The sequence below is a fragment of the Lethenteron reissneri genome, chromosome 29 (assembly GCF_015708825.2).
Source record: "Lethenteron reissneri isolate LAM-NWPU_2019-01 chromosome 29, ASM1570882v1, whole genome shotgun sequence".
NCBI classification, from domain to species: domain Eukaryota; kingdom Metazoa; phylum Chordata; class Hyperoartia; order Petromyzontiformes; family Petromyzontidae; genus Lethenteron; species Lethenteron reissneri.
Genome location: NC_083807.1, coordinates 11,394,757 through 11,466,845, shown reverse-complemented (window position 1 = coordinate 11,466,845; position 72,089 = coordinate 11,394,757). Strand labels below are relative to the sequence as shown.

The window sequence follows — 72,089 nt, the reverse complement described above, 5'->3', positions numbered from 1 at the left end:
CGGAACATTCAACAATTTAGAAAATATTACTTTCAATAAGATACATTTTATCTGTATCATATAGAGTCTAAAAACACATTCAGGGCAATACATTAATCTAATTGCAATTAAGACACTGACTGGAAAGTAATAGTTTTAAATGTAAGAGAGATTAAATATTATTCCAAGTATGAGAAGAATCACGACAAGAAATATATTTTACCAAATTTATATTTAGTCTTGTGACCCAATATAAACAGTTTTAAACGCATCTTCTTTTACAAGGACTTAAATGTGGAATTAATGCCCCAGATAGACAAGAGTCACAAGACAAATTTTCATGAGAGTTTGCATTGGGATGTTTGGACAGTACCACGTGGGAAGAAACTGCAATAACCAGAGAAACGCACGCGTGTGAGAGGGTATTTTTTTAAAGAAACCCCTTAAAAAAAACGTACAACTCACGGATATCTCTTCACATGAGACAGTGGCATGGCCTCGCGGTAGCGTGTTCACTACTTGTTTCAGAGGATCGTGGTTCGAGTCTAGTAGCCGCTCCCATTATATCACTGGGGGTTTAATAACCGTGATAATACCACACGATGTATGCTTCACAGTGGATGTTAAAGATCCCTTCATGGCATGCGCAAGAGTAGGCCACTGTGTGCCGATGTCAGGGTCCAAATTTGCCAAATAACAAAAAAATACTCAATTGGGATTATAATCTAAAATAAAATACAATTTTATTTTATTTAAATAAAAACATATTTTGTTTTATTTTCTACCTACGTGACTTCACCGAAAGAACCAAAGAGTATGGATTCCTGCAGTCACGAAAGCTTCAAATCAAGATTGGGATTATAATAGCAACTATTTCCCCTTACCGGTAGACTAATGCCCCAGGTCACGCTTGCGAGTAAAATTATTCTAGTCTCTTGAGGTCACACCAGGTTCAACAACATAAACCTGAAGCTTGAATCATCACAACATTCCAGGTTCTCAACTAGGCTAGGGGCAGGCCCATGAAAAATTCGGACAATGGCACGCCCCACGTGTATGTCAGTCACTCAACAGGGGTCAACATGTATACCCGATCAGGTTTATTTTTCCATCCAGTGGTTCTTCTAAACCAAGTTGACAAATGCCCTTTGCATGCCAGCTTTGTTTATTTTCACGTGTGCAATTCCATCAAAGGATATGGTACAAACATGTTTTTGCTTTCTCGAGTACATATTCTCAGCCGAATAAATTATTTTGCTCGAAAATAATTTAAAGATTGTTTCCAATATTTACTGCACTACAGCCTGTACAGTGTTGATATATACATGATCTGGTAGTGGTAATGAAAACACATTTGTTTACCCAGAAAAGCCTCAATAGGTCTCTTGGCACTTTGAGATGTTTGGCCAATTTATTTTCAAGTGTGTTTATATTTATAGGCAAAAACTGGATTGCTTGTAGAAAAACCCAAAAATACAGAGAAGACTCTTGAGAAATGCCAGCAATCTACTTTCATTACTGTCTTTTGCAAGTATCTCGTGATTGTGCGGGTGTCTCTCGTCAGGCTCCATAGACTACTACTGTCTCTAAGTTGCTTTATTACGTGCATTCAGTACCACCAGTAGAATCTTAAGAGATCATATGCCATAGTATTATTTACCTCTCTGTGTAAGAGTACACCCTGAATATGTTTAATCCTATTTCGTGTGTATAGTTTGTTTTAAAATAGCATGTGCGTGCGTATGTGCACGTGGAGAGTGGTGGTGCAGTGGTTTCTGCCGTGTTGCATACTCGGCGATTTGAGTGTAATCCCTGGTCAGAGATAACACCATTAGCAATTGGTATCCAATCCTGGCCTCTCTGTTAGGTCCACGCATACCCCTAATGCACCATACCAGCGTTGAGCGGAGCTCACTAACAGCACTTGCCCATACCCTGCACCTCCGATTAGCACACTTGGCTACGTACGGTGCGAGAAAAAGTTCAACATACTATACATATATACTTGATTTGAGGTATTCGTGACTGCAGGAATCCATACGCTTTGGTTCTTTCGGTAAAGTCACAGGTAAAAAAAATTATAATAATATATCACGACGTTTCGATCGCAACACAAGCGGTCGTCCTCAGGCAGAAAAAAAATGATCCAGCAGTGGAACTGCTGAACCAGGGAGAGAGCTGTTACAACAAGAGGTTATTTATGTGGTGATGTGGAAAGCAAGCGGGGTCTGAGCTGGAAAGGAATTCCATCCCCGGACGCAAGCACCTCAGTTGTGTTAATGGGGGAGATTAGGGAGAGAGAGATTATGGAGAGAGATTAGCATGAAATGAGCTTCTATCGCCGCATAAGAGTATCATCCCCGCATATGCGCACAACAGCAGTGTTAATGGGAGATTAGCATTATGTTGATGGGAGAGATTAGGCAGGGAGATTAGGAGGATTAGCAGGTTAATGTCATGTCTATGTGTACCACAAGCTGTGAGGCTGCCAACTGCGCTGTGAGGCAAGCGCGTCCATGCAAGAGAACCACAAAGCCCATCACAAAGCCCATCTCCGACCCTCTGAATCGCATTGCCCTGTTAGGTGCCTCTACATTAACGGGCTGGGATCTCACTAACATGGCCACCTCTGCTCCCTTAGCCTCGATGTATCGATGGTTCTGGCTGTGTGATGAGCTTTGTGTCTCACTGCCGCCACCACCGTTGCGGAAGAACCAAAGAGTATACATATATACATTTCCCAAAGGCTAATTTGATATTTGTATTTTGAGCACGCACGTGTATGTGTCTGTGTACGTGAAGGCTGGATAATAGGCACGCTGGACACTGAGCCAAGGCAATAAATTTGACTTTCCAATCCACGATATATGAGATCAGCCCCTCATTCACCCCCCTCCATACCCCAAGGGGGACCTGCTCTGGCTTCCAATGACATATTAGAGACCTCGTGGGCAGTGGTGTTGAGGCACAGATTAAAAATCATTTACGGCCCACCTCCTTCATTAACATACACTGCCTTGAGATGCAAAAAACAATACAAAGGTGGAACACTTCAAACAATATCTCGGAGCAGATGGAGAGAGGGAAGGCAAATAATAACGTGTATTGTCTTGACTTAAAGCTTTTGTGACTGCAGGAAATCATATTCTTTGGGTCACGTAGATCGGTTCAAATTAATAAAAATAAAATAAACAAGAAACACTTGGCAGCTGAGTTCAGAGCACTTTGCTTTACCTACGCTCCCCAATACACAACACACATTTTCTCTGGGTCTTTCGGTAAAGTCACGTAGATAGGTTCAAATTAATAAAAATAAAATAAACAATAAAACAATAACATAAACAAAAAACACTTTTTTTATTTGAACCTATCTACGTGACTTTACCGAAAGACCCAAAGAAAATGTGTGTTGTGTATTGGGGATAAAGCAAAGCGCTCTCAACTCAGCTGCCTTAATTAAATTCCAAGACATGGCTAACAGCAGTGTGCAAATGATATCTGAAGCAATCATGGGCCCCTGCCCTTCACTAATCCGCACTGACCAGCGTGGTGAAGTATGGCAAAAGGTAAAAGCAAAATCTTCATCCAGCAATGGATTGACAAAGGTCTGTGAATGTATATTGTGTATCAGTGCCTTACAGTGATGGGAACCTGAATGATGATGGTAAAACGTGTTCTACGTGGTGTAGCTGAATTATTCGTGCCCATGACTTTGCTAAGCTTATGTAACGATGGCCAGAGTACCTTAAGTGTGTCACAACACCCATGCCAAATCACTCCAACAATTTTTATTCTTTTCAGCATAAAATATATATAAACTTCATATTTATTTCATGACGCAGCTGCCAATGTGAGTCATTCTGTAATAAGCATTTACGATTTAAAAAGATGGAGAACAAGGCCTTGAGTCGAGAAGCGTTTCTAGCATGGTGCCACATAGCCCCATACATGTGCTTTCATGCCAAGTTCTTTGTTCATTTATTACCTCAGATATGTTTTTCCTCAATATAAACAAAATTATCTTCACGAGTAAACACTAGGCACGGCGTGAGGAGGACACTAATCCTTGGAAGTGGAAGATTCACTCATCATCCTCAGAAATTAAAGAATGTAGGTAGCAAATGAAAACAAACATTGTGGGATATTTTTTGTTACTCTCTTTAAGTGAAGGCCACTTGCAGGTGAATGGAAAAGGTTGTGGATACTGTAGAGAGTTAATTAAAATCGTTTTAATGTATCCTCCTGTGACTCTGCCTCGATGTCCCTCCATGGAGTTTACCGGGCCAGTTAGTCTGTGTGGTAAAAGTTCCTCAACACTGCGCTTCAAAACACACAATCTCGTTCCCAATATAGATTTTGCAATCCGCTTCCAGTAAACAGAACTAAGGGAAGCAGAGAAAGAGAAAAAATGAAATGATATGCAACAAAAGAGAACATCAAATGAAAGCACTGAAGAAAAATCCAAATTGGTTTTCAAGCTGTTGAAAGGCCTCAAGATGGTGAGTCTGGTGAAGTGGGGCCTTGGTGGATTATGCTGGGGAGGTGGTTGGGAGTGGGTACTGTTGTGGCATTGGTAAGAGCCGCTGACAAGCCTATGACTCATATGCTCCGACAGAATATTGATCTCGATTTGCCCAAAACTCTATGCCGTTGGCAAGTCTTAAAAAAGCATATGGACTCGCGTATATGTGTGTGGGTTGCGCGGGGGTGTGATACAAAATAATGGTTAAATGTGCAGCCCTGTGTTAATCCAATGCTGGATGAAGGCTGCCCCATGCTCTAATGGTTGTGGGCTGTGTTTGGCCATATTATACCATGCTGGTTAGCATTGGTTGGTGAAGGCGTGGGGAGCTCGGGAACTATTCAGATATCACTCGCAACAGCTATTGACCATGGCAGGGAATTTAACTTATGAATGGGTTTATAGCACAGTGTGTTCACTCACTAAACCTCCCTTCATCTGATTGCAGAATTATTCTTATACAGAATACAAAACATGAGAATATGCATGTCCATCAATATACAAAGCTGATTGTGAGTGGATGTTTAAGTAACTTTAAAGGTTCATACTTTGTTGTATTTACGTAAGAACACGTTTTATTATCTAGGAAAGCATTGAGTCTTATGGTCTCGTAGGGTACTGTAAGAGCAGACATTGAAGGGTCAGGTATCAACTTTACAGCAGAAGGAAGGACGCAATGGCACACAGTGTGGTGGCATCAGCCATGATGACCTCTTGACCTTGACCTCTGACATGCATGCATGTTTGGCCAATTCCTTGTTTTAATATCTTTACACGTGGAAGGAAACAAGAGAGTTTGGAGAAAACCCATAGTGCAGAGGGAGAAGTACTTTATTAACAACCAATTACTATATTTCCGATATAAATAATGTCTGCTTCTGTTTACAATGGAGGCATCATTATCTGCATTGTTAACTATGCTCAATTCACTGCTGGATAAAGGCTTCAACAAGCTGCCGCCATGTCTCATGATCCTGCATTGTTATAGTCCCAAACCAGTAGCTGTACACAGGTTGCAATCAAAGTTATATCTTGTTAGGAGGGAATAAATGCTAAAAATATCCCACAGCGTTGGATGTACTCAAACGTTTTCGACCACGCTGGGATGACGATGATTATTTTACTTTCGTGTGTGTCACACCCATTGACTTAGTCCACAAACTAGGCCATATTTTCCAAAACTACAGATGAGTATCTTCAAAATGATTCACCACATATATATTATTAGGATTTTAGAAAAATGTTCACTGGGCGATTGAAACATTTTCGATGTGAGATTGTATAAACTGCCGCCTTATCAGCCGTGTAGATATTTTTTAATACTGTGGGTTTTACACTCCAAATCCATCATTTGGAGCATGTCACATACAGCTTACACTTTACTTGGGAGTACGGCTATTGACTACGTCTGGGCATTTTCTAAAAATAGCATGCGAAAGTCAGCACCTTGATCGATAAATACAACGTTAACACTGATTTTGTTAATATTGATATTGTTACCAAAACAATATCAATAGTCCTAAGCACACAACACATGGTATACGATATACAGGCAGCTATACCCTTCTCATAACCTCTCACTGGATTTATGCTATCTGGGTTAATTTCTGGACAATAAGACGAGTGGTCTGAAGAACCCCGAGGCGTACTAAGCCTAAAATGAGAACCAGCTTTGTGAGGTCAACATCAGTATCAAGGATACAAAGGCAGCCAGTCAGACGTAATGTTGTGGTGAGGTTCCCTCTAACAGCCTTTGGGGCCGTCCATAAATGACGTCACGCACCTAGGGGGGGGGGGGTCAGACATTGTGACGATGTGTGACGAAGGGGGGGGGGGTTGAAAAATGTGACGTCATGTAAAAATGCGCAACTTTAAATAAATATAGACAACACGTTCTACTTAATTAAATAGACTTTTTAATGAATGTTTTCTCCTACAACATCAGAGTGCAGCGCCACATTAAATACGCACTACAATGAAAATAGTTTAAAGCGATTTGAAGCATGTTTTATTTTGGGGGGGGGGGGGCAGAGCTTTGTGACGTCATATTTGATAGGGGGGGGTCTGACTTTTTGTGACGCCGTGTGACGAGGGGGAGGGGGGGTCAAAAATCGTCAAAAATCGCGTGACGTCATTGATGGACGGCCCCTTTTCTCCATATTCAGATTTTTTTGTTTGTTAAAGACAGCAAATTGAACGCTTGCCACGTTTCCGGGTGCACCACAGTTAATCGATTGGGAGGTTTGTTGGGACAAAGTGTGAACACTTCCACCTCTTCAAAGATGCTTGACCAAAATACCCTTGAGCGGAGCTAGCGAGAGCTCCCTCTAGTGGCTTTCCTTCCGCCAGCAGTGGCACGAGCAAGAAATTGCAGGGCTATACCTTTACCTTGCCACTAGAGGCCGCTACATTCACCGCAATGTAAGATACAATTCTGAAAACAAATCGTGAGCCTTCCTTTACCGTGGCAATGTGGTTGGGCATCAGACTGACCAGTGTGCTGAAGTATGGTCAAACAGCTCCACTGCCCCACATGGCATGGAGATGCCTTCATCCAGCAGGATATTGACAAAGTGGCTGCACTGTTACGTGATTGCTACGTTCAAGAGCGTCAGTGTTTCCGTGCTCAGATAAGCATTATGTGCTTATTCCTGTCCGTGGTCCTGAGCTAATGCAGGAAAGGCCACATTTATATGGTGGAGAGGTGTCTATGGAGCGGTGGCGCAGTGGTTAACATGCCGCGCAATGCACCCCAATTTGATTCCCAGCCTCAGCTGACGTGAGTGGCGAGTGATTTCGGAACCACCTGCCCCCTTCACCAACCCTCAGCAGAGGTCGCAATCGGGTACCCGATACCCGTACCCTAGCCGATACCCGGCTACCCGTACCCGGCCGGGTACGGGTAGCCGTTTGCGACCCTGGTGCGGCCGGGTACGGGTACGGGTAGACCGTGAGTCACTGGTGAGTCTGTTTGTCACTCATTTCCCAACGTCTTGTCTCTTCTCACAATTCAAGTTCCTAGAACCAACCCACCCGCGCCTGCAACATGGCTTCATCCCAGAGGTCGCAATCGGGTACCCGTACCCGTACCCTACCCGATACCCGGCCGGGTACGGGTAGCCGGGTATCGGGTAGGGTACGGGTACCCAATTGCGACCCTGGTGCGGCCGGGTACGGGTAAGGAATCTAAACCCGTTTGCGACCTCTGACCCTCAGTGACCATAATGGTGAAGTATGGTTCATCAACCCTTTATGACCGAATCAGTATAGAGCAGCCTGCATCCAGCAGTGGATGGGCAGAGGGCCGAAATTATTACTGGTATGGTGAAGAACAGACCCGCGTGTATACAGTAATGTTTATATAATGCAATAAATATTTTGAAAATTTGAAATTTCAATGAACTCGGCGAACCCTGTACGCCTTTATTTTCAAACATACTGTAATAATTCCCAACGGCAACAACATTATTATATAGTTAGTTTCTCGAGATGGGGCTTCAATTAAATTCTTACATGACATTGGTTTGGCATTGTTTAAAAAAAAAACATTGACCGCCCTTCCTGTATGAATATATACGTAAACACACGCAGGACTATATACACACACAAACAACAGATGAATGGTATCCAATTTCAGTATTTGCGTAGTGCTCATAGTACATTACATTTATCACCAGTTACAGTGATCAGCAATATTTCTCTAAGAGAGCACAATTCATCACCATCTCGTTGAGTTGCTCATTCACTGATATCGGTGATTTAATTTCTTCGAGAATGGTATTCTGTGACTTTATATTTATACAATAATTGATCGCAATAACGGTAAGCCTGGCCAGCATGCCTGACATTACCTTCTGACCGACAGCCTTTGGATTTACTGCAGATATTTATCCGTTCCCTGCCAGCATGACAGTGCTCGCAAAAATGCATACATTCCCTGTGAACGCAATAAGCTTTTTCACGCCAAATAAAAACACACACCGAAGCAAAAGCACAACTCTATTTAGGCTGCACACACGTGTATTGGAGACCCCACGTGATTACCGCATTTTGAACTGTTGTTCAGTCCAACGACGTACATGTGTAATGGGCCCACGATGTAGCAAACGTCTCAGCAGCATCGCATTGGATATAAAGAGTGGGAGAGAACCGGGGGAAGGAGGAACTGAGCGAGGGAAGGAGAGAAAAGTGTCAATTAAGGGATCTGAGAGCATAGGGTTGGAGATTAAGGCTACCACGGTGGCGAGATGTTAACTACCTCGCCTGGTATAAAGGAGGTCGTGGGTTTGATCCCGACCTTGACGCTTGTATATTTGTAGTTTACATGTTCTTCCCGTGGACGCGTTGACCTTTTTTTCGGGTCCTCTGGTTTTTCCCTCCACATTTAGAAACATGCGTTCAGAGTATTTGGCTGCTATAAATGTATACATAAGCCACTTCGCTGAGCTATCATTTGTGGCCAGGTTGCTTCTGAAAAAGGGCTAAATAGAGCTCAGTGGGGTTTACCTGTTAAAATAAAAGAAAAAAATGTGTTTAGGTTTAGAGAAAAAATGTGAACGCAGAGACAGTGGGGATAACCAGGCGGAATGGCCTTTTGAGTGGAGATCCAGAGGTCGGGGGTTACGTGGCAGCGGTGGAGCAGCGGATATTGTATCCTTTGTTGGTCTCTATCTTACATGCTGAATAGGCAGATCTCTGCGCCTATGTGCCGAATAGGCCCTAGCAGCTGGGATTGACTGATTTAGTTGCCAACACCAGGGGGACGGGTGGATTCATGTGTGTGGTGGGATTGCATTCAGGCGTTTCCGTCGACCTTAATGCACGTGGCAGCATGTCCCATCGGCCGTGCGTGATAGGTGGGGCAACAACAACAATTGCCGTTCACCCACAAAGTGGCGGTGATGTTGCCACGGTGTTTGTGCCACTTTGAGGCTACGTAAAGTGTTGAAGGCCCGCTGGCAACGCTGGCAGGAGGTCACGGAGCAGACCCACGTGCCATGGGTTAACTGACTGAGATGACTGGCAGATGCATCACCTGTGCCTCCCCACTGTGCCAACTTTCTGCGTTTTATTCGCCCGGCGCTCCATTCCCTTGATGTGAGCGTCGCTCCTCTGCCCTCCGTCGTTGCTGGAGGGGCGACTGCCTTCAAATCCCCAGCAGCGTCCTTCACGAACCTCCTGCACAAGCCCAGTGGGGCACACTACCAGCCAATCGAAGCTTCAAGGGGGTGGGGGTGAGAGGAAGGCACGGTCAAACCAACCAGACTTGGATGTCTCACGCGACTCACACGTGTGTAGGCTGATAATGGCGATGACGATTAGGAGGATGAAGCTGAATAGAAATATGATGGTGATGACGTTCCTGATTATGACAATGCTCCTGCTGCTGCTTTTATGCTAATGTTTGCGTGTGCATGTGCATCTGTGTGGGTGTTAGCTCTAGCCGACCGGTCATCCCATTCAGCCAACCCATGGCCCGGGTGCCGAGACCTCCTGTCAGCGAGGCCTTCAACACTTCACGTGGCGGCCTCAAAGTGCACCTGGCCTGGCACAGGCGACGTGGTGACGTCACCGTCACTTCGTGGCGAACTGTGGGTATTGGTATTTGTGCTTGTAGACATGCGTTGTATGTGTGCTTATTGGTAGATGTGCGTATCATCACAACGTATCATTACAATGTGTCATCACAACGTATCATCACAACGTATCATCACAACGTGTCATCACAACGTATCATCACAACGTGTCATCACAACGTATCATCACAACGTATCATCACAACGTGTCATCACAACGTATCATCACAACGTATCATCACAACGTGTCATCACAACGTATCATCACAACGTGTCATCACAACGTGTCATCACAACGTGTCATCACAACGTATCATCACAATGTATCATCACAACGTATCATCACAACGTATCATCACAACGTGTCATCACAACGTGTCATCCCAACGAGCAAGGGTCAACCCGCTGCTAGAGGAAAGCCGACCCATGCAGTCGCCATCACTCACTGGGCTTACGATGCCACAGTTGATCTCACTCCTACTGAACCAGTCCTGGCGCTTAGGTTGACTCAGCCTTAAATAAATTGTATACATAAATTGTCTATGCATCGGCACTGGGGAGACAAAGGTGGTCAGGGATGGTGCTGGTCACACTACCCCCTTGTGCAGTGGGCCCATCTCCATAGATGCTCGCTCACAGCAATTATCCCAACGGTCAATGTATCGGATCAGTCTTTGAAGGTGTACGTGTGCATTGATGGTATGTGCCAGCGTGGTGGGAGATAGGCAAGACCCCATCTCTAGCAGGATTTGGTTTTACACCACAGCTGCATTTCCCCTGCCTCAGTGAAACTGGCGGTGCTTCGTGACATTTTCCCCATCACTGCGTGACGGCAGGGACATGGCGATAAACGCAAACTAATCACACCGGAAGCATCCTGGTCACGCTCACTTTCCAGCTTAGGTCAGCACTTTCGTGCCATGATGGGCAGGGTGGCGCAGTGCTCACACTCGCGCCTTCACAGCAAGAAGGGCCTGGGTTTGATTCCTGATTTGGATGCCTTGTTGCGTGGAGTTTTATAATCTGCCCCTGTTATGCATGGCTTTCCTAGGGATGTGCTGGTTTCCTCCCATAGTTTGTTGTGCTTCCCCACATCTGCGATTAGTTACGTACGGTGCGAAAGAAGTTCAACGTGTATTGTTTAAACAAAAAATACGATATAACCGGAAATGGCCAAAATATCCCAATACTGAAAAATTACTCAATTGCAATTAAGCACAGCAACATCATCATCCCTTTCTGAGAATACTTGTCAGGATCCTCCTGAAAAACAGACTTGAAACTCAATGAGGCTTTCCCGGGTAAAGTGTAGTAGGAGCAATATTAATTGTCAGGGTCATACCCCATTGCGTCTAGACCACACCTACTCCAACCAGCCGCCTCAGGCGAGACGGGTAACCCCCCCTCCCCTCCCCCCATTGGCGAGAACAAACAATATTTAGTGGCGGCTGATGGGACCAGCCCAAGATTGGCCGTGACCTCGCCTCTGTGAGGGTGGGAAATGCTGGTGCTAAATGCTCACAAATGCCCGTTTAGATGTTTACTTCGCTTTTTGTGTGTATGTTGAACTTATTTCGCAGCGTACGTAGACCAACCATGGATGCTGTCGTGGTATAATGCTTAGCACATTTGATTTTCAATTCAGAGGTCATCGTTTCAATTTCCCGTTGCGGCAATTAAAACCACGGTCAAGTAAATTTTTTTTACCACTTTTGTCTACCCAGCGGTATAAATGGATACGCAACAGTTGATTGTGAGGTCACGTGTCGTGGGTTGAAGTGTTGGTACTCCAACCTCTTCCAAGATGTCTGGCCAGCGTGAAAGAGTAGGTCAATTACCCTCTACAGGGGCTCTCTCAAACTCCTTCTCGTGGACGCCCTTCTGTCAGCAGTGGCATGGGCAAACAATTGCAGGATTTTGATTTAAAGCTTTCGTGACTGCAGGGATTCATATTCTTGGTTCTTTCGGTAAAGTCACGTAGAAGGGAAATAATCAAATAAAATAATCTATATATATAAAATCGCAAATCTGTCTGTCTATCTGTCTGTCTGTGTGTGTGTCTGTGTATCGGACCATACGCAGTTTAATTGGACGAAATGTGAGGGATTTGCGAGACACGATTGGTCCGGCGGTTGCCCCTGGCAACGGGTAGCGACGCATTCGCCGCGGGGTGGACGCCATTTTTAATTCCCGTTAAAAATAGGAGCACGCATTAACACGCGACTCTGAGGTAAATTCATCAAAGTTTCACGTCCTCTTCACTCCCCCCCCACCACAATGTGTGCAATTACTATTATTGGGTCGGTAGATTATAAAATTATAGCGATTAGACAGTATTATTGTAGCGCGGGGGGGGGGGGGGGGAAACGGCACCCGTACCCAGCCTCAGCCGGGTGGGCAATTTAGGCGAGGCCGGAGGCTCTGCACGGTACTAGGCCTCGACACCCACCACGCGACTCTGAGGTAAATTCATCAAACTTTCACGTCCTCTTCACTCCCCCGCCACCCCAATGTGTGCAATTACTATTATTGGGTCGGTAGATAATAAAATTATAGCGATTACACAGTATTATTGTAGCGCGGGGGGGGGGGTAATGGCCCCGGTACCCAGCCTCAGCCGGGTGGGCAATTTAGGCGAGGCCGGAGGCTCTGCACGCTACTAGGCCTCGACACCCCACCAGACTATAGGCCGTACATACTACTGCACAGCGGCCGAGGAGATCGTGGCTGGGGGGGGGGCAGGGGTAGCAACCCATCTGTGTATATATGTAAGGTTATTAAGAAATATATTTTTCACCCGGGCAACGCCGGGTACTTCTGCTAGTATAAATATAAAACAATAAAAATTATCACGATGTTTCGACTGCAACACAAGCAATCATCATCAGGTGTGAAATCTACAGCAAGAAAATAAAAAAGTGGCGGTTTTTCCTAACGTTAGGAAAAACCGCCACTTTTTTCAAATTTTCTTGCATGTGTTGCAGTCGAAACGTCGTGAGAATTTTTATTGTTTGATATTTATATTATTTTACTATTTCCCTTCTACGTGACTTTACCGAAAGAACCAAGAATATAATTGCAGGGTTGTACCTTTTTGTACAAACACAAGCACGGGGTGTTTGGGTTAAGACTTTCAAACTCACTGCACTTGTGAACATGAATTTTATATCAACGGGAGCATATTAACCCAGTGGTACTGGCTCAATGTTCTTATCACGGGCATTGCATCAGTCAATTGCATCAGCCAGCTGAGACACACGACGACCACCTCCTTGGCAAAAAAAAACAGACTCTAATTTCCAGGCAATACAAAAATTGTGCTGAGTGATTATAATCTACAAGCTTATTTTATGTGCGGGTATTGTATTCGTCCTCAATCTCGAAATAATGTCTGCAAATCGAGTTGTCGCCTCACTGTCGTACACTCATTTGCATCAAGAGAAAACGTTCTGCGCGATCTCAAATTGATGACACGCAAAGTGCTCGGGTCTGCACGCTGAATAACCACATCTATATATGCCCCCATTACACGGCGCTTTATTTATATATATATACTTTAGTGTTGCCCATCGCAGCTAATTTCTCCGTCTTCCTCTCCACCCCTGTGAGACTTTGGGTCAAATTTTGCCCTTCCGCCGGTGTGGAGTGTCCACAAACCCCCGTGAGTGGGGAGGCTGATGTGGGGATGGGGATTAATTTTAAAACAGGAGGAGGGGGTCTCAATAGGCTTGCGGCTGGATACCCCTATGGTGGTCAGTGTTCTCCCAGCTGAGACAGTTTACGCCGATGCGAATGGTTTCGTTTCCACAGCTGCGCGGTAAATTTCTGTAGGGAATTGCCAAAGCGCACTGTCTGCTGTATAGAGTGAATGTTTAAAACTACATGACCCCCACCCCCTCCCCCCGTTTTGTAAAACAGAAAGAGAACCAGTGTGTGTTCCTGTTTGATGGCGCAGATCTTTTTTTTAATATATATTTTACTGACAATTACATTGCCAAAAAAAACTGTCCTTACGTAGTAGTGTTTAACTACAGAAATGTAATCGTGATATTTTAACCTAATGAAATAAATTAATAACCGTGTTCGGTCATAATAGTATTAATTTATAGCTCTATGATGTGTTGTCGGGATTAACCGCTGTTGTTTGGAATAATGTGCGAGGAGCTTCTTTAGTTCCGCACAGAAGCGCCCCGCAAATGGAGTTAAACGTCAGACATTGTGCTGAAAGAACACGCAGGAGAAGCCGCTAACACGTCGGAAAGTTGTCCAACACAGCCGCGAAAACATAACACAGTCAAAGTGATCGTTGATGCTTGGTGACAGAGAGAGTTTTATGAAGAAGATGGCCCCAAAATAACCGTCAATAAGGAGGCACAAGTGACTCATGGAAACAGCCCAACTCCTTGTAATTACACATCTTGTATATTACACATCTTTTTAATGCTGCTCCGTTGGCTGTGGTGCACAAGCACAAATACCAAAACAAAAACTGAATACATTCGTGGATTACTTTGTGGCCTTAAAAAAGGATATAGTCGGCGACGTGTCTGGCAATGGTCCTTCTTCAGAGCACAACCATAGAGAGGCCAGAGGGATAGGGTGGATAATAATTGGAGACTGATTTTTACACTTGATTTGAAGCTTTCGTGACTGTAGGAATCCATACTCTTTGGTTATTTTGGTAAAGTCACGTAGGTAGAAATTTTTTTACACCGCGGAGAATGATGAGAATTACATATTAAACCGTTTCCTGATGAACATTTACATATACGTTATACCTATTCTGTAACTATTCTTTTGAGGTGGGTGTTATTGACGAATTTGTTGAGTTTGTTTGTGGTTTACACCATTGGAACCTCATTTGCCAGTAACAAAATATGATAATTGTTTTTTTACCCTTTTATCTGGCAACAAAACTGACACCTTGTTTTACAAGGAGTCATGTTTGCATTAACCACAATACCTGCAGTCAGAAAGCAAACAAAAAACATAACTCTGATAATGTATGCACTGTCCTTGAAATTGATTGGTCCACACCCGAGACAGCTTTCTTTAGAGCCTAGTCTCACATGGTGTTGATGACGCTAAAAAAAGGTGTCAGTTTTGTTGCCAGATAAAAGGATAAAAAAACAATTGTCATATTTTGTTACTGGCAAATGAGGTTCCAATGGTGTAAATGCTTACCCCGAGCTCTCATACTCTGATGGTCCATTGTCCTTGCGTTGTGCGCCTTTTGGCGTCATCTGGTCCAACACCATGTGAGACTAGGCTCTAAGAAAAGCTGTCTCGGGTGTGGACCAATCAATTTCAAGGACAGTGCATATATTATCAGAGTTTGCATTCCGACTGCAGGTATTGTGGTTAATGCAAACATGACTCCTTGTAAAAAAAAGGTGTCAGTTTTGTTGCCAGATAAAAGAGTAAAAAAAACAATTATCATTGTTTGTGGTACTTGTAGATTACAGGTTGGTTGTCACCAACTGGCTTAAACGAAGCAAGTTGTCTTTTCCCATTGCCCCGAAGAAGGCGAAAGGAACAGAACGCGATGTCCCCACGTCATAGAGATATTCACAAATCTGTGGTCCAATCCACGTGTCAAGACTCATTTTACACGTCTGCTCGAGCTGCGGGAAATTGCATTGCAGTTCCCTTGCTCAACCATTTCCGACCACAGCACTTGAGAAAAGGCGCTTTAATGTGGAAACAAATAGCCACCAAACATCCCCTTTGGCGTCGCACGTTACGGCTGCGATTTTTTTGTTGGTCGGAGCACTGGGCTGTGTGATGAGTTTGGAGAGAGGGGTGGGGGTGCGGGCTAAGCTGGCAGGGTGCTCCCCTTAATTAGGATGCGCGCACACGTGAACGAGACCATTAACGGGAGGGGAGACCTCCCATTCTTGCCAGGTTTGTTGCCCGACTGTTTGCGCGCTGCCAAAGTCGATCAAGCCAGTTGATCTGATTGGAGAGAAAATGGCAACAGATATGTTGATAAGCAGCCATATCCGCGTGACGAAAAGTAATTAATGTAAGCGCACTTTTCTGCGTAATTATATTAACGAGCTGTACTGTTTGCGTCCGTCACGCGCCTATCGGTTGAAGGCCGCTGCACCATCTAAATGTAAGCGCACGCTGCTTGTTAATTGTTTAAATGAGATCCATCAGCGCTGTGCATCCAAGTGTGTATGCAATTCTACAGTGATGAGATTTAACGCTACATCCTGTGTGCCACGCATGGATAGAATTCATTCATCTTAAGAGGCTTCGTCTGTAGCTTTGCTCGGTATGTATGCCCTTCACTGAGCAAGTGAGTTTGGAGACACGTCTGTTCCATTCTCACCAACCACTCTGAAATGTGGGTGCCATTACCAATAATGTATTGTTATAAATGAAATACCCCGTATTTATTTGCGATGGTTTGCCAGAGCTACATTTATTCCCAGTAAAAATACCCAACCCCCCCCCCCCCCCATACAACGATGACTATTAACAATTCACACGTAAATACAGCTAATCAAGTCTCCGAAGCACCAACAAAAATAACCCTTGTATCTCAAAGAACTCTCGCACCCTCACCTGATTAAATCAAATCCACACTGGATTCGTATTAATTCCTCGCCGCCTCCCCGTGGATTTTGATCGCGACGCTCGCCCACGTCTCTGGGCTACCGCCCAGCGAAGTGCGGTGGCATTTGCCCTGGCAGCAACCGCTCCGAAATTTCCTCTAATAATGCGGGGATTTTTTGTTGTTATTGTTGTCTATGCTCGGTGAACATGCGGGGGAGGGGAGGGAATGAGGAAGCAGGAGGAGGAGGTGCTGCAGTGCACAATGAAAACTGCAGCCACTAAAAAAAAATCCCCTCCTCACCAGCCTCTCCCCTATCCGTTGTTTTTTTTTCGTGCCGTCCCGGGGCGTGACGTAAGCCGCTGGGCTGCGCTAAAGTGCCCTCTCCCTTCCCCTCCCTCCTTCCCTCCTCCTGCCTTTGGGTTATGTGCAGAGAGGCGAGAGAGGGAGAGAGACTGGTGGAGCTGGCGAGGTGTGGGAGTGCCTTTAGCTTGAATGTGAAACGCGTGCGCGCGTACCACCACCAACCAACCAGAAGTGCCCAAGGTAGAAATTTGCGCCGTCTCTTTCTGTGTCCCATCCCGCGCATCTCTTCACTGCCTCGTTAATGCTCCGTGTCTCTCTGCACCTTTCAAGTGCACTTCAAACAAAAACAAAAACAACATCAGCAGCAATTATCGCTACCGGAGAGAGCTTTCACTCAATTTGATATCATTTAATTTTCTATAAATTTCCTCGCAAGCTCACCCTCTCGCGCGTCGCTGACTCTCAATCCTTGCGTGGGAGAGGGCATCGACTTGCTGCAGGCGAGCCGGCGCTGGGTGATCGTGCCACTCCCGACTGCTGAACAACTCGGCTCCCATCGCCAATCATACCCGTGGGAAGAAGACACCGCGGCGCAATCAACAAGACCGGTAAGTTACAAACTACATGTTTACATCACGCACCGCGTGCTGCTGTATAAGCAGCGCGCTCCGACAGGAGTAAATATGCACAACTATGCACGTATTCCAGCATGCTGATTGCACAACGTGTATGCACTATTCGTATAAATCCATGAACCCAATGCGTGATAATAATTCGAATTAACGGCCCTTTGCCAATCCACTGGTGAATAATGACAGTGAGGCTTGTTTGACCATATTGCACCACGCTGGTCAGTGCCGGGTTGAGTTGAAGGAGGTGGTGGCCAGATGACATCGCACTCGCTTGTAATGTCATGGACGGGAATCCAACTCGGCTTGCGGGACTCTCATCGCAATGGCGCTCACCGCCGCACCACCGCTTCACCAACCCAATGCGCATGTTAGACGCAATCATAACTCAATGCAAAAATCAATCGTGGTGTATTCTTTTTGGAAGAAACCCCAAAAAGAGCAGGTAAGATGCATGTATATACATTCAGCATTTAACATGCAATATATGCAAATAGCATGTGAAGTAGCGTCAATATGTATCACTGGAGTGTGTTCATCACAATTGTGATTAACAACCGAATGAGAGCCTCTGGAATATATTTTTCAAGAGAGGGAGATCTGGGAAGAAGGTGGCAATTGAGAACATGTCAGGGTATCTGATACTGCATCGATAATTGTTTTGTGTGATGGGGAAAAAATCCCAACAAATGACCACGTACTGTGCTCATCTATTAATGTACATTGTGTAATCAATGTATGTATACGTTTGTATACAAAACAATCATGCACGTATACCCTCTTCACATGGAACATACATTATTAGACAGTGATCTGCAGTTTATTACAATATGCGTACATACGTATGTGCGTGCGTGCATTTGTACATGTGTTCAAATGTATATAAATATACATTTGTGTTGTTGTTGTTGTTGCCTTTCCCCTCCGCCCCTAAGGCTGCAGCGTTGCGTTGCGATGTATGCAATATGCCCTGCTCGACGAGCAGAGGTAAAAAAAAATTTAAGTGACAACCGCTGGCACTGGGTGGGCAAATGCTTCAGTGAGCTGAAGTGTCCACACATCGATGTCCCGAAAAATCCACCGCGTTCCGCGCGCACACAAAAAAAAGGTGGCAAGGCGAGGTCTTTAACGAAGGCGATTACTGGGAGTTTATAACGAGAGCGAAACCTCCCGTGATGCCACGGAATATCCAGGGATAATTATTAACAAGCGAGCACGCAAGGGGGCCTCGTTGCATTTAAAGGGCTGTGAGGACGGTGGCGTTAACTGCTGCTGCTGGTAGTGGCATAAAGCCTCATTAAACAGGTGGGCACGCGGTGGGTGGGGTGTGAAATACCACATAAAGACAAACATGTTCCCTGCAGTCACAACAGGATGTTGGGCCAAGTGCTGTTTGCGAGCACCTATTAAGGTTGGCACGGCACACGAGGGGTTGGATGGACAAAACCGCTCGCGGGCCGCCTTTGTATCGTCTGTGTTGATGCTTGCACACCGCACCAGGTGCCGAGTCGACCGAGGTTAAGGCCGACGACCGCGCTCAAATATTCGCCACGGTTATTTTACCGTGAGCTGGAATTGAACGTGACCACCGGTGTCGTGTACATGTGTTCATATAGTCCTGTACTGGCCCTTTGTCACTCCACTGCTCGATGTAGGACGCTCCCCACGCCTGTGCAGGTCGCGAGGGTGATTTTTGTTTTACCGTAGTCGATGACCATGCTGGCTTGTGCGGGTTTGTGAAAGGCGGGGGAGCAAAGACGCAGAAGCATAGAAGTACTGTGCAACAACGGGCTTCCCTGCACTGCCCTCTACTGCCCACCACGTACGGCCCAGCCTGCAAGCCCTACGGCAAACTGTTTGTGCATGGCGAGCACCCATCCAGGCACTATCAAGGCTAAATACCTGCTTAGCTTCCAAAATCGCGTGAGCAGATCCCGGGTGATTTAGCCACGGGCGCACGTGGCTTATACATGTCGAACGCATGCACGGCTATAATAAACACATAGGTGTAATATCTACCAACATTGTGCATATCCAGAGCACAATTATTCATAGCCAGACAATAAAACACACACGTGTATCATCTAACGTGTATCATGCATATTAAATTAGATGTATTCATGAAATGGCAAAGTCTTCCTTTCCACTCATTAAAATGTGGTGACATTGATTTAACGACTGTATTTTTCTTCTTGGTTCTTTCGGTAAAGTCACGTAGAAGGGAAGTAATAAAATAATAAAAATAAAACATAATAAAATAAAATAATTCTCACGACGTTTCGGCTACAACGCAAGCAGCCGTCTTCAGGTGAAGAATGAGACACTACCATTCTTCACCTGAAGACGGCTGCTTGCGTTGTAGCCGAAACGTCGTGAGAATTATTTTATTTTATTATGTTTTATTTTTATTATTTTATTACTTCCCTTCTACGTGACTTTACCGAAAGAACCAAGAAGATGAATCCCTGCAGTCACGAAAGCTTTAAATCGAAATTTGACTGTATTTTTATTCACCTAGCACTTTATACATTCAGTGAAGCACCGACTTTAAACTTTACTCATACAACACTTGTGTACTTACGATTGCATACATATTCAACATATACGTTCCATATAAATGTGATCAGCCTAAATCATGTACCTTGTATAATGGTTACTGATAACTGTGTAAAAACATGCTCATATATATAAAGACCAATATCTATAAAATCTAGAGACCAATGAATGAACACATACTGTACTATATATTATATGCACGCACTTATAAAAGACACACACCTAATCGTGCATACATAGTGGATGACTAAATCTTATACGCAGTGGCTGTAAAACACTTCCATGGCCCATTCCTATAAACACAAACCTACCTACATAGGCATGCGCATTTATAAATACATGCCTTTCCAGCTTGGTTACCGTATGGTCAAATAGCTCCTCATAATCCACACTGCGTGGCGAGACCTCGTGAAGCAGTGGATTGTCAAAGGGCTTGCTGTGCGTTCACACACACGCAGACGTGCACACTGACTCGTAAACGCACTCACGTGAAAAATTTACAGCTCCCTTTCAATCCACTGCCCTTCGTGCCCCCTCGGGCACGCGGGGGTTGCTTGACCTTACTTCACCAAACTGGTCAATGCGGGGGTTGGTGAAGGTTGGGGAGCTGGTGGCCAGGACCAGTTCCGATATCATTAGCCACACATAGACAATGAGTGTTCCCTTTCATCCTGCGTGTATACACTATTGAAGCAAGTGGCGTTAGTGAGAGCTCTAGTGATGAACTGGCAGGACGAGGTGGGACCACCACGCGATTGTTGTCCAGTGCCAGGTACTAATTTTGAGGCTGAGTCAACCGACAGGATGCTCAGTCCAGGCTCAATTGATTTATGTCACACACACACAGACAACGATTTCCCCATGTAGACATATAGATAGACCTACGAACCGTGGTGGCAGGTGCTGGTAGTCGGCACTCAAGCATGCCAGCACGGGACATGAGCAGGTGGTGTGGCCAGAACCATTCCAGTGCTGATGTTTATACACCGTAGTAGGCATTAATTTGAGTCAACTTGGGGCAGGCCCAGGACCAGATCAGATAATCACCACTGACGTTAACCATGACTGGGAATCGAACACAGGTTTCACACTCTTAGGTTTTTTCGGTAAAGTCACCGAAAAAACCTAAGAGTATGAATCCTTGCAGTCACGAAAGCTTTCAATCTAGAACGAACACAGGTCACCAGGTTCGTAGCGCAAGTTCGCTAACCACTCCGCCACCGCTCCCCACACTATTACAAAAAACAAAGACAAAATTCCCCCGTATAGCTGCAATAGACTGTTGGGCCAAGTGATGTCAGCGAGCACACTATTACACACACACACGTACCTTCATGCGCATCTATAAAGACACGCCCCTTTGTCAGTTTCTTGGCGAGCTCTTTTATTCTTGCAAATGCCAGTGAAGAGAGGCTGGTGTGGTGGGGCCAGCAACACAACCAGTTGCCAATTTCTCTCCATGACTGGCATCAATGCTAATTTTAGGCTGAGTCCACCTAGGGGAAGCCCATACAAGGGCGAGTGATTAATATGGATTGCTGCTAATGTGTTAGACTGGGAGTCAAACCAAGGTTTGTGTATTTATGGCCGATCAGCATTAACCCTGCATGCTCAACACGCTATAAACGCACTTCCTTATTAATATTTTCACACCACGTACATATTTATAGATACAAATACGCACACGAACACAGATGCACCATTGTTCGTAGCCAGAGTGTATTAAAGCCGGGTGCAGCAGCTGCAGTCCCTGTGTTTGTAGCGGCCGATAACCATTGCAGCTTAACCATTGCTACAGTCTACATTATAGACTGCCAGTACACTCACCAAACTTAATAACCAGGCTACAGTCCATATTATAGATTGCCAGTACACTCACTCCGATTAAGAACCAGGCTACAGTCTATATTAGTGTTTTTTTATTTTTTTTTTATTTTTATTCACTTTTTTTTTTTATCTACGTGGCTTTACCGAAAGAACCAAACAATTTGTAGCAGCCGGTTTCCAGCGCTATAGAACGTGCTGCCCATGTGGCTGCGACAGCATTGACTTGCTGCTGAAGGATGGATTCTGTTGCTCGCCTACGAACTCCTACAACTGTCGATTTTCTTCAATAACATCGCTTGCAATTGCATTTCACGCATATCCTTGTCCGTTTACATAATTGGTCCAATCGTCACCCTATATTCGTATAATTAATATGTAGATTGATTTGTCATTGCTGCTGTGAACATCTAAAGAATAATCTGTCCGCACTGAGAATGTATTATTTGACATTGATTCATGTTTGTGCAGAATTTTAGATTTCTCATGTGATACCATTGTTTGTTTGTACTGATTTCTATTTGTTTAATTGTTGTGTTTTATTTGCTTTTTGCCCCTGTCATTTTGGAGGCGAAGCTCACTCTTGCAAATGAGACTATCCTGGTGTCTTGAGATCTCACCTGGTAAAACAAAATAAGCTTGAAACTTGAAACGACCAACACTAATGCAGAACAACCTGAATTTTTATCAATTGTATTCAAAATATAAAGGTGAAGATGGGCAGATATTATGTCAGCGGATAGAAAGCGTTAGCGACGTGTGATGGCAACCAACGGATTCCTGGCACGTGGCAGGGTCAAACACTGTGAGAATTGGCGTTTGGAAGAAAAAAAAATATGAATTTAAAGAAATGCAAAGTATAAACGAGGAGTTCTGTGTTGTGTGCGGTACGGCATTCCGTGTTTTTTTATGAATATGTGTGACCAGGAGCACAATCATCACGATCATCACCAGCCATGGTTTATCCACTGCTAGATCTAGGCCTCCCCAAACCATCACCATCTCTCAAAATCAGGTCATACATTCGAGTCCAGGTCAAGGGGTCGACTCAGCCCATCATCCCGTCAGGGTCATAAAATTGATACCATTTTGTAGAGGGTCAAAAAGCGCTTATTGCATTGTGAGGCATGTGTCAGGAAGTTTGAAGGGCATTATAAACTGCAATATGATCATGCAGTTTATGACAAAGATGTCATATTAGAGACTTGTCCCCACTGGTTTTGGTCAGCCACTGCTAATAAGCCCCGCGCATTGATCGCTTGAGTTCAGGAACACTACTTCACTAATATTTAAACAGCCAGCGATTCATTAGCCAGAGAACTGAGGGGTGTTGGTGAAATATTCATCATGGGACCTCCTTTGCCAGTACCAAAATATACTAATAGGGTTTTTCCCCTTTTTTCTGGCAACAAAACTGACACCTTTTGCAAGGAATCATGCTTACATTAACCACAATACTTGCAGTCAAATGCAAAAAAAACAATACTCTGATAATGTATGCATTGTCTTTGAAACTGATTGGTCCACACCAGAGACAGCTTTCTTTAGAGCCTAGTCTCATATGGTGTTTGACCAGATGACGCCTTTTAGTATATTCAGGAACACTACTTCACTAATATTTAAACAGCCAGCGATTCATTAGCCAGAGAATTGAGGGGTTTTGGTGAAATATTCATGCGTATTGGCGCCTCACGCATGGTGGGCGAACTCGCTAAATTACCGCCGAGTCGTTATGGCGGGCAGTGTAGGTTGGTGTGTCGCTCTCCGCGCTGACATTGATCCAAATGCACGTGTGTTCCCCGTGCCTCCCAACACGGCTTGTTCAATTCATCATCAACGTCCCGCCGCCAGCAGCCGCTGCCGTTGTTTTGACACTACATTTACCCAACCTCTGAGAATTCCAATTCGTGATGGTAGCTGAGAGGGCAACTGCTGAGACTCGGCTAATTTTAGCACTGGGTGAGAGACCCCCCCTCTCCCTTTGTTATTTAGTGTTAAAGACAGCATCTAGCATCCCACCTTTGTCTGTCTCTCCCTCGGAACACCGGTCACCACAACCGCTTAATCCCCCCAAACTCGCATTTGATCGAGCCCTGTGATGTGGCAGCAATCTTAAATTACGTTGGTGCTTGGAATTATTGATGTAAAAATAAAATTCCCAGCAGACACCCCTGTGTTTTTATGTATTATTCTCTATACAAAGTGGTGCTTTTCAGCGATCGGTCTTGTTTGTTTAAAGTGCAGAAAATGCAACTGGAATGAAAATCAATCACTGTCCCTTATTTCACCCGGTCAGAGAAATTGAGATGTATTGCACGTTTATCAACAGAGGCCCCTGTGACCAGAGATTCATAGGGACTGATACGTGTGGAATACTATATATTCTTGCGAGGTGTTTTCAGATGTTCTGTGACACAAACACCATGTAAAATGGTGGACAATTTATATTATGATTGCCAGTTAATACTAACAATAATGACAAGAACCAATATAACTCCAAAAATCATGATGGATATCATTATCATCAAATGTTATTATCTGAAAGTCATTTGTTGAATACAACTGAATGTCCGTTATGTAATCGGGTAGGAGATCATTATGATTCATGATTTATTTTGCATTTTTATTCATGTGTGTTGAGGTGAATGCTATCTCAGACCGTAGGCCAGACCACGTGGTATTTTTACCACTCCTTGAATGTCAAGTCCTACCATCAGGGAATCACAAATGTGAACAAATTCAAGGGTTTGAGGTAAATTATTGCCTGAGGGCATCCACCTGCTTTGCAATTCCTCGCTTTATATTTTAATAATGTGGGCGTTTAAAAATAAATCGCCAATTATATCAAAATTGTGCCACTGGCATCCAAATACAACGAATTTTCATCTCGCGGAACCATAATAATCACAGAGTTGCACGACCCATTAATAAGTGAGCTGTGAGTAACATCACTGGCCTGAGTCTGACATTCGTTAAAGATCTGGCTTACCACCTCCCATAAACTATGCTATAAAATCGTTGGTGCAGATGGGTGGGTACCTCGGAGCCAAGCAAGGGAAAATTGAGTGTAAAACATAATTTATAGGAGTTGCTTTTTTGTGCATTTGTTGAAAGCCAGGCAGAGACTATCAACATACCACACGGAGGAATCTCATGTACTTTACATGGCAATGGAGAAGATTGTTCGACACGTAAAGCTGGCATATTGCTCTTGAAGGACACGTTTTTCTTTTTAAACGAAGAAAAATAATTTGTTGAAAATGTTCTCGAAAAGCAATTGCGATAGCAAAGTTCTTTCGTTACAAACTTCTGTCCTTGCCACGGCACCAATTCTCGTTGACATTTCCTTGGCCAAAAAAACCCCACAAACTCATTGAGGGTCGTCTTGAGAGCCGTGACAGCACACTGACGTCAATGCAAGATGTAATAAATTCAGAGATCTCAGAATGCAGTGCACATCAAAGGGATGCACCTGGGAGGTTAATGTAGGTCATAAATTGCAAATAAATAAGGATAGGCCACTCAACCTCTTTTCCTACATTTAATGAGCTGCCTGGATGGGCTGTAAGGTGCATTTGCAAGTTCATCAGCGGTGTGAATCATGCATATGCAAATGTAGGCTTCAATGTTATATATCCACAATGCATTGCCACATTTTAATTATTTTACACACACTACGTTGGGGCACTTTTGGATTGAACATGTTCATATGTCTATTTGCAGTTTATTTTTTTACAATTAAACCACGTAACAGGGGTTACATTATTTAAAGTGTAGCTTCAATCACATGGCTCATGAAGGCCAATATCCAAAGCCTGACACTTGAATCCAGGGAGATTCTGAATGACTACTTTTACATCATTATCATACATGGTCTATCCACTGGTAGAGGAAGGCCTCATACCGTTACCGTCCCACATGGTCCCAGAAGCCAAAGTCCATCTCTCTCCTGCACAAGCTGATTTCAACATTTCGTTTCTGCAGTAGATGTACTCCATGCCGTGTTCCCTCCTTTGGTTCGGACGTTATGACATCACTCTATAAGATCTGTGCACGTGATGTACAATGTCCCGTGGCCAATTAACGCATGTATATCTTATTATTAAGAAGCCACTGGACCTAGACACTTTTAAATATAGATAGAAAACTCATTTCTTTAGAACTGCTTTTTGTCTTTAGTTTGTTGTCCTTCCCCCGCACCTCCGATTAGCACTGTTGGCTACGTACGGTGTGAAAGAAGTTCAACATACATGTGGCCCGCCAAAAATTAGATTTAAAGATCCTGTACTAGAACTACATACGACATATGATCATGAGATGACTAGCTAGGTGACCCACATGACAGATATGGTGTCGCCTGTTCGAGCATTGAGTGGGCACTAGTCGACTTGAGTTGACTCAATCGCGGGTGGATAAATATAGGTTTTGGTGTGCGTTACATTTGATGGATACAACCCAAATGCCAGTGCCTATATGTAAATATAAAGGTACAGCTCTGCATTTGCTCGCACATACCACAGCTATCAGAACTTCCACTAGAAGGAGCTCGAGAGAGCCGCCGTCGAGGGTATTTCGGTCTACTCTTCCACACTGGCCAGATGCCTTGGAAGATGTGGGAATACCCACACTTTACCCCACCACACGAGCCTAGCCGATTGATTATCTGTGGTACGGTGTACCCATTTATACTGCTGGGTAATGACTATACATGATCAATGGCCATAATTTAAATATTAATTGGTTTAGTGATTGATTTGATCGAGGCCATTATTGACAAGCCTCGTTACCCAGATAGGCTCAGGTGGAACAACACACACCCATCTGCGTGGCTGAAGTGAACACAGCCCAGTGGTATATACAGCACGAAGGGTATCGGGCAAAGAACCATGACATGATTTTCAGGTCGAGTCACATTGACATCTGGTTGTGATCTTGGACAGATAATTTTGGACGAGATGCCAAGAGTACGTTTGAAATTAAATTTGATAGATATATTTTGTTAAACTAAAAGGGCATAAACTAGCTTAATGAAGAGGTGTGCCAGACTAAGAGAAGACAAAGGTTTCGTTTTTTTTTAAACAATCTCGTGCATCCCAATAAATGTGTGCAATTTATATTCCCGCACCCTGCACACACACACAGCATTCACGATGATCGTTTTCAAGCCACTAATATGAAGAACGTGCCTTTACGGAAACCAAAGTGGACGTGCAGTGAGAACTATTAAATGTATATCCTACCCACAAGCCACGCTTGCCTTAGATAAACAAGATTCCATATGGGTCTTTTGCTACAAAATCAGTAGAACGAATGCCAATCTATAGCCAACTGATCCCTGCAACTGAACATTTATATCTTCATGCCAGCAACAATTGTCTATACATTGAAAGGTTGCATACAGTTTGTTGGGAAGTTTTATGAAAATACTTTCGATTATGAACTTCTATAGCAACTTATGCAACAAACAAAAAATCCCTCTGCATATTCATGACTAACACTGCTTTGAGCAGAACTATTATAATAGGCCACGTATCGCCGTGTCAGCAAATAGAGAGGTCACAGGATAGTCAAGGAGGTGCCATTGATCCATGACATCCAGAGGTCGCAACCGGGTACCCGATACCCGTACCCTACCCGATACCCGGCTACCCGTACCCGGCCGGGTACGGGTACCCGTTTGCGACCCTGGTGTGGCTGGGTACGGGTACGGGTAGGCCGTGAGTCACTGGTGAGTAACTGTTTGTCACTCATTTCCCAACGTCTTGTTTCTTCTCACAATTCAAGTTCCTAGAATCAACCCACCCACGCCTGCAACATGGCTTCATCCCAGATGTCGCAATCGGTTACCCGATACCCGTACCCGGCCGGGTACGGGGGTAGGGTACAGGTACGGCCGGGTATGGGTACGGGTACCCGTTTGCAACCCTGGTGCGGCCGGGTACGGGTAAGGAATCAAAACCCGTTTGCGACCTCTGATGACATCACATTTTATCCACTTTTCCTTTTTAAGGCAGTTTTATTATTCAATATTTTCAGGGGGGTGAGGGGTTGGTTGCTATTGTACTACTTTTTTTACCAGGTAAGGCCCCATTGAACTCTTTTTCAGAAGCGATCTGGCTATCGCGAATCATAGCTCAACTAAGTCGCTTATCATCACGTGGAAATTTATAGCAGCCAAATCTTATAAAAGCATGATTCTAAATGTGGAGGGGAAACCCGGAAGACCCGGAGAAGAATCCACACGAGCACGGGGGCAACATGCCAACTCCACATACACAGCAGGCGTCAGGGTCGGGGTCGAACCCACCGCTACCAATACAGCATCACCAAATAAATTAGTTGTATTTTTCGATTTAAAGCTTTCGTGACTGCAGAGATTCATCTTCTTGGTTCTTTCGGTAAAGTCACGGAGAAAGAAAAACATTTTTTTATTATGTTTTATTTTTATTCTTTTATTATTTCCCTTCTACGTGACTTTACTGAAAGAACCAAGAAGAGAAATTAGTTGTATTTATTACACCTTCAATCTTGTTGTTTGTTGTTGACCACTTTGCATTTTGGATATCAGGGCCTGTGCCTGACAACCTGTGCTAATAAAAAGAATCATGGGGCAGCAGCAGTATTTGAGTACAGTGCTCAGTTTAGAATCAGAATCTCTTATTTAGACTGGAGGAATTCGATGAGCTATGAAGCTTTTTGTCACAGATGGGGGTGGGGGGGGGAGTTCCTCAATATGGTGATAGGAACACAGGGAACAGTAACAACCAATGTCCAGAACTTAAACAATATCAATAATAATGATAATCATCCAGCCAATTCACAATGACTGAATACCCAGTACCTCTGGAATGCCCTGCAAGGATGCACAGATAACAGGCGTGTAATGATTCACTGATTCAAATCGATTCTCATTCTTATGCTACACGCATCAAACAATGCCCTTGAGAATTGCTCATTTACGGTTTATGCATATTATGGGCTGTTTTTACATGCAGTTATTTAGGCTACTGGATTAAACAGAGTTTTTTTTATTTTAAAAAAATACAAGAGGCAGGACAAATTAGAAGCGGTGCAAACAAGACAGCAACACTCATCTTCATCATCCATTTCTCGAGTGAAAGAAAGATCTCCCCAAGCCACCACCATCTGCCACGATCCTGCAGGGCCCATGAAGGAGACAGCCAAAATGAGACCAAAAAATTATCAATTCTTGAGAAGAATGTTGACCCTGATGACGATGCATCATTATCATAATTACAGAGGTCGGTGATCAAAACACCAACATCTTCATCTTATTTGTGATATCGCCAAATAAGATGATGTTTCTGCCTGTGATATAAACAAGGGCAGGATGGATAATTTGGTTTGTGTGACCCACGGATGACACAAGGGGAGTCATAAGACCAGTATTGTACTCCAGAGGAAGGCCTAATGTTTAATAGTTGATGCGTCATGTGCCGTATTTATGACGCGTAGGATCATCAGCAGCAGCAATTGTCGATCCACTGTTGGATGAAGGCCTCCTAAGCCACTACAATCACTCACGATCCTGCGATGTAACTGTCGCTCGTGGCCCTGGGATGCGGTAATCCACTTAGCACCGGCATACAAGCTGATTTCATCTCTCCATAACAAATACTGAATGTTATAATAACATTTTATCCGGTAAAATATGTCGTGTATCAAAACTTTTAAGAGGCCCCTGCACTGGCACGTGTGGCCGGAAGTGTTTTGGATGTGGGCAGAAACTGGAGAGCCCAAAAGATAGCCCAAACATACGGTCCACGCAGACAGGTTCGCTGCCAACATCCCGAATATCTCGCAACCCAACACGCCTAGGAGTGTGCCCAACCGATGCGATCCACAAATAAGTATAACCCGTAAAAACAAAGTTTTTCACTATAAATCCTTTATATGCGTGGCGGCTAGAATCCTCTCGTCCTCTGGCTTGAGATGGCTGCCACCTATGGGTCAGATGATTGCATTGCACCATTAAGCAATTGGTAATTAAATATAATATTTTTGTCCTAAAAAGTGTAAAAATTTGGAGAAAAAAATTTCACGAACATTAATTGTCACGCACAACGAGTCTGTGTGTAAAATGTCAGCTCGATTGGATCACGGGAAGTGGGTTAAAAAACGACCGAAAGATGTGCACGGTCCTAAGCAAGCAAGCGAACTTAATATAAAAGATTTAAAAACCATGGCCCGATGCCCCGCGCGTACCATGGCAATATTCTATAACAAGCACACGGGGACGAGGATGCTGCGTGCATCGCCGTGTACGCTCGCCCCCAAACGAACGACGGTTTTCAGTTTCAGTTTCATTTATTAGGTATAGCCCTGTGAGCCAAACGGCTCTTGAATCGGGTGCAACCGCAACAAACAAAAAAACATGAACAAGAAAACATCTTAAAGTGACTATGCGCAAACAGAAAAATCCAGGAAAAAACTGCAGTATCCCAGAAAAAAAAGCACCGTACACCAACGCTGTGCAGAAATCCCAGTGGGATGGAAGTTAAACAACAACAACAACCACAAGACAACTTAGATTAAAGCCATCATTCTAACTACGTAATACAACAAACAGACATGGCCAAACCAAAAAACTTTTCGAAATCACCAAAATAAAGCCATAAGCAATGTAACAGTGATCATAGGAACTGTGACCGGAATTTCACAATAAACGACATAAACAACATGTACCACCAAACCCAAGGCACGAGCCTTGCAAGAAAGCCGTCGTGAGCGCAGAGTGAAATGCACCCCCGCCGCAGAAGTTGGTACGCTCGTGCCGATGTTCCCTGTTTCTCATTGACGGTTGTGATAATTATCAAACATGTATACAATTACACACGCACGCACAGTTAAGCGTTACAGAGGAAGGCAATGCATGTTAACGTTTGAGTGCCTTTCCAAAACAACGTTTTCCAGAAATGCCGTGAAAGAAGGGGAGAAATATTTCATATTTCTAAAAAATATTTTTTTTACAGTAAAAAAACAATTTATTGGTTACCGCCTCTTTCATATTTAATCTTTCCTTTCATCTCACTGCGAAAAATGACATTTACATGAAGTAAAAATGTCATGAGAATATCGCATCGAAAGCTGCTTGATCCGCAGAAGGAGAGTACACGCTTTGCAAGATCATCGCTGCCACCTTGCATGAGCATTACAATTCCGTCTGTTGTCGTGCGTGTGTGTGACGTATATTAATATCCTCTGTGCGTGCGTGTGTGTGGCGATATACGGGGGGGGGGGGGAAACATTTGTACCCAAAGTCGCTGTAACCACCATAAAGAAATAAGCGAGCAAGCGAAGAGCAATTAGGGAGCATTGTACAGGATGCATCACATGCCCCTAGAGTAAAACACGATTTGCACAAAACAGATTTTATCTTTCAAATGAGACATTGAGGCACAATGAGAGCTGTGAGCCCAGGCTTATTAATGGACATGACATTTAAGATTGGCATGTGTGTCCCCGCTGCGCATTGTTAATCCTCGCCATATTTGAAGCTGTCTTATCTTAATTTGGTAGATAAATTGTGTTTTTCTTTGGCACTGCCATCATCACCGACTGTTTGCACATGCGCGTGTAGTTTTTAATTGTGTTCAATTCGGTGAGACGGAAACGCGAATAAAACCAAAATCATGCTGCTATGCGCGTAAATCTCATTGGATCTTGTGAAGTAAAACAGCATTGAGCCCTGTTGAGTACTTGAATGGGTGACCACTCCTCAGGACTTTCCAGGTGTTGTCGGCATGGGGCTGCAAGGTGTGGCCATGAGATGGCAATGCTGAGCGTCGCCCCTCGTTTCCCGTGGTGGGTTTTCTCTCACACACGACATGCCATTGCAGGGCCACTTCTGAAGGCCAGTCTTGAGACTCAGTCAGGTTTATCCTGGAAAATAATTGGCATGTATTATTACACGCGTGTGAATGTGCGTGCACGTGTTTCTTGTTGGGTATGTTTGGGGTACTGTGGTGACGAGATGTTAACTACCTCGCCTGGTATACAGGGAGTCGTAGGTTCGACCCCGACTCTCACGTCTGTATATTTGGAGCTTGCATGTTCTCCCCATGGTCACGTGGAATTTTCTCCAAGTCCTCCGGTTTTTTCCTCCACATTTAGAAACACGCGTTTAGAGTATTTGGCCGCTTGAAAACGCCACGCGATAAGCCACTTTGCTGGGCTATCATTTGTGGCCAGGTCGCTTCTGAAACACGCTATATAGCTCCGTGGAACTTACCTGGTAAATAAAAAATAGTTGATTTATTTTATGTTTTGAGGTTAAGGTAGGGAGGTGGCACGGGATGAGTGGATTGACTTCGACAAATTCATATTGGTGAAGCAAAGATTCTAACCCAGCAATTCAACGTTGCCAGTTGACTGCTCCGACAAGGGCAAAGCAATATCCCTCCTGAGCCACTGCAGCCTACCTCTCGCAGCGATGTTTGTGCCCTCGGCTTAATTAAAAGCGGTAGACGAGTGCCACGAGTGGAATAACACGATCCACGAGCTTCCTGGTGCCAGCTAAAAGGTGTAAGAGAATTCCGTTGAGTGAAATGCACTAAAATGGCATCCCCTGCATCCAGTAATATATTTTTGTACCAGTTTAATCACTCCGATGCTCGAGGCTCACAGTGGGGTCATATTTTTCCGTGTTATCGGGTTCGCTGTGAGAATTACGCCGTCAGACTGAAATTGCTGAGACTCAGGAGTGCCTCGCTCTGTTGTGCGTGCTCTCCTATGTCCTAAATCACGGATGATACACGTGCAAGAACTTCACCGTTTAGATTTCTGGACGTACATATGTGTGGAACTACTGGGCATCTGTGAAAAAGAGCTTTATAGCGCATCTGATTCCTCCTGTATAAATGCATATTCTGATTCTGATCATTGTCCCATAACATGTGTCCGAATTAACCATAATAGAGGTGTTTTGGTTAGATCGCGTAATATAAATATCTGTTAAACCCGCCACCACCCGACACAGCCAATGAGTAAGGTTTGTCACATATACAAAACATGCCAATTCGTTACTAGTTTGGGTGGTGGTGGGTTTAACCTCTATAATTATGGATAATGTTGGTCACAAAAGCCTACATGTTAAATTGTCCGATTTAAGTACGCAAGTTAATTGATCGCATATGTAAATAAAGCAAATATTTGTTGACATGACTATAGCCCAACAAATTATGCTTGAAATAATTAAACAAGCTGTACATGTGTGGTATGTTGTATTTTTGTTCGTTGTTGGAAAGCATACAAAAAAGAATGTAGTGTATTATTCATGTCCTGAGTTGTTTTGTTATGAATTATTTATCTTGCCTGCGAGGCATGTAAGGAAATAACAAAAAATGTGGAAAAAGTGAACAATCTTAGCAAAACGTGAAATATGATTTGCTTAAAAGCGCCGGGTAGACTTTGGTATGCAACCTCAACACGGTGTAACCTTCATAAAAATGTCAGAGATCATTACACATTATTATTATCAATCAATACATTTTAATGCTGAGAACGACGCAGTAGCCAGGCTACACAGCTTTGCAGGAAGAAAAACAATTGCATGTAATTTAATTTCAGAATTTGTGAAATTATGTTTCTAATTTGAGATTTTTGGGAGAACATTCGAAAATAATGGCCTACTCTTGTGACTCTCACAGGGTCTAGAATATAAATTCCAAAGTAAATGCTGCATTATGATAATTAAATAACAATAGGCCATGACAATTGGATCCATGATGGCCACGTCGGGACCTTGCGCCTTCAGCACTGAGCCTGGGTTTGAACCCAACGAGATTTTTAAGTGGAGCAAGTTGATGCTCGTTAAAGCCTGTTCCACCAATTACTACTTAAAGCATGACAAGAAAAACCTCTATTCATATTCGTTATTCTCAATCAGCCTAGCACATTTCAGGGTGTTACATTTTGCATACGCGTTGAATCAGATTATGGAAATGTGGCGAATTGCTCTTTACGGAACGTAACTTGGCACTGCTTGGTGTTGGGCAAGAGTGGTGTCACTCCAATATTGGAGTGACGCCAAAATTGGAGTGACACCAAAACCAAGGTGGTCAGGAGATAGGAGTGTTTATCCCTCATGTGTTTGGGGTTTCTCTAGGTATTCGGATTTCCTCCCAAATTCTCAAAAAGTTGTTCACAGTGTTGTAAAAACAACCTGAATGCAGTGATATTATGTTATTGCGTTCCTGTGTGGCATTATTTGTAATGCACTTAAATACGCATACGTACCATTTATGTTGTGTGTGGGGGGGGGGGGTTGTAAATCTCAATTTTATTTTTTTATTACATCGTAACATTTTAGGACTATTTTATGACCAAAAAAATACCTATGTGGACTGTAGGAATTTTAGATGTTTAAGCAATAAGATCCAATGTATTGTGTACAGCAAAGTGCTGTATTGTATTTAAAATATATAATTGTTCATAGTTTAACTTTGCAGGAGCCACACTGCGGGCAGCAGAGGGCAATTGCAGTGCAATCCATTGTTGTACTGTGCTATGATCCCATATCATTGCTTCCCACCTTCACTAACCAGCACGTTGGAGTATGGTCAAATAACCCCCAACGACCCTCATGGCATGGGGTGGCCCTTTTCTGGAATGTTACCCGGAGGAGATGGCTTTTGAAGTCGTGAACGTCCACACACAAATCTGCAAACCACCAGGCAAACGCATCCGCGGCACAACTTAACGTCTTGACCGCCACGTGACCCTGCGCAGGGCAGCACGCAGCAGCGGCCCTGCTCGCATTTACAATGAAGTGCCACTGGGCAATGCAGCCCGGGGAGAGGGTGTGAAGCTGTCTGCTCGTTGTATAATCGCGGAACATTGTCAACACTTTATATTCAATAAAGGTCAAAATTGCAATGAGCCCCGTGTCATACATATGCATGCAGGCACAAGCCATAACTTCATACGCTATGCATAATTGCATATCTTATCTTGGCTCTGCATATATTGAATCGCTCTGCAAATATCGATTCATAATGTAACGATTCGTGGTTTAAGAATCGTACAAATTACAAACGACAACAGCTGTGACCAAAGCACCCTCAATGCGCTCGATCTTGTCGAAAAGTAGGCATTGTGAAGCCTGGTCAGTAATGAGATGGTGTTGTAGGCTTGGGCTGCGATGGGGCCAGGAGATTGCCGCACAACGTGGATTCTTGAATCCATCCGCAGAACGTTGCTTGTGTTTCGATTTAAAGCTTTCCTGACTGCAGGGATTCATCTTCTTGTTTCTTTCGGTAAAGTCACGTAGAATGGAAATAAGAAAATAATAAAAATAAAACATAATAAAATAATTCTCACGACGTTTCGGCCACAACGCAAGCAGCCGTCCTCCGGTGGAGAACAGGTCTGTCGAGAAGACATAATAATTCAGACTCTGTCTTCTCGACAGACCTGTTCTCCACCTGAGGACGGCTGCTTGCGTTGTGGCCGAAACGTCGTGAGAATTATTTTATCGGTTTATTTTTATTATTTTATTATTTCCATTCTACGTGACATTACCGAAAGAACCAATAAGTTGCTTGTGTTGTTGCGTCTCTTGGGTGTGCGCAGTCTCTGGGTACTCTGCTTCCTTTTCATGGGCCAAAATACTAATTCGTGGAATTGGCCAAACATCCCATTGCAGAACCCAACTGAAAGTGAGTTTCAAGACAAGGATTCAACTTTTCTGAATAAGGGGCATTATTATATTGTCATTGATAGTGAGCTGAGATAATTTAGGAGATTAAATTATCACAATGAACTCATTAAATCAACTTTTTACATGTAGTTTAGCAATTGCCCAATTGTGTGTTAGTGTACGCAAAAAGTATTAAACCCAAAAAGCAAACAGTTGTTTTGTTAGTCGCTGAGGCACCAAGGCTCCGGAAAGGGCAACATAACATTAAAACAAAACATTAAAGCTTCGTTAATGGAAAATTTAACTCCCAAGCTGGTGACCTTAGACTAGGCTGAGACCGCTGTACATGACATGTGGCAATCACGCGATGTGTATGCAAGGCACGATGGGAGTTGTGCCTTCCTGCTGGTTGTGAGCACACCTTTGTGTGCTATTAAATGTGCATAATGAGGCAAAGAAGAAACACAACTGGCAACCATCATGCTCAGCATAGTAACAGTAACATCCACAGGCTAAAGTTTTGACAATGTGCTTTTTCCTTATGTTCATCATGGCATGCCTTCTGCAGATTCTTACAGAATGGATTTATTTTGTTCCCAAAGCAGAAATTTGTAAGCCGTTTTTTTTCTCACCATTTTTGTGCCAATGGCGGGCACACTTATAGTGTTGACGTAAACATCTGACGAGATGGTCTGTGCGAGGAGAGTATGATCACGTTCCGATGTTGCAGCAGGAGCCGCCGCAAGAGGCTGATATTTTACGTCACTCAACGTTATCGCGTTTTTATACGACAAAAAACCGAGATCATTCCGCGTATCCGAGCGATCGCATCGTGATAGCAATGGCACGATTTACAATCCTGGACAGGGTTAACAATAAAATTGACCTTTAAAGGATAACGTCACGAAGACTTAAACATTGCAAAAGCATTAGGGAGATGGCAGGGTGGTTCAAGGGTCAGAGCGCTGAGTCAGAAGTGCTGAGATGCCATGATCAGCGGGGTGCTCAGGTGTAGCGAGCTGATGGTCATGGTCTGATCAACAATCGCTGCGTGAAAATAAACACGTGTCACATTTTGGTTTTTCACGTCACGTGGTTCAATTCCACCTGTGTGAACTGCTGTGGTCACATGGCCTGGCGGTAGCACGTGGACTGCTTGTTGCAGAGGTTCACGGTTCCAATCCGGCGGCCGCCCCGGTTATCACTGTGGGTGTGACAAGCATAACAATACTACGTGCCATCCGCTTCACACCTCTGATGTCTTTAGTAAGGGTAAAGCCAATGTGTTGCCGGCATCAGGGTCCACGTTTTTTCAAATGCTAAATTACTCAATTAGGATTATACTTAACGATCATCGCCCCCCACTGGCAGGCTAAAGCCCCAGGTCAATCTTGCAAATGAGGCTCATCCTGCTCGCTTGAGTTCTCAACTAGTTAAACAAAATATTCTTGAAACTATTGGTTTGCCTGCTGTGCTACAAAAAACAACCACTTAGCATAGTGCAGGGGCAAGTGTGCACCTTACTGTATAAATATAAAGAGGCACTGGAAGGTTTGTTCAGAATAACCTCTGCGCAACATTTTTGTGAGGTTTTCAGACTCGCAAAGGCACACGGCTCTGCGAGATTTCCAAATGCATTCTTTGTCTCATGATATGACACCAAGAGCACACCAGGAATATTATATTCTTAGGTTTTTTTTCGGTAAAGTCACGTAGGTAAAAAATTAAAATTAATAAAAGTAAAATAAAAATAAAATAAAAATCACGACGTTTCGGAGGCAACACAAGCTTCCGTCTTCAGGTGGAACCGTCACAGCACGATTGCTGTATCAAGTAAGAGAAATTCCAAGAAAACCGTCCTTGTATATATACTGGTTGAGGGTGGGAGGAGCCAAGGCAGGCCCCTGGATATTATTATTATTATTGTGAAGTTAGTGCGGCTGAAGTCGCTGCTAGGAATTAGCCGTTGTTGTGTAGACTGGTTGAACTGGGAGGTTCCAAGAGTTGTTAAGGTGCGGCTGCTGTAAATGGGACACCAGGAATAACATTTGGAAGAAGAAGGGAAAAAAACTCAAAGAAATGTTCACCAACTAAAAAGTGAACAAACAATTAGTAATTAAACACTGTAAGGTTAGTCTATATATACCTGTGCAATTCAGATCCATTGTCTACCTATTTCAGTGCATTGAATGATAACACCATGTAACACGATTTTTGTTCCTGGGTAGTAAGTGTCATTTTCCAATTGCTTATGCATCAAAAGTACAGAAAATGGCTGTTATTCCCCACAAACGTTGCTTTTGTGACCAGGACTTTACGTGAACGAAAGACGCAAATGCACACCACGTTTTCTCATTGAAAATAGGTATATTTCAAAATATCACTGTCCTGGTCACAAAAGCAACGTTTGTGAGGAATCACAGCTATTTTCTGTACTTTTGATGCATAAGCAATTGGAAAATAACACTTACTACCCAGGAACAAAAAAATATATCTATTTGTTACACAGTGTAATGCACTGCTGGTGGAAGGGCTTCCCCTCATCATCATCGCCATCCTTCCTGGTCCTGTGATGGCCACAATCTATCCTCGCTCTGGCACAAGATGGCGTCTCCTCACTCCCTCCTCCGGTGGCTGTCGTCCTCTTGGGGGTGTTGCCTCCATCAACTGCCATTCCATCACCGGTCTCCTCCCATCGGCCATTATTATCATTCCTCCTCGGGATGTGTCCTGCCAAAACCCGCTGACTTTTCTTGGCATTCGCTTACTGTTCCTGATGACCGGTTATATCGATCTCACCACTTTCCAAGGTGGATTTATTTTGTTCTTATAAGCGGCTACAACTGTATGCGTGTTGAACATCTTTAAACATTCGATTTGCCAAGCTACTCTTAAACAAACCACACATAAGCGATATAAAAAAGAGAAAAAAAGCTAGAAACCCGTTGAGTGTGCGGCAGGAGTTGTATTCACAATGACCGGGTGCATGCTTTTCATGGCCTCTCTGTTCAATTACCAAATCCAGCTGATGGTAAATCAGCCCCCCCCTCACTCCACATTTACTGCACGCCCATCCATCAATTAATGTTCTCATCTCTCCTGGGCAGATGGCCAGGAGGAGTGAGTTTAGCCGGCACACTCTGATGCACCACTCGTCTGAGCGAATGCCCAGCCACGTGGTCCCGAACGCAAATTAAACCTTTGCGTGTGGTTGTTTCCTAAAACAAGTTTGGAAGAAGAAAAAAAAATCATGCTTATGCATGGCTTCTGGAATGCTTTCCAAATTTTGTTTGTCCTTGGACGTATTTAATTTGATGCACGTATGGAACGCCGACGCAGAGCTGTGAGTGCGGAACACGTGGTTCTTTTGTTTCATAGAATATTGGCGCAAACATTGTGGGCCATTCAATCAGAAACAATTACGAGAGTGGGAAAAATATTCCCTTTTGATTTGTGTCACCAAGTTGGACAATTTGGTCTATTTTCTACGCAGAAAGTCCCTAATCGCAACATAACTTATATTAACGTTTTGTTCATATTGGATAATTGTTAGGAATGTCATTATAACCCTATGTAACATACATACACGCATGCAGATGGACAGAGCTGAGGCATGCATGCTTCAAACCGTCGTAGGAAAGCATAAAAAAATGCAATTGGGCAGCAGTAGAGATAATTCTACCGACTCGCGCACCACATTCCACTAACAATTCATCTCTTCACCCTCCTACAGCCATGCGGAAAATCTCTTTTTTCTTTCTTTTACAGTCACGTTGGTTTACGTAACGTAAGTCAGCGCGATTGTCAAAGAACACGTCCTGATGTCCATGCCGCCTTGCTCCACGTTGGCGGTTCTTCTCCACTTTGCAGGTTTTTGTTTTCTTTCTCCGGCGTGTGATTTGATTGCGGTTTCCCATTTGATTTATTTATGCTACTGGGACACGGATCCATTTGATTGATTGGGTTGATGTTCCTTTGTAGAATAAGACGAGATTCCCTCCGAGATGCTCTATCACTGTCGCAAGGGGAGACCTGAATTGGGGACAGGTACAAAGGGAATTGTCAGACAATATTTACAAATTAGCTGTGAGTGTGTATTGCGAATGTAAAATTCGAATGTGCCACGGGCACAGGATGGGCAACGCTTGTGAATAATATTGCGGCATCTTTAAGCATCTTGCTTTTCGGCATACGTGGTGCTTTTAATAATTGCCTGCAGAGGTTACCTGGCAGCTCCAACAGGAATCGCAAACCACCACGGTTTGCTCTTGCAAATTATCAAGAATATTTCAGGGCGAGCATATTAACCATCCACAATGTGGGATTGTGCCGCGTGTGATGTTTGCCATGATGTCTGTCTTTTCGCTCCGGCACGTGGAGCTAATTGTCAGACATCATGCCCAGATATTACAATTATATTACAATTCAGTTCCTAAAAAAGCTCCCAGCACGTGGAATTGAAACGTCGGATATCGTGTCGAACGAAACGCGGTGTAACCCGAAAACACGTCGGAGAGCTACAGAGCACGACCCGCGCCGTATTATCAACAATGGAATTTGTAAACAATTCCATTCGGAAAAAGACCTGGCCATCACGTGCCACATTCCCCACGGATCTCTGGTTGTGTCAGACGCAAAACGCTGCGTGACCATTGAAAGCCAAACGACATTCCGCTCTGCAAGCACGCGACGTGACCCGTTATCACGACGGCCTCATCGAAAACGAATTGCGGGAAGGAATTAATTAAAAGAGGAAATGAACTCGCAAATTTCTGAGGCTCATCCTCAGCAATCTTATATCGTCATCTCCACCCTCCTCCGAGCACACCCTGAGCACCGGGGCTCTTCTGGCTTTGCCCCTAACGGTGGCGTGTGCTGGGTTTAAATGAGAAGGTATCTGACCCAGATTTGGGGCCATCATCAAAATCAATTAATGCGTCCGAGTCGTTAGCGAACGAGGGAGATCCCCACGGTAATTATAGGGGATGGTTTGCTGATCATTGTGCATTTGTCACCAGCTTCCCATCTACCAGTAAATCGAGCTAAATGCTTAAAATAGAAATTGAGGAGAGATAAGAGGAATGCATTAGCGTTTCCTGAACCCAGTGTTCATGTCATTACAGCGACAGACCCTTTCTTTATACAGTTTATATAAAAGTGCCTTTTGTTTATTCTTCAACGCTGCTCAGGCGGCTTAAGAGAGATGGGCTCTGCATTTACCCCACCACCATGATCTGCCCTGTGCTTGAGTTGGTTAAAGAAAATGGTGGAGGGAGAGCAACTTGCCTTCAGTTTCAGAACACTGAGGCGGCACTGCCGAAACCCTGAATATGAACATTTTTATCCTGCGCAGAGTAAAGGATGCAGCCGCGCGGTGTAATGGCTAGCACACCGGACTAGCACATCAGAGGTCACCGGTTCGGTTTCCTGAAGCGTCAGTTGAAGCAATGACGCAAGGTTCTTAAGTCTCCCCGCCTCTGTCCATCCAGCAGTGTCAATGGGTGCACCGCAGTGAGCCAATCGGCAGGTTGCGCGTGGTGGGGTAAACTGTGGTCATTCCCAGCTCTCCCAAAATATCTGTCCAGCCGTGGCAGAGTTGGCCAAATGCCCTCGAGAGGGGTCTCTTTCGAGCACCCCTTTAATGGAGACCCCTCCGACAATAGTGCCGTGAAAATACAATTCCAAGGTCTCGTGTTTACCTCGTTATGCAAACGTAAGCCATATTTTCACGTCGAGGGAGTTATCAACGACTACGCAAAAGTGCACAGGGACAATTTGTTCATAAACCAGGGGGGTCGGTAACGAAAATCACAAGAAGAAGCATATTTTCGAACTTCGGGAAAAGAAAAAAACCTCAATAATTCAAGAGCCGCAATGCATTGTGATGAATACGAGACTCAGGGGCAGAAAAATTGATCATGCATCGCGTAAAGAAATGTAAATGTAACCACAATATCACCATAATTCATAATCAACGTTTTGGGTTAGATCGCGTTATTTATAAATGTGTCGTAACCCTCCACCACCCGACACGGCCAATCAGCAAAAAAGTGTCACGTTGACAAAAGACAAATTGTTCACTGCTTTAACCCACCGGTGTGTTGAAGAGTGAAACCACAACATTTACAATTTTTGGGTACGACGTTTCGCTGGTAATTGCATCCAGCATCATCGGGCAATTCGCTAGAATGGTGAGGCTCTGCTCATGCTCCCGGTCTTAAAGAGCATCAGCAGGGTGACGTCATCACCATACTCATTACATTTCTATAGTGCCTGCACGTAATGTATTAGCCTCGAATATATGTAGACACAAACATCTGACGACAATGCTTCATTGAGCAAGCTATGTCATTAAATGCGCCTTGAAGACTGTAATGCTGCCAGTAATATTAATTTAAAATTGGAGCTAATTTCATAGCTTTAGTTCTAGCCGAGATGCAAAACTAAGCAATAACTTTACCGTTTCTGCCCTCACCACCAGTAATTAGCATTTTATGTGATCACTTTCATGAACACCTTTAATATTTCCTTCATAAGTTGTTTATCAAGTACGTATTTTTTTACTATATATTAAGGGGAACGGCGGCACAGCAGTTAACATGATCCCGGGAGCTCAATTCCTGGCCAAGGCTTACATCATTGGCAAGTTAGCATCTGGACCTGTCAACATGGTCAAATATGGTCACACAACCCCATTGGCCAACATGGCATGGGGAAGCCTTCATCCAGCAGTGAATTGACAAAGGCCTGTAAATTATTATCATTATTATTGAATTCTTTATGAACTTGTGTAGCAACTTGATTCTGTACATGGTAGGCAATTACTTCATCAGAATAGTAACCTATACAATAACTGATATGTTATAAATGGACCACTGTCGACCCATATATAGTAAGGGAGGCCGACTTGGACACAGCCCTGCGTTGAGACTTTTAAGGTCATTCCTCAATGCCCTGTGAGCCTCTGCTACCTGTGTGTTGTTCTTAAAGGACATGTATGTGTCATGGAAATTAAAACTTCATGAAGATATTAACTAAAACCCAACTTAACATCACTCCTAATAAGAATATGTATTACACAAAAAAATCACAAGGGAGGCTCAAGGCTTTTACAGCAGAATCTTCCTTAGAACGTTGGGCCAATTTATTATTGCTCCTCAAATAAGGGCAATTTCATGAACATGTTATATAAGTTGCGGTAAAAAAATGTCCAAAATGAGATCGTCATGATGATATTTTAGATACCATTATTTCAAACATGAAACCTATAATAACGTTGGCAAAAAATCCATCTAATTACTCGCCTCTTCTGTGACAGACAAAATGTCCTTAAAATATGGCCACTATTAAAATAGCTCGGCAACCTACTTGCGGTACTGCCTATCAATATCGACACCCTCGATGCTCACCAGGTGCGCGAGTCATCATCTCGCACATGTCTACAGCGCCATCTCTGCGTGTTCCACGAAACCGGCTGCAAATCATCGCCTCAGCCCAATATGACCCCCCCCCCTTAAATATACATATTTTTTCTTTTTTTACGAAACCGTCACTGCCTGCATTAAAGTCTCGCTCGCTGGACCGACTCGAGCCGCGAGCTCAAGGTCTCGGGGAGACTCATCACACGGCGCAGTGTCGCACACTCGGCTATCAAAAAAATGGCAGCAGCAGCTGGAGAGAACCCGCGTGGGGGGCTGCCTCATGGTTTATGAAGCCGTAACTCCATCTGTTATTCCTCGCACCCTTGCAGAGTGCAATTACCTAACACCGCAAGAGTCTGAGCCCTATATAAATTAATCTGCTCGTTCTAACGCATCAACGTGAGGCGTATTCCTTTATTAAAATGTGCAGCCTTTTTATTGTTTTCAGGCCTGTGTTTGGTTGACCCACACCTGTCCGTCTTTCAAAGAGTCCAAGTTAAGGTGAAATATGTTAATGCCGTATAGTGTCATGGTAAATACCCACAGTGCTTTGCAAGTCAAATCAGAGTGCATATACCAACCTGGGCTCCACCAGCATACTTGCCTGATAAGACTTCCAGATTGTAGAGGCCTGTGCACACTTTTTGTCTCAGATGGTGGGCACTCTCATCTGCCGAGGAAGACATTAGCACGTCGTCCACCTCTTTAAACTTGAATGCGTTCCATGAAAACGTGACGACTCTTACAATTTAAATGCATCGTCTTGTTTTAACTTTTAAAATGGCAGCTATTAATTTAGAGCACTCAGATCCTTCATAACGCACAATTAGAAATTCTCATTCTGCACCAACATTCATAATTATTTCTGATGGAATGTCCCATAGTGTATGTGCCAATTATTTATAATTTTAACTAAAACAAAGCTCGAATATGTGCGTGGTCACTGCAGAAGCAGACGTCCTACACACATTTAATAAGTACAACACATCCGCATAATTCAATGCTGCTTTCTTTCATTCTCTACAGCGAAAGAAAAACGAAGTCGACCCTTACGTGTCCGGTTAGCAGTTTGCCTGTGCATCTTGGTTATATTTTCATCTCCTGGGGTTCTCAACCACTGTCACTGCCCGTGTTGCTGTATGCCACTGTTCCCCCAGAACAAGATGTATTTTGATTTGATATTAATGGTAATGGGGAAATGTTCCCATTATTTTTTTGAGTCTGCAGGTGTCAATGCTGCTTTGTATGAGTCTAATCTAATTATGTTGCTGCTGTGGAGTGGTTTAGCATGGGGGTGGGGGGTTAGTTGAAATTATCTGTGCTCGAAAAGTGTATCCTACTTAAAGGCATTCACAAAGGTAAATGCGTTTTATATTTAAGAAGCTATGGGAATAGTCTGTGCCGCCACATGACCTCCCCGACACGTACAACACGTGTTGTCCGTCCCCTAGGAATTGCGGGCTACCTCCTGTGGGTCGGAGGTCAATTTTTGAGTTTGTAGGTGACGAGAGGAATCCTTTGGGATGATGGCTTTCAGAACATTGTCATCAATATTAATAAAGGGTTTCTAAATGGGGACAAGCTTTGGGGGTAAGTGAGCTCGGATATCACAAAGGCTCAGGGTGATTAAATTGCCATGGTTTGGCACCGGATGGACTTGTTTGTGTCCAGCTATTCGGATGCAAGCATTTTTTTACCATTTGCCCTTTTGTTCACAGAAGAATAAATGGTCTATCGTCTGTCAGTATTGTCACTGAGAGCTTGTTACACGGCAGGATCGTGATAGGTGGCTGGGGCTTGGGGAGGCTAAGCAAACTTTGTTTTACAGACACATTATAAATGCTTGCCACTACAATTAACAATAATGTTCAATTGTCTAGAAAATGTGTTTCTCATGCATCGACATTGTTTTGCCGCATCCTAGAACTCGGAGTGTGTGGATTATCTGCGTCGCGGATTAACCATGGTAATGAAACAAATATAAAGGAAATATTTAGCTTTTACTCACCCGTTGGTTTGAATAGCCACTGCTCCTCACTCACTGTGGGTCGGTGACTCACGTGACCAAAAAACCAACGTCTTCAAGAAACAATAAAAATATCTTCTTCATCTTAATAGCCATTCTATGTTGGTAAACAACACATTGCGTTGTGTAACCTAATTCACATTTGTTATGCCCGATTCATTTTTTTTTTTATCTGGGCTGCCCCTTCCCCCATTGCCCCAGATAATCGAGGGTTGACTATAATATTTTTTTAATTTACAGCCTGCATATATAAACGACAATTAATAATGTTATTTACATTTTAAGCTCTTTTTAACCTGGTATATGTTGTGTTCTTATTATCCATTCAAGTTGAATGTCTACTTTTTTCAGTATTATAATTCAAACATCACGTTTCTCTCCTAACCAATTTTCACCAGTTGTAACAAACAAAAAATACTCTGAAGGCATTGCCAGATTTTCCCATAATGCTGCACGCCAAAAGCAATGTCGATTTGCTGTTGAGCCAGTGAAAGATGTTGTGGAGCCTTGGTGAGCAATGACCTCAATGACTCTGTCCTCTTCTTTTACCCCACAGCTTTGACCTCTCGCGATGGGCAAGCAAAACAGCAAGCTGGCTCCAGAGGTGCTGGAGGACTTACTGAAGAGCACAGAATTCAACGAGGCTGAGCTGAAGCAGTGGTACAAGGGCTTCCTCAAGGACTGCCCCAGCGGCAAGCTGAACCTGGAGGAGTTTCAACAGCTCTACGTCAAGGTGTTAGATCGGATAAACTATTTTCACTCGCAATCTCTTTCCAAACATGCGATTTCACCAATCGTCACCTTTGGCAATTCTTACCCTTTCAGAATTAAAATCAGATAACTGTCTGGACGTTTTACTTCAGAGATGTGCAGAACGCTGAGCGTGGGATTTGCCCACAACGGCGCTCAGGTCTCTGGGCTCAATGTGGCGCTCTGCTGTGGTGACATAAAATTCCGCTCGTTTGCACGGATCAGTAAAACGTCAATAAAAATCCATGTTTTGCTTTGTACCCGGGGTCTGTGGCCGGCTGCGCATGACAGGCCATTTCCCTGCGATAGATTTTTTTTTTATTCCCGAGACACAATTACGTTGATCGCCCTCACTATGGATTGTTTCTTCTCATCCACGGTTATGCCACTTCAGCAGATATGTCTAAGCACATTTTAAATGCCCGGTTGTGTTTTTTTTATCACATCCATCCATTAGTGTGAGAGAGAGAGAGAGAGATATCATCGCAGCATGTTTTTGGGGCTTCCTGACTCTTTTTTTTCCTCTCCGTTATCTTGCTGCTCAAATTGCTGGTGCAATATGTTTGTTTATTCCTGTTTTTCATTTCGTTTTTTTTTTCATTATTTTTGCACTCATTCTGTAACATATAGATGAGAGACGTTTCTTTGTGGAGGGTGCAGGGGAGCGATTGAAATCATGAGCTTATTATGCTACAAATGAATGTCTGTGCTCAGAAAAATGCAGCACATTTGTCATCGTCACCAGCCATGATCTGTTCACTGCTCAATTAGCGCTTAAGCGGCCATCTGGAACGCTCTTCCTTCTGATATTAGGAAGCCACTGGAGCTATTCATTTTTACATCTAGATTGAAAACTCGTTTCTTGAGAACTGCTTTTTGTGTTTAGTTTGTTGTCCTACCCCCGTACCTCTGATTAGCGCGGTTGGCTGCTTACAGTGCGAAAGAAGTTCAACGTGCATCCATACAATCAAGTTGTCCCCAAGTCATCACAGTCTTGTGATGTGACAATTCTTGCGCATAAGCTGATCTCGTCAATACAACTCCAAACTGGGACGTGCCCTTAAGTGTGTTCCCTCCTTAGCTGCCACTTTATTGTTAGTCTCGGCTACTGCCCATCATCCCTCCTTCTGACGTGTCTTGGCCCATGCTCGGTTACTTTTCCTAACAGTCAATGCAATGTCTCGGATTTGCATTTGATCCCCAATCCGTGTATTCCTCTTTCCGTTTCTCAGTTGCAATTCTCAGCGTGCATCTCTCCACGCTTTCTCCGTGCACTTTGCACCTTCTGCGCTATTTATTTTGTCAACGTTTACGTGAACCATCTGCTACCACTGGTAATATAACGCTGATTAGAAAAACTCATTTAGGCATGCCGTTTTGTTGCTTTTCATTAAGTTCAGTTTTCCATAAGCACAGTAAGATGTGGGTGAATGAATGTGTTCTGGAATTATGATGCGATTGCCAGATGCCGGGCTTAATGTCAATAGGAATGTAACTTTTTCACTTCCCCAGTGGTTCGACACGTGATCCTCATGGCGGTAACCCGGGGTACCCAATAATACTAAATGGGCCGAGGCAATTAAATATTTTATTTCTGGGACACTATTTTCTCCAGGGGTGTACTTCACTCCGCGACTGGGGTACCAATCAATCCGAAATCAGTGCCACTCCGCCATGTCGAAACGCCAAACATCAGCATAAAAAAATTTGTCATGGAAAATTTAAATTTGGATAGTACATCGTGTACAGCTCGTCCAGATGAGTCGTTTGCTGCATCGCCGACCATCAACAGACTAAAAACGACTGCATCATGGACATGATGCGAGAGCCGGGGTACTATGGTAACCCTATGGGACCCCGGGGTGAGTCGTTTGCTGCATCGCCGACCATCAACAGACTAAAAACGACTGCATCATGGACATGATGCGAGAGCCGGGGTACTATGGTAACCCTATGGGACCCCGGGGTACCATAGTACCGCAATAAAGTTAAAATGTCCATGAGACAGAGTCACTTAAGGTTTTTGTTTTTGCATTTTTACCATCTTTATTTTTTCGTTCATTATCATATCTAGTTTGTACTGTTTTATGCACTGCATAATTTGTGAGTATTTCGAATGATTCATAAAATTAGTTGATTCTTACAGGTACAATTTATTGCATGGATATTGGGTCTCTTGAGCGTAAGCATCGATTTTGCTTGATGCATATGAGCGCGAGTACGCACGATCACCACGGATTCTGCCCGAATTAAGTTAAAGGTCAATCCTGACTGCAGCCAAATACATTTCATTTCGGGAATTAAACGGGATGTTATGTTAAAAGCTTAACGTTAAAGGCTTAAATGAGTTGGTGATCGCTTGCTGGGGTCATAGCCCAAACACAATTTTTTTTAGCTTTCATTCACAAACGAGAGGGAGCTCAAGAGAGACCTTCTAGAAGGCAATTGGCCGACTTTCCCACACCGGCGAGACATCTCGGGAGAGGTGGAAGTTATCCACAAATTCACACGTAAAATTACATTTTGTTTCGATTTAAAGCTTTCGTGACCGCAGGGATTCATCTTCTTGGTTCTTTCGATAAAGTCACGTAGAAGGGAAGTAATAAAATAATAAAAATAAAACATAATAAAATAATTCTCACGACGTTTCGGCCACAACGCAAGCAGCCGTCCACAGGTGAAGAACAGGTCGCGACTCTAAGACCTGTTCTTCACCTGAGGACGGCTGCTTGCGTTGTGGCCGAAACGTCGTGAGAATTATTTTATTATGTTTTATTATTTTATTATTTCCATTCTACGTGACGTTACCGAAAGAACCAAGAAGATTACATTTTGAATTTACACATACACGGCCACCCTTTCTCATTATTTCAGTAGAACTTGTATTGCATTGCTCCGACTGTGAAATCTATTCTTATGTTACACTTGTAAGAACGATTTTACATTAATTTCTTGTGGGGGTTTTTCTTTCAAATGTGATCCAATATATTTTTCATTTTCCAGCTGTGATATTTTACTTAAAGTGAATGGATGCATCATTTTGTCAGTTAAATACAATTTTAAAAAACATTTTAAATTTCAAATAAATTATATGGCAGTGCCTGAAGACTGGATCAACCAAATTAAATACAATTGTAAAAAAAATTGTTGCAATCATTTTTTTCATCGCACTGACTACACAGTTGTTGAGTCTATGCCCGAAGGCCCAATATGTCAAACTGCTTGTGACGGCCAGACTGAGACCGTCCTGCTGTATAGAAACGTGAAACCTCTTACCCCATGCGTTGTGGGTTTGTTTTGGTAAAACGATAAACTCGTTTGATATGTTGGCATTGCGTGTAAAAATAACTTAACATTACACATTGATTAACACCCAAATAACTAACTGCGAAAGATTATAACACCGTGGGACCGAGGGACAAGAAGGGAAAGCTGATAGCGGGGTGGCAGTTGGCACCGCCGAGGAGGCAATTACACATCGTGGAGGTGAAAATTCTCGTTAGGAAAATTATCGTAGCGTAAAATAGTTATATTTAAACACTGTTAATGAATGCCTATAAATACAAATAAAAACTGCAATTTATTCCTATGAGTAAAGTGGAATCATTTTTTAACAAAAACAATGCCGAAATTTAGCTGCACTGCAACTTCTGCACATCTTGGATTTCCTTGATAGATGCGATGCGCTCGGTTAGGCTGCCAGTGATTTGCACAAATCGTGCTCGCTTATTGAGAGATGAGTGTGTGGTGCACAGTAACAAGTGCAGTTTTGTAAGTGTATTATGCATTTTCCATTTCGTCTTCCTGGCACTTTGATACATTTTCACGATTCCGAGGTCACGATTGGACTCAAGGATCGGTGGCTTGTACTTCTATTGCAGTGAATGTAGCACCTCAAGTGGCTGCATGGTTCACATGACGCAACTACATACAATGCATATCAATTGAGTACAATCGACGCTCGAACGCGCAATTCAATGCGCGTTATCGCGAGCGCCGGAATAGATTTCAGTCGACGGATTGACGCTTCTCTTTCATGCTGTTTGCATTTATCATGCTGACATCATCATGTGCGCAACATAACCTACTAACATTCCATAATTTTGGTCCACATTTGTAAAAAGCCTACATCCACGTTCATTTACCGTCCGATGGATGAACACCGCATGTGAGAAAATGAAGCTTTGAGACAGGCAGCGGTGGGCAGGACCGCCCCTGCCTCGCCACACCCCAAGACACAACTAAATCCATGCCAATACCTCGCGGCTATTTCTGAAGCGATGCATCCTGGCTTAAAGTGCCAGGATTTAAGTCTCCGCTTTTGGCAGAGGAAACCTACAAAAAGTGGGGGCCGCAAATGGGTTTTACGACACTCCGGACGATGCAGGAAATAGCTGCGGGGTGCACAACCGGTCCTAATCGCCTAGATTGGTAATGGAAGAAGATAGTGTGCCACAAACCCTTCTCAACAGATCAATAAGCAGGTCGATAAATATAGGTACCTCTCTCGGGTGTTGGTAAGTAGCTTCGAGAAAAAAAATGTCCAGAGAAGTATTAAAGGAATGCATGAAAAGCAGTTTTTCTTAAAAAAATAAGATTTAATGGATTAGGCATGATTGTTAAAGAGAAATGTAATATTTATTCAAGCAGTGGTCAGATTTGAATTCTCAAATATCGCTGTACAGGGGGCTTCAGAAATTGTTTAACAATTCTGAGAATTTGCAACAATGCCACGAGAAATGTGCCTCCGGGCTCTGGAGGCCACCTGGAGAAGATTCCAGGCACGTCTTGACATTGATGGTGAATAAGTGGAGACTTTTTTTACTTTTTGAAGCAATTAACATACATTTGTTATCATGTTATAGTGTATTATCCGTTCTTTTTCCATTAAAAACGATAGTCACATTTAAGTGTTAACATTTTTTTAAGCACTCTGTATTTGCCGATAACACTGATTATAATTGTCTGAATTTCGCTTAAAGCTTTCGTGACTGCAGGGATTCATATTATTCTTTATTTCTTTCAGTTAAGTCACGTCTAAAGATAAAATAATAAATTAAAATAATAGCATATTACGACGTTTCGATTGCAACACAAGCAATCATCGAAATCGAAATTGCAATCGAAACGTCGTAATATGCTATTATTTTAATTTATTATTTTATCTTTAGACGTGACTTAACCGAAAGAAACAAAGAATAATTCCTGCAGTCACGAAAGCTCCAAAATTAAGATGGGATTCATATTCTTGGTTCTTTCGGTAAAGTCACGTAGAAGGGAAATTATAAAATAATAAAAACAAAACAATTAAATTCTCACGACGTTTCGATTGCAACACAAGCAATCATCATCAGATGTGAAAACCACAGCAAGAACATTTTCTTACGTGACTTTACCGAAAGAACCAAGAATATAATTGTCTGCTTGTACTGAGAGACAGAAAGAGAAACGCACGGATCAGAAAACATATGCAGGTTAAAGACATAATTATAATTCATCTTCTTGGTTCTTTCGGTAAAGTTACGTAGAAGGGAAATAATAAAATAATAAAAATAAAACATAATAAAATAAAATAATTATATTTCATTATTTTATTATTTCCCTTATACGTGACTTTACCGAAAGAACCAAGAAGATGAATCCCTGCAGTCACGAATGCTTTAAATCGAAAAATAATTATAATTGTTAATGAAAGTTATGTGGGCGTCGCCAGGAGGGACGATGGTCAATGGGCAAATCCAAGGGCAGAGTGGTAGCCAAAGGATGGAGCACGCTTTGAGAGGACGTCTACCGGGGGAGATGGAATAATGAAATGAGCTCTTGGCAGGTGCTGGGTACATTGTTGTGTCACAGGATGGTGAGAGATGGCAACAGTTTGGGGAGGCCTTCATCCAACAGCAGATTGTTTATGGCTGATGATGATGATAATAGTCCGATGTTTGGAGCGGTGGTGCTTCTTCCGAGGAGCAGAGCGAGAGGGCAGAAAGAGTGACTGGTTTTATAGTTGGAGATCGAACGTTACACTGTGGTTCAATGAGGAATTTTTCTTAAAATTGTTGACATGGGCAGTTATTCATTCATATACATTGAGTAGTAAGAAAACCCTCAGAAACGTCGAAAACAGAATGTACATATACACTGATTTGAAGTAAACGTAACATTCTTGAATGAACGTACGAGACTTTATCGTGGGAACGCTGACAACGTCGATGGATACGGATTAAAGGCCCATCGTTAAATTAACTCCATTCGTTATACTCGCACTGCTTGACTTTCCAATTCCCTCCTCCCATGGTCTCTCTTTCCAAAGTTCCAACAAATAAACCCTTGTTCAATTCAAGAAAGTATTAACTCTTATCTATCACGACTTTAATATCGCTGTTTGTTGCTTGGCCCTTGGTATTATTATTTTTTTGGTGAGCCTACAGGCCCGTCCTCAACAACAACGACTATAAAAAGTCAGCCTATTGTGCGGTTTTTTTTTTCATTTCCTGCAATGCTGCAGTGTTTATGATAAATGTGGCAAGGTTTTTTTATTTGCTTGCGCTTGTGCACCACGGACAACGTAGTCCCTTGCAGCTTTGTTTAATTTTCTTTGCTCAAGTCGGTGATGGATGTCTTCGGGACTAGGTCTGCTGACTGCTGGTAAAGCCAACTGCCCTGTCACATGTAATGCAATACTTTACTGTTACAATGATTTTGTTTATTGCGCAGCAGTGAAATGCAAAAATCATTTCTAGGCACTGAGCAGGAAATGCAATGAGCACCGAATAGGTGTTATACAAATAAACTCGACACATTCGTCAATAACGCCGTGACCTTAAAAGGGAAAACAAAAGTAGGCGACGTTTTGTGCAACGGCCCTCCTTCAAAGCACCAACAAGTTAGTAAACAACGCTAGAAAGGACGGTACCTGCCGGATTGTTGTCCAGTTTAATCTCTCAAATAGCAGTCACAAGGAACACGACATTATTATGATTGTGTTCTTATATAATCTCTCTAGCGGTGTCTCACGTCAGAGAACTCCAAAGCATATTTTATAGAAAGAAGAAAAAAAACCTAGAGGAATAAAAACATGAACAAGATTTAACGTGTTCAAAGCCCACAAAGCCATCCTTAATGCATGGAAACTGCACGAGGAGCGCTCCCCACGACACCCCACTGGTGCAATGCCCTCTTCCGTCTCGCCTCAATGGAACACCTCGGCTATAAACTGAGAAGGCTGCAAGATTTCCCCAAAAAAGGACGTGGCACCCATTTATGCATAGACCTCTTGAGCTCACTACAACGGCATCCTCCAGCCACTGAGGTGCTAGAGCGGATAGCGACTTGAGACTTCATTTGCGTGGCCCAATGTACAGCCCACCCCACCCACCCACATCCTCGGAACAAATCCTAGGTAACAATTTTTTTTTATTTTACCAAGTAAGGCCCACTGAGCTATACGGCTCTTTTTCATAAGCGACTAGGCCACAAATGATAGCTCAATGAAGTGGCTTATCGCGTGGAAATTTGTAGCAGCCAAATCCTCTAAACGCACGTTGTTTTGAAACGCGTGGGGGGAAAAAACAGAGGACCCAGAGAAAAATCCAAGCGACCATGGGGAGAGAGACCGGGTTGGGATCGAACCCACGACCTCCTGCATACCAGGCGAGATAAACCCCAGGAATAACAGAGGGACAAACTTGAATGATGTAATCCAATTCAGACAAGTTTATTGCCACAACTCTAACGATCTGGCAAAATAAGTTCTATTAAAACGGCAGGTGAAAACATGTGGATCTGAAGGCAATGGAAAATAATTTCAAATGAGATTATACGTTATTTTAAAGTTCTCCACCACATGCATATTTAAATGTACGTAGCCTTTGTGGTTAGAACAGTCTATTATAACGTGTGCATCACATCTAGGGTGCCCATTGCATTGTGGGGAGCGGTAGCACGCTGCGCTATGAACCCAGCGGCCGAGTTCGATTCCCACTCACGGCCAACACCAGTGACGATTATTTGAACCGGTCCTGCTCCTCCCCTAGGTCGACTCAGCCTCAAATGAGTAACTGGTGTGGTGTGTAAACATCGTCACTGGGGAGACAAAGGCGACCAGGTGTGGTGCTGGCCACCCAGCCCCTCTGGCCTTCATAGGTGCTCGCTCACAGCACTTGCCCAAACAGTCTGTTATAGCTATACGGGGGATCTGTGTCTTTGTCTTTTGTCATTACATTGTGGATTTTCCCAGTGTCATGCGATGTAACAATTACTTTATTGTAATCTTGGTGTATATTATTTGAGGGATAACTTGTAGTTGATCTATTTGGGAATATGAAGTCATGCAGGCACGAGGTTCTGTTTTTGTTTAGTTTTTTTTTGCCCAGAAGCCAGTCAGCCGTACAGTTTTATAACAACTTAAATTTGCATATCTAAGAAATTAGGATTTTATAGCAGAGAAAGTTGCAGTTATCAAGTTCCTATTAAGAAATCCTGCAGTGTTGTCAGAGACAATATAATTTATAGATATGTTTTAAGAAGGTTTAACATGGTCGGACATGCGAGAAGTGGAAATGAATTGGGGTCAAGATAGTGCAGAAATTACAAGCCCGTTTAAGTAAGTTTAATATTCGTGCTAAGGAGTTAGAGCATTTACAAATATTAAGTGGGTTATTAGCACGAAGAGGTTCTCCTGTGCCTGGTGTTTTAAGTGGTATTATAAAATGGGCAATCGTTGATATATTTGCCCAGAATTGAGAGGGACAATGGGGCCCTTGCTTGGAAATGAGTTGTAAGCAGCTCAATTAGGCTGCCCTCTGCAAGAAAGGACGAAGAAATGAAGATGTGTTTTGCGGTGCGGTCTTGTCAATACGCCATGTAATGCGGTAATGACTCGCCGGTAATTGAAAAGGAGAGAAATCTTTTGAGCGTGGGCGTTAAGCCTCATACCTTGCACAGACCCGTGCCACGCAGCATTTGTTTTTATTACTATTTTGACAGGTTTATATGCGACTCTCAGTTATGCCTCAGGGCATCAGTGCACAAGCAGACTGCGATTGCATCCGCAAGTGCAAATCTCTTGTCGCACATGGAATATTCCCGGTTCTTGAGCCACATTCTGCTTCTGGGAAGAAGGTTTTTTTCATTTCATGAAGCAGCAGTAGTTTGGCATTAAGGCATTATCCACAGCCTCGATAGCCTCATCATGGCCACATCATCAGACCTATAACGCCCTCATTATATTACTGTTGTTTTCCCCGTTGATTGCGTTCGCATTTGAAATCGCCGAGAATTCCCGACCTCATCAGATCTCAGAAGCTAAGAAGACTCGAGCGCGGATAGTGCCAGGCTGGGCATAATGCATAAACCATTTTCTCTAGGCGGCTGCTGTAGGGCTATATAATCAGCACGGGGCAGTGCAGCAATATTGTTGTTACCCTGTACTGTGCCCCTAAGCTGCCTTTACCAGCGGGCACTGACCAACGTGGTGAATCACAGTCGAATTGCTCCGACGAACCGTTACTCATCCGGAAAGTGGATTGAGAAAAGGGCTCTGCGTGGACATTTTTTTGTATGTGTGGGCTTTTTTCCAGCTGTGTGCGTGTGTGTGTAGCCTCCTGCACTCCGAACTCAGCTGTGGCTTCTACTGCTATGGGCATCTGCGCCGTGCAGCAAGGGCACTTGTTCCCGGATGCAATGGCATTCAGAAGCAGCCGTTCCATTATTAAACAGGAACACTCAATAACTTCTATTGCCAATTTATAATAAGTGCTGGGAGGCAGCAGCATCACTCAACAGTTTACATGGCATAATTAGTAAGAGAAGAAGATTGGAGAGGAAGACCCTCATGCAAAAGAGGCATCCGACCAGATGCGATTATAACTCTTGATAAGTGAGCCGTCAAAATGAAACCAGTTGGTCAGTTACCGACTTTCTGTGCTGCTATATACTGCCATTAAAGTTTGTAAGATGTCATCTAAATAAATAAAAACTGTTCCCTCGTCCTATCTCAATTCTATATTTGTATCTGTCTCTCCGTTTCTCTCTCTCTCATCTCTCTATCTCTCTGTCTGTCTGTCTCCTCTCTGCCTCTCTCTCTCCGTCTGCCTCGTGTCTTCCTCGATCTCTTTCTCTTCTCCCTGAATGAAAAAAACCAAACCCCCATCAGTTCTTCCCGTACGGCGACGCGTCCAAGTTCGCTCAGCACGCCTTCCGGACCTTTGACAAGAACAGCGATGGCACCATCGACTTCCGGGAGTTCATCTGCGCGCTGAGCGTCACGTCCCGCGGCAACTTCGAGCAGAAGCTCAACTGGGCCTTCAACATGTACGACCTGGACGGGGACGGATACATCTCACGCGTCGAGATGCTGGAGATCATCGAGGTGCCGCTCTCGCCCCCCCCCCCCCCCGCACTCGCCCACCACTTGCCATCGCGCTCTGATTAATTCCATCCACGGTTATGTTGCAAATTCACTCTGAGTGCCTGTGGGGAGAAAAACCCTACCTGGAATGCGCCAAAACCTCATGAGAACACGAAAGCTAAGCAGGGTTGGACCTGCATCGAGAAGCTGTTGACTGCTCTGCTAGGTAGTACAGCAAAAATCCGCTGTTGCACTGTGTTATGTCCCAACAACTATGCTCCCCGCCTTCACCAACTCAAACTAATCAGTGTGGTGAAGTATGGTCAAATAACCCCAGTGACCAACACGGTGTGAGGAGGCCTTCATCCGGCAGTGGATTGATAGAGGACTGTAAATTGTGTTGGTATCAGGACACAGGACAAAACTCTTTCATGTGAAACTCTCACAGTTGGCAGTACATCACATCTTGGCTCCGGCTACATCACTCTGAATGCCCCAGATCTTGTCAGATCTCGGAAGCTAAGCTAAGGTGAGGTGAGCCTGGTTAGTACTTGGATGAAAATAAGGGAATACCAGGTGTTGTTGGCTTGGGCAGGGGTTTGGCCAAATGGTGGTAAAGAAATGTATTCATACATCTGTGCAGAGGTTTGAGTGTTACCTTCTCAAATTATTGATTCCACCCCCCCCCCCCCCGGGACTCCGGTTTCCAATGGGAATTAGCCACTAAATCTCACCGTAGCACCTTCTGGAAGATAATGTAAGACTCAGCAAAGCTTTAGTGTGTAACTAAGAGACATTACAATGGTATGGATACGATTGGAAAAGTCACGTAGATAGAAAAAATAATAAAATAAAACACAACGTTTTGGTCGCAACACAAGCGGCCGTCTTGCGCCCGAAACTTTGTGTTTTCTTTTATTATTTTTTTCTATCCACGTGACTTTAGCGAAAGAACCAAAGAGTATAGATTCCTGCAGTCACGAAAGCTTCAAATCACGAATGATTGGAAAAGCCCATGGAATATAGCACTACGTGCATATGTTGGAGTCACTTTAATGGATTTCTTACCGACAGGAGACAACGTTTCATTATGCCCTGTAAAGAGCGTTCATCGCATGGCAATCAACTTGAACATTGTATTGCTCAGAGTAGGAGTTTGCTCAATAAAGTGAAAACCAACATTTTATGACGGTACTTGCGTGTGCAGTCTGGCAAATGGACTGAGAACATCAAACACTCATGATTGTTGACTGGTAGTGATGACAACATCACACATTGTAAATATTTGTCAACAAGGTATTTTCAAATATTTCTCTGTGGTCATTCGCAAATAACTTTGGTAATTACCTCGTATAGGAATTACCGAGCAGAGGCAGCAGGAATCCCAGCACTGCCTCTGAGCAAACTGGCTGAGTGACAGACACCCTGATCGCTACGCCTACCCAATGTGACATCCTTCCAAGTCGCCCTGCAATCACACGCGGCTCCGTCTTCTTGGGGCACTCTCTTCATGAGAAAACGTAGACCTGAGTAGCTGTACCGGATAGGAGCACCCATACCAGTCACGTACTCGGCGACACAAAATGTGCTCCCTTCACCAACTCGCACTGACCGCGTGGTGCAGTATGGCTGATTTGCCACGAGCCTTGGCTCCATGAGACCTTGGCAGTTGTACTTCCGCTGACAGCTTCATTCGCCAGGCTCGCAACGCCTCGTTGTCTCTCACGGAGGCAACGGCGCTCCTCATATTAGCGCTTGGAATTGCTCCGACGCGTGTCTGATTTGACGAATCCCTACCCAGAGGAGAAATGCGCGTCGATATGCAGCAACGCAGAGTGAATACAATATATAATGTGTGTACACACAGACAGCACATGAGTGCACTAGGCAAGGACGTGACCTGTTTCCAAAATTGTCTAACCTTTCGATACAATTAAATTCGGTTTGAAATAGCGTTCGCTCAAGATCTCCAGATGCTTTGTGGCACAGTTATACATCAAGGGTACGAGATAAGGCACAAGCAAGTCTTAATGAATCTCACCTCAAGAATCTTTGCCAATTTAATTAAAGAACAATCAGTATCTCCCTACAAGGAATGGTTACTCTTTATTTGAGACATTTGCCATCAGCTGTAGATCCATGTTTAAATGGTATTCAGCAAACAGCAGTATGTCAGGGAATTCTTGAGTCGATCTGTGTAGGGCTTTGAATATTATACCTTAATGTGCCTGCGTTTTCTCCATGTACTCCGGTTTGCTAACATATGCCAAAGATAAAATTATGGAATTGGTCAAACACCCCAATGCAGTCTTGAGACTCGGTGAAGGTTTTCTTATAAACGAAATCGTTATTAAATTTCTCTTGCTCCTACTTTCAGAACTATCAACAGCACATTGTTTGTCCCATCTCCCTTCTAACACTGTTGGCATTCATGACATGCTAAGCACCCATGAGCATTAAATGTGGCATTGCCTCTCAAAGTCTTTCGGAAAAAGCCTGCCACCCAAAAGACCGATCAGTGTTTTGTCAGCGAGGTAGTTTGGATTGTGCCACCGGCAAAATTATCATTTGTTTCATAAGGTGGTCCTGCAGTTGGGCCGTCACGCACTAGACTTAAATCATTTCCCATCGGATTGAAGCTGACACCTAAGTTGGGCAGAGAGTGTTGGTGGCTCAAATCCAGAATCGTTAATTGGGCAATGCCCAGTTTTCCAGTAACTGAGGCAGACCCAAAGCAGTGAGTAAAACAACTTATTTTGGTCCTATAATTTCATAGCACTGTATACATTTTTGCGTATGTATTCTGACATTTTCTTTTGCTCTCATTGAGAGAATAAATTCCTAACTTTAGCTTTGCTTGTTATCTGAACATTATAATAATCATATAAACCCTGCGTCAATCAACAATTAGGTAAAGGCCTTCCCATGCCATGTCATTCTTGGGGTTTGTTTAAACATGCGTCATCACGTCAATCAATACGCGTTGGTGAAGGGGGTGGCCCAGGATGGGCTTGGTTGTCACTCTCCACCCGCGTTCGCCACGGCCAAGAATCAAACTCAGGTCACCAGGTTCATAGTGTGGGGCATTAACTCTTGTACTACTGTTCTACCCCACTTGTTATTTGTTGTGCAAGATATCTGAAGCAACACAAATTGAATAACTATAGCTGCATATGTATAATACTTAGGCTGAATCTACCATAAGGTTGATCCTATCTGGTAAGCAATACCATTGATTGTCCAGGCCATAATTTAATGGGGCCAAATTTAAAATATCTGGGTGGTGACTATACTACACTAGGAACCTGGTGATCTAAGTTTGATTCTCAGCCACTTTTAAACACTTTAAATCTAGATCTCAAAACTAATTCCTTTAGAACTGCTTTTTGTGTTTAGTTTGCTGTCCTTCCGCTGCACCTCCGATTAGCACAGTTGGCTATGTACGGGACGAAAGAAGTTCAACACACATACATCAGTGGTGATATATGAACTAGTGCTTGGGCCCCCCTTTAACAATCCACACTGACCAGCGTGGTGCATTATAGCGAATCAAAATGTCTGTAATTATTATTTATTGTAAGTGAAGATTTGACTACAATAGTCCCAAATGTACGCTTTGTAGGCCTTCTATAACCTATTTACATTCACCAACCCACCAATGTAAGAACGAGACAAAGGTGAACTCCGTCGCGTCGTCCACGCGTTGTTGTTCTGCAGGCAATCTACAAGATGGTGGGCACGGTGATCATGATGAAGATGAACGAGGATGGCCTCACGCCCGAGCAGCGCGTCGACAAGATCTTCAGCAAGATGGACAAGAACAACGACTGCCTCATCTCCCTGGAGGAGTTCAAGGAGGCGGCACGCAGCGACCCGTCCATCGTGCTCCTGCTCCAGTGCGACATCCAGAAATAGACGGGGGGGGGGCGTTCCTCGCCACCGTCGCCGCCACTTGACCACATTTGTACGTTCGGGGGGGCAGTGCGCAGCGGTGGGTGGTGTCGAAAAGGAGAGGTGGGTTGGTGTGGCAGAGGGATTCTGTGTGGGAGGGAGGGAGGGTGGCATGAGTAAAGTGTTAGCACAAGAACGGTTTAGGTCTGGGATTAGGGTTCTAGCGATTTCTGCATCGTAATGGGGTTTTCTGTTTGCCTGTCGCTTGTCATTTCAAATGCTTGTTTCATGACGCATTAGTGCTAAGCTAAGAAGTCATTCATTACCTCGATCGATCTGTCAATCAATAGCCTTCATTCACAACCAGGTGACAGCCCCATCTGATATTAAATTTATTCTGTAAGCTATGGTCTAGGAGACTGTGCAAAGGTCCGTTATATTATATTTTCGTATTTGCCGTGACACAGGAACACACTGGCCTACTTGTTTGAATAGTACGATAGACATATGTTTTAGTGTCTGGTAAAAATGTAACAACTGACAATAAGAAGATATGAACATCTTTTATGGAACTCGTAAAAATTGAAAAAATTCAAAAGTATCATTAAAATGTTAAAAAAAACATTTTGATAATTTAACACTGTCACAAGTTAACAATTTACTACGATTAAAAAAACATTTGCCTTCCATTAGCCACAAAGCTCCATTATGCACATGGCACAACCATCACATTATTAATGAAATTTAGAATGTATTCTGTAATTAAACATTTGAAAACGTTTCTCATTGATGAGCACTTAGGAAATGTTCTATCAATTACATATCGACCACACAGAAACGGGGTTTTAATTTTCTTCTGGTGCAATGCTCAAGCACCCACCAGGCGACAGAGGGAGACCAAATTCTAATTTAGTTTGTTCCAGCCACGTGAGACTTGTTGCAGAGACACCATCGTCGGTGTCTCTGCAACAAGCGTGTCCTCCTTCCACCATCCTAGAAACTTCCACCGTGATCCCTTTCACACCTCCCGCCCCCGCTCCGCTCCGCTCCGAGTTCATCGCATTTCAATCCCAAGTCCTCTGAAACACCGTCGTGTTATTTTTCCGTTGTCCTTTGAGGGCACATCATCGACTCGCAGTCGCGGTACGGGTGACCGTGTGCCTCGGCCCCTTCAGCACAGTGGGCAGCGTAAAGTTGCGCGGCGTTCCGTGGCCGATTGTCGAGGTGAACCCCGTGAAAGAGTCGCGGGATGTTTAGTCACTTCCACGGTTCGAGCAGCCGCACAGGCACGCGCAGGCAAACGCTGCTGGCTCTGTCTCGCGGAAGATTTTCAAGTCATTTATCTGCAAATGTTACCGTCGCCCCCTGCACGCACTCACGGCAATGTCGCCTATCCCCCCGACTCCCTGTGCCGTCGGTGGTGGGCGGCCTGGCTCCTAATGCAATGATTATGTTCAATCCGTTTTGTTTATTCGTCATTGTGAACAATTAGGAGCCCTGAAAATTAGCCCAATGTAAAAGTGTAAAGACCGTATCACCAGAATACCCGGATTGAGAAGGGTCTCGCATCGTTAACGGCGTGGAAATGTATGGCTGCAATTATTTGTGGCTCTGATTTGGGATTTTTTCATTTCCTTTTATTGTTTTCCAGCATAAACGGCAATAAAAAATATCACGGAGCGCTCGTTAGAAAAAAAATTGAAAAGTGCCATCGGCTGAGTGGTTCACGCGGCTCATAATGGCCGTGTCGGAGCAATGAGCCAGCAATGCTGAAATCCTGGGTTCAACTTAACTGGAGGAATCATATTGACTGTTAAGACAAAAAAGTAGTCTTGGGCGGGATGCATTGTGAGAAGGATTGATGGTCCGATGGATTGAGAGGTCGTACTCAGATTGTAAATGCTGTGAGTTTACTCTCCAACACACAGGTTAGTGATGTACTAGCAAACAAATTGCCATGTTCCGTTTACGTGACAAACCTTACTAATTGGCTGTTTCGGGTGATGGCGGGTTTAACAACACATTTATATTTACGCTATCTAACCCAACAAACCTCTATTATGGGTTGAGACTGATGATGGAGTGGCAGCCAAAGGTAGGAAGATGCCCGAGATGGCGACCGCTGTGAAAACGTACTGATCAGATCAGCTCATGCAGATGCTCAAGATGGATAGTTGCATTGCAAGACCGTGACGGATTGTGATGACTTGGATAAATTACGGCTCAAGATGATAATACTTAATGGGCTCTCTCCCAAGTGCAATGAATTAATGACTTTAACCCGCTCTCCAAACAAGTGTACAAAATTACCATCGCTTAGCTTGGCTTAGCCGTTAGCTCTCTGGGATGATCGGCGCCGCACGAGCCTCCACTGATTGAAGGGGTTCAGAAAAGACAGATCGTCATCTCGAGCCATGACCCCGATAGCACGACTGGGATTTAATCAGTGGCGGAGAGCTAACATGAGCAGATACTTTAAAGTAGCGGAGCAACGAACAGAACATCCGATTTAGAAACCCCAAAAGAAACGGCAATTCCTTGAAGACGCTGGGGCTGATGTCGCAAATTGCCGTGGAGCCGGCAGGAGTGGGTTTCACACCGCGCGCACTCACGGCTGCTGGTGTGGGCACGCATAGGATGCGTGGGCACACACCGCGCGCAGCGTTCCGTGTGTCGGCAGAGAGAGAGGCCCTTCCTTCAGGCTCCCGCAGGTTGCGCGTGTGTTCTGCTGGCTGTCCACCCGGTCCGGACAGCCCTAAGTCTTGGAGCAGAACGGGCGTGACTCCACCACTGTAGTTTGCCCTGGGCCGTCTGCACGTTTCTTGTGCTCGTGTTACACGTTGCTCTGCTGCGGTGTTTATCGTCGGTGGCAGGTGGGATGAGCTTTGCAGCTATGAATACACCTGTATTTACCTTCGAGGGATGTTTTGTTCCAATTTCTTTTTTTAACACCGAAATTGGCTTTGTATGCGAAGTCGTCGGTGGCCGCACTGAGACTGTCAGACTCGCTATGGTCGAGAGGCTGCTTGAATGTTGATGGGAGCCTGTGATTGTACTCCGGCGTCTCAGAAGAGCTGACTACGTCCTGTGATTGAGACCTTCAGTCCTGCAGTGTAACCGAGCTGCCTTGTCGAGGGCGTCCAGTCCGCATCCATTTGTATTGCTTATCATCAAGTGCTAGATTTAACACGTAGGCTTTCGCGACCAATATCATCCACAAGATGTTTTTGAGTTAGATCGTGTAAATACTGTATATAAAAGTGTCGTTAAAAACCCGCCACCACCCGATACAGCCAACTAGTAAACAGAACATATCAATTCGTCACTAGTACAGCACACAACACATCTACGCCTCTATATAAGGAACGAAACAGGTGGACCTCTCCACAAATCTGGCTGCCACCTGATGATGCTCGTTGTAATTACTGGTGAAACGTCGTACTCAGTTTGTAAATGTTGTGGCTTGGCTCTCCAACACACCGGTGTGCTGTACTAGTACACTGCACTATACACTACACTATACACTACGCTACTATACACTATAGACTACACTACTATCCACTACACTATACAATATACTACTATACACTACACGATACACTACACTACACACTAGTGCTGTACTAGTGACGAATTGGCCACGTTCTGTTTACGTGACAACCCTTACTAGTTGGCCGTGTCGGGTGGTGGCGGGTTTTAACGACACATTTATATATGTATACGCGATCTAACCCAACAAAACAACTCTATTATGGAAGTGCTAGATAGCTCACTGTTTGGGCCATCGCCGCCATCATCGACATCACTGCGCTCGTAATCGCCAGCAAACATGGCGAGGCTATTCTATTTTAAAGCAGTATTGTATTTTTAATTCCACGGGATGCGCGCGTGGCTTTGCTCGGACGGGAGCCTGCATCATGAATTCTTGATGGGGGGCCGGCGGAGGGGTGGCTGGGTGGCTGGCTGGGGGGGGGGTTCTCCTCCGAGCAGCCACTAATGCGCCTTGAGCGTCCACTTTGGCGACATCTCGGCCGGTGCACGGAAAGCACCTGCAGCCGAGGGAGTTTCCGAGCACGGATCCTCTCCTGCACGCGTAATGGAACACATCCGTCAGGGGCCAGCAACAGCTGGCACATTCCACTTTACATTTAGAGTGGGCTGCCCCTCTTCCTCCGCCGCAACGCCCGCGATGCTGTTTACGTCCCCACAGTAAAATAGGCAGCAGTAACATACTTGCTCGGAAATTATATCTTTCTTTTTTTTATAGAACATGTGCCATGGGCTTTCTGCACTGGGGCGGATTCGAAGCGCGTGTGCCTCTCGTTGCGGTGTTTCGCCGAGACGTTTTCATGCCGGGTTAAGTTTTACGCGCTGAGATGATTGAGGCTTGAGATGAAATGGTTCGGGGAGAAAATATTATTGATGAGAATGAGAGTGAAGACTCGTAGAGGTGCCACGGGGGAGGTTTAGAAAGCAGCTACATACAGAGGATGATAGAGGGACCTCATTTGGCGTTCTCATAGACAAGCGTGTCAGGCCAGGATACTCTGCTCGCATGTACCCCTAACTATCTTTCAATTTGGCGCGCATCGCCTAAACCTGTTTGAGGTCACAGCAGGTTTTGTTTACTTGGCTGTGCGGTTCGTGGCTCATTTCCCCCGTCAGAGCCACGCACGGCGAGTTCATGTTCTGTTCCGTGCGGCAGGAGGGCAACCGGTTGTGTCTCCTGTGCAAGATGCAGTGGGAAGTTAAGTGGATCTCATATCAAAATACCGTTCCCGGCTCTCGGAGATAAAAACACAGCCAGCCAGCGGATATTGGGAGCTTTTGCCTCTGAATTTCACGAGCGCCAGCCATCTCCAACCAGGGTGCCCTTGCCCACATTAACCACGCAACATAAAACTGCCTTTAAACGCATGATGCTGAAACTGGCCGAAAGGATTCATGTACTGCAAGGGACTCTGGGAAAATGACACGGGCATGGCCGGTCAACGCAAGTGCCACATGCTTGGTTCAGACATCGAGGGGGGGTGGGGAGAAAACGATTGTGGCTTTAGAATGAAAATCACTCGCCGGGTTCTGCCCAATTAATGTTTACATTGCCCTAGGGCCGACAGTCTGTGGCCTGTTTTGCCAATGCAGGTTGTAACGGAAACAAGAGGCGCGTTGCGCTCGCATTTTATTTTGTTGTAATATCTTGACACACGTAAAATATGATACCGAATACTGGAATACCGCATTAAACACCAATGTTCACATGTCTGTAAATGTATGTGTATATACACAGTATATAAAACAGGACTCCCTTGGTAGACATTTTGTCTCGTCTCAGCAAGCTTAAACCTGGATAAAGGCTAAATATGGGAAGTGGATCAACCTCTTTATTCCTTTCACGATGTCACTGTCGGTCATGCACTGGGAAGAGACCAAGTGACTGGACAATCTCTCCGATGGCAGCAGCTGTCTCTCCAGTGGCTTACACTTGTCGGTATACTCGACACTATTTTACACTGCGCTGATAAACTCCAATTTCAAAATTGTTCTTCACTGCAAACATTCGGAAGTGATCAGTGAAACGCGCATGCGGTTCAGGATTGCTTTGAAGATTGACACTCGGGTGAGCAAGACACACGTGACTTATTTACACGAACCCTGAGTAATATTGAAGCATGCACACGCGCAACAGAGCCAGTGAACCACTGCGTATGTGTACATGGCATCTTAGCTCAGCGCCTGTGGCCCCTCTGCTGTACAAACACACGCAACAGATTGTAGGCAGTGAGTGAGTGAATTGTGCTCTATTTGGAAAACTAATGTATGAATCATGAGCATATCCAATAGGTTTTATTATTGACTGAATTATCCGTGCCAGACGACTGAGCTGCTTCCAGCCGTGCAGATGAGTAACGTTGTGTCTGCTACTTAAATCCTAAGAGCTGCGTTTGACCAAATTTATCAGATTTTTTTTTATATGAATGCAGTCGTCCGCGACCGCGCTGTGATCATCAACTTGCTACGGCTGAAACGCCTGGTTTAATTGCGCTTTGCTGCCCGGATATGTTGTCTGCTATTCTAGCACTGCGGGCTAAATCCTCCTTACATCGATGATGGCATTACCACGTCCTTGAACCACGGAGCCACCTCACGATTGTGAATCGGTCACGTGGCGTTTATCGTACTCGGTGGTGGGCGGCGGTGGTGAGGGTTAGAATCCCAGGCGCGCAGTCCACGTTCATCTGCAGAATTTAAACTTTGCCTGGCCCGGGTGAGAGTGCATGAGGAGGATGGTGGGTGATGGGTGGGTGGTGGGTGGTGAATGGTGCTGGGTGGGTGATGGATGGTGGGTGGTGATGGGTGGATGGTGGGTGGTGAATGGTCATGGGTGGGTGGTGGATGGTGGTTGGTGATGGGTGGGTGGTCGGTCGTGGATGGTGGTTGGTGATGGGTGGTGGATGGTGGTTGGTTGGTGGTGGGTGGTTCCCTGCCTGACTGCGGTGGCGCGCACGTCAAGCAGTCGTGTAGGAGCGTGCGGTTGAGGTACGAGGCAGAGCAGACGGCAGGGTCATATCGGCCTCCATCGGGCACTCGCTATAGCGGGGCATCTTTGTGCGTTCGCCAAGCCGATTGAATGGTGGAAATAAATAAAAATAGAGCCGCTGGAAGAGAATGCATTTCATGCATCTTGGCTCAGATTCGTAGTTTGCTCTACATCGGAGCTATTATTGCTACTCTTCTAAAGTTTCGATGGTTTAATCGTAGCACCAGTAAACAAGAAAGCCGCTTTTTGCGTTTCAATCTGAGGCAAATACAGTTTTGTAATTTAGTGGAATAATTAATATAGCATCGTTAAAAAAAATCCCTCCGTTTCCCCTAGGCTGTTTGGCTACCATGAACATTCTTGTGTAAACACAGATGCTTATCATTTACAGCTGAGAAATATGGATGCCCCGTTTTTAATATATTGGTTATAATTAATTGTAAGCAATATTTTAAATTGTATTATTTGTGCCAAGAGGAAAAACGGCAATTGAACCGTAACTGTAAGTAGCCAGATGTCCATTGCAGAAGCATTTTTTTTAAACTAAATTTACACTCGGCTGATTATATAACGGACGAGAAATCCCGTTCAAGTAAAAGGAGCTAAAGGGGCCTGTGTGACGTTGGTGGCTTCTGTAATTCTTGGCAGCCCAGGCACAAGTCGCGGACAGCTGCAAATCAAGCGCCCTCATCCCAAAGGGGCTTTCACCTGGGTTTTCAAATTCAGGACATCAATCAAATTAGCGGTGGCTGGCACTCGTTCCGCGCTTCGTGCGTGTCACGGACGCGAAACGTGTCGGGCTCACTCCTCGCAGGGGGAGTAGCGAGCGGTCTTGCGTAAAGGCGGGGAGGAGATTTATATTCTTGGGTTTTTTCGGTAAAGTCACGTAGGTAAAAAATGTAAATTAATAAAAGTAAAATAAAAATAAAATAAAAATCACGACGTTTCGGAGGCAACACAAGCTTCCGTTATTTTTATTTTACTTTTATTAATTTTTTTTTTTTACCTCCGTGACTTTACCGAAAAAACCCAAGAATATGAATCCTTGCAGTCACGAAAACTTCATATCTAGGGGAGGAGATTAATCGTGGCCGCGGTGTTGTTTCGAGTCGAAGTACTTCTTCACTGAGCACTCCGGCCGTGAGTCCCATTCACGCGTACGGCCACAGTGGCGGAGGTTGCGGGGTTTTATCGCATTACAAACTCTTGTAATTATGTTTATTATCAATGTCAGTGTTGCTGTCGTCGTATTTATTGTTGCTCTTTCTCGTGGGGGAAGGGGGGGGGGTGTTATAGTTGGTATCAATGTTATTATTCATTTTTTTTGCCGAATGTAATATTGTTATTCCTCAATGTATGATTACTAATGCCATTGTGGAAGATGTTGAGTTTTTTTTATTATAATTGCTGTCGCTATTTTTTTTATTGTTAATAGTATGATGTTTTCCAAATGCGGATCATAATTATTATTAATACCGTGACCTAATTCGCAGTTTTTCAATTATAAAATGTAATCATGAGCCACAATTTAAAGTGGTGAGCCTTTTTTGTAGCGATTTGAATATATATTATTATTGCTTGGTGACGATTTTGATTTTAGAATTGGCTTTGTTGTGCTGCACTGAACACACACACGCGTATGTGTTTGATAAACGCGTTTCAACCACGCTATAACATTTTATAGATCTAAATAGTCATTATGTAACCTCCCGGCATACTGCGTGTATGTTGTGTGTGTTGTGTGCAGGGACGGATTCCCTTGTATAACACGATTGTGATTATTACAATTTACAGATTATGGTGGGGGGGATGGTGTCAAAGCTATGTTGAACTGTTAGATGTAGTGCTTTCTCCGTGTGTTTTTATATATAAATATGGACTGCCCGTACTTAGAAATGCATGTACGTAAGTAATGTTATAACAATGAGATATTTAAAAGTGCAATAAAATGAGACACGCAAACTAGCGTCCGCTGCAGCCACTGTTAGTTCTCATCAACCGGAAAACAAAAGCAGTGTGTGTGCAACGATGAGACAACAACAACAACAATATCCACTGCATATTGCACACTGTGCTGCCAAACAACACGTCACTGGCTCGTGACGACACAATTCGGCTGCTGTTCGCTTGCATCCGCTGTGGCGTAATTGCGCAACCGAGATACATCTCAAAACACGATGACAGCAAAACATGCTCATTAAGGTTCTGAAAACATATTTGTCGTTAACTCGGAATGGGGGCGAAGGATGTAGACCCGTCGTGTTTTTATTGCGTTGTAACGTGATCGTTTTACTTGCAGACTCGTTGTCGGTAACACGTGGGCACTGCTCAGTCGTTGAGCCCCGATTATTGAGGAGCAGCGAACAAGGCGAGCCAGCGCGCCCGTGTTTTGTTAAATCAGCATTTGGCTTGATTCGCCTACGATCGTCAAAATGTACCCGAGTTGTGGACTATTCCTGCAATGCAGCGCAGCCTGAATTTTGTTTAGCGTCGGTGCGTATTATTGAGCGCGGCGAGTCCTGCACTTAATTCTAGATTTGAAGCTTTCGTGACTGCAAGGATTCATATTCTTAGGTTTTTTCGGTAAAGTCAGGTAGGTAAAAAATAATTAATAAAAAAAATCACGACGTTTCGGAGGCAACACAAGCTTCCGTCTTCAGGTGGAACCGTCACAGCACATCGTGATTTTTATTTTATTTTTATTTTACTTTTTTAATTAAAAATTTTTACCTACGTGACTTTACCGAAAAAAACTAAGAATATGAGTCTTGCACTGTGTGGCATTGCACACAAAAAAAGCACCGAGATATTACGGTTGGATTTTTTGAGGTCGTCCGACATACACAAACTGGGACACCTTCAGGGCTTGGCCAACTGTTCCTGTTTGCCAGTCTACAGATAAACGCGAGACAGAGCCGTGTGTGTATTGCTTACATTTCAAAGATGGTGTGCAGTCAAATGGGCCCCCAGATTTCTTCATCACATTGGGTGTCTAAACTGACCGGGTCTTGTTTAACGAAACACGGTCAATTACTTGTATCGCCCTGTGACAGCGTCCTTGTGGTTTTTATTTGTTAAAAGCAATCAGCATTTTAAATAAGTGGACAAAAAATGTGGTGATTTGTTAATTTTGTCTTAGAATTATTTCGAATGGATACATTTGTATGCTCGGCGAAAAATATCAAAGACTCTTGGTGGGGCCCAATTTAGTTTTTTCAGTGAATTAATATAGTAATAGATGGAAATGTCATAAATTAGTCAGCAGTCATTAATACAAACAGCCACTTCAGTACAAATACGCGAATTAAATTTTTTTTGCAGCATTGATGTTTGTGCAATTAATTTAATTGGCTGATTAAGGAAATTACACGATTATGCCTATTAGAAATTGGTGTTGTGCTAACACTACTGCTATGCAGATTAAAGTGTTCCGTGGCCACTCAATACAGAAAACATGAAAATGGAAACAATTATCATTAACGCTGCTTTGCCGTTAGTCGAGATGTACAGATGCATGAAAATATCCAAGCCTGCATTGACCGATTGTGAGGCCTATGCTATTCACCTGACGTTGGTGACGAATAGTCACAGCTTCTCCTGCGTAGATCTTCGCGGCTGTGACCGGCAGCTGTCCGAGATGTTTGCAGGCTTCACCGCACATTGTTCGGCATGATGTCTGATGTTTCGCTCCGCATGATGGGAGCAGAAAACTGAGTAGAATTGAAGAAGCTGCCGGCACGTGGAGCGAAATCGACATCAGGCTGGACAACAACGCTGTGTGTGTGCAACCCCAAACACATCGCATGACGGACCTCTGTTGGTAGCCTCTTGATCTACTGCTGGTTGACGTGTGGGGATGGAAATGATGACGTCGCCTCATCTCTTTGCGATCCGTGTGGACATCGACTCATCATCAAAATATTTAGTTGTACTGCAGGAGGAATCCGGTGAGCTGTAAAGCTCTTCTTTTTCACAGATGTCCAGTCGGGGCGCGTGATCAGAACGTTACAACAACAAACAATACAAAAAGTATAGGAAAGGTGAGCAAATCTTTGGCTCTTTTGGCAAAGTCACGTAGATAGAAAATAAAATTTATAAAAATAGTTTTAAAAAAAGAATAATATAAATAATTAAAATACTCACGACGTTTCTATCGCAACACAAGCAGTCGTCATCAGGCAGATGACGACCGCTTATTTTTTATTTTTTTCATTTTTTACTATATTTATACGTTTTATTTTCTATCTACGTGACTTTGCCGAAAGAACCAAAGAATATGAATTCTTGCAGCCACGAAAGTTCTAAGTCAATTTTTTTATTTTTTTTAACAGGTAAAGCCTACCGAGCTATTAGCTTCTTTTTTAGAAGCGACCTGGTCGCAAATGACAGCTCAACAAAGTGGCCTTGTGTGGACATTCATAGCAGCCAAATAATCTAAACGCATTCCTTAGGTTTTTTTTCGGTAAAGTCACGTAGGTAAAAAATAATAATAAAATAAAAATAAAATAAAAATAACGACGTTTCGGAGGCAACACAAGCTTCCGTCTTCAGGTGGAACCGTCACAGCACGATTGCTGTATCAAGATACAGCCTAAATAAGTGTATCAAGATACAGCAATCGTGCTATGACGGTTCCACCTGAAGACGGAAGCCTGTATTGCCTCCGAAACGTCGTGATTTTTATTTAATTTTTATTTTACTTTTATTAATTTTAATTTTTTTACCTACGTAACTTTACCAAAAATAAACCTAAGAATATGAATCCTTGCAGTCACGAAAGCTTCAAATCTAGAATCTAAACGCGTGTTTAGCCCCAGAGCACGAGACCTGCCCTTGCAGCTAGAAACGTTTCACTCTGCTGCACGATTCCTGGTGACCAAGTCACGTGTTGCAACCTGCAAGCTGTCTTGTTACAGAAACAGAGAGTTTGAAATCCAGGCTGTTCTTTTCACGAACCTTTGTCAAATGATCAAATTACCCATGTTCTCGTGATCACAACATTTTTGTTACGTTTGATTGGATTTAAATAGCGAGAGCTCTGGCCTTCAGCAACTATTTGTCTGTTGACGGTACAGCAACAACGTTCTGCCCTGGCCAATTGTTCTGCATTTCAATTAGCGTTAGAGTTAGGCCAACTGATTATTTTAAGTAATCGATTTCAGAGTATCGGTTCAATTACTTGGCTAATCGGATAACGCGAGAGAAGTTATAAAAAAATTTGTTGCAACAAGAAATTCTCACCTCGATTCCCACGTGTGCCGCTGGACGGGAGGTGATGGCCGGGACTTGGTGACATCATTGGTATATAATTTGTGTCAAGCTCGCTTGTCTCGAAGAGGGTTTCCTGCCTTCGGGAGGCAGGATGTCGGAGCATCCCTCGTGTTAAAATGGCCCAAAAGTAATCGCTCGCAAAAATATGTAATCGATTATACCGTTTAGTTGATTAATCGCCTAATTGTCCAAGAACTAATTTCAATACATGTGCAGCAGGATACCATTCT

The 72,089-nt window shown here is 43.8% G+C and overlaps 1 protein-coding gene across 1 annotated transcript; it reads left to right on the top strand.

Annotated features, from left to right (window-relative positions):
- The first annotated feature begins 17,110 nt into the window (after positions 1–17,110).
- Positions 17,111–68,554, top strand: LOC133349241 (visinin-like protein 1). The gene is made up of 5 exons (XM_061562568.1): positions 17,111–17,185; positions 17,446–17,553; positions 45,618–45,794; positions 55,965–56,180; positions 59,877–68,554. Exons 3-5 carry the CDS (start codon positions 45,633–45,635, stop codon positions 60,072–60,074), a joined length of 576 nt encoding a protein of 191 aa, XP_061418552.1. The 5' UTR covers positions 17,111–17,185; positions 17,446–17,553; positions 45,618–45,632; the 3' UTR covers positions 60,075–68,554.
- Positions 68,555–72,089: the final 3,535 nt, after the last annotated feature.

What these genes read in the sequence shown, in the direction of transcription:
- LOC133349241 (XM_061562568.1), top strand. Translation starts at nt 45,633, where the DNA reads ATGGGCAAGCAAAACAGCAAGCTGGCTCCAGAGGTGCTGGAGGACTTA. An exon ending in TTCAACAGCTCTACGTCAAG is followed by an intron (nt 45,795 to 55,964) that starts GTGTTAGATCGG and finishes AACCCCCATCAG; the next exon opens with TTCTTCCCGTACGGCGACGC. An exon ending in AGATGCTGGAGATCATCGAG is followed by an intron (nt 56,181 to 59,876) that starts GTGCCGCTCTCG and finishes GTTGTTCTGCAG; the next exon opens with GCAATCTACAAGATGGTGGG.